The following is a 72,089-nucleotide window of genomic DNA, read 5'->3' as shown; positions in this document are numbered from 1 at the left end:
GAACCTTGTTTGCATCCCTGATTTTATCCTAATACACCTTCCCATTTGAAACCACTTTCTGACATCCAACAAAGATTTCCAGAATTGAGAGCCCTTCCTATTTCTGACTTGGAAAATACTTTTGTGGCCCAAATATTTGTTTCTCAATATGTTACAACACAAATTATTATCTCCTCTTTCAAGCTTGTCAATCCATTTACCAAGTAAACAAGTATTCATAACTCTAATGTCCATAAAACCAAGACCTCCAAACTGCTTCGGCCTGTTTAGAACTTCCCACTTAACCATATGATACTTCCTTTTCTTGCTTGTCCCTTCCCAGAGGAATCTAGCTCTAATAGAATCCAACCTCTGAAAATTGCTTTCATATAACTGATACACACCCATCATGTACATGGGTAAGCTAGACAGACAAGAATCAATCAAAATGGATTTTCCCCCTGATGACAGATACTCACATTGCCAAGTTCCTAGTCTTTTCTCTGTCTTCTCACAAACATAACTCATTTGTGCTTTTGATGTCTTATGACAACTAACCGGCATTCCTAGATATTTCATCGGAAGAACTCCACTTTTACATCCCAACATCTTTGCTGCAACATTCATCTCCACTGCAGACAATCCTACTGAGAAAATCTCACTTTTCTCAAAGTTTATCTTCATTCCTGACATAGCCTCATAGCAAGATAGAATTACTCTAACATTTCACAAAGTTTGTAAATCAAACTGTAGGAGCAGAATAGTATCATCAACATACTGTAAGTGTGCTAACCCTCCTTCAACTAAGTGTGGTACAAGCCCCTTAATCATCCCAGCAGCACAGGCTCTCGATAACATAGCAGAAAGGGCATCTGCTACAAGGTTAAACAACAGTGGAGACAATGGATCACCCTGTCTAAGTCCTTTGAAACTTCTAAAATAGTCCCCTCTTTCACCATTCAGATCAATGCACACCTTTCTCCCTCTGACAACTTTATTCATCCATTGACTCCATTTCATATCAAACCCTTTTCTATGAAGAACTTCCTCTAAAAAATTCCAATTAACTCTATCATACGCTTTTTCAAAATCCAACTTGATGATATCCCACTTGTTTTTGTATCCTTAAGTTCATGCATCACCTCCTGCAGGATCACCACTCCCTCTAAAATATTTCTTCTAGGTATAAAAGCTGTTTGAAAAATACTCACCACCCTACCAACCACTGATGAGAGCCTTACAGTGAGAGTTTTGGTGATAATCTTGTATATTACATTTAAAAGGCAAATCGGTCTAAATTGTTTGACACTAATCACCGGTTTAACCTTAGGTAACAGAATAATAACTCCATAGTTTAGTCTACATAGCTCCAACTGCCCATCATATAATCTATCTAGCATTTCTTTGATATCCCCTCTTATCATATTCCAAAAAGCTTTGAAAAATTCTATTGAAAAACCATCCGGTCCTGGAGCCGTATTATTTTTCATCTCTTTAATCACCACATCAAGTTCTTCTAAAGAGAAGGGTCTAGTCAAAAACTCATTCTCTTCTTGCTGAATTTGCTGATAACTCAGCCAAAGATCCCTGTCCAAATGCATATCAGCCACCTCTTCACTCCCAAACAATTTTTTATAGTACTCCGTAATGTGATCTCTAAGGCTGCCAAGCTCAACCACTTCTTGACCATTCACCTCCAGCATTGAAATATGCATTTTCCTTCTCCTGCCATTAGCACATTTGTGAAAGTAGCTAGAATTTGAGTCACCAACCAACAGCCATTTCTCACCACCTCTTCTTTGCCATTGTAACTCTTCTTCTAATAGCATCTGGTTAAAAGTTTGATCCAAAGCATATCTTTCCTCCCACTCCAAATGAGCCAGTTCCCTTTCCTCACTCCAATCATCCAATATGGCAATTCTTCTAATAATTTCTTCCTTTTGTTTTCTTCTCTGGCTATCCAGATTCGGACCCCAGCCTTTTATAGCTCTCCTCAACTTACTTGAAATCACATGCCAATGATCTAAAGGATCATATTTAAATCTTGAAGGCCATTTATCTCTCACCAATTCTCTGAACCCCTCCTGTTGGAGCCAATGAGCACTAAATCTAAAATAAAACTGCTGACCTGGCGCATTGCCTCCCGTATCCACTATAAGAGGGTTATGATCTGATCCTAGCCTCGGACCAGTTACCACCGACGTTAGAGTAAACTTATCTTCCCAAGCATTCGACACCAAAACTCTATCTAGAACACACATAATCGGAGGATTTTGTCTGTTTGTCCAGGTAAAATGACTTCTAGTCCTTTGAAGTTCCTTGAGAGCTGTATTATTGATCATTTCATTAAATGCATCCATCATCTGAACATGCACATTTCCATTAGATTTTTCCTCAATTCTTCTTACCAAATTAAAATCTCCACCCAAAATCATAGGGCATTCCACCGACTAAACTTTAGCTTGAATCTCTTCCAAGAACTCTAACTTTCTATTATCATGAGCAGGGCCATATACATTGAAAATCACCCACTAAAACCATCTCATGGTAAGATTGAAACATTGGTAAAAATTACCCACATCTTCAGCTGTAACTATAGCCAGCTCTTTATCCACACCCATGAGCAAACCACCTGAATGTCTAAAACAAGGCAACCAGGACCAAAACATATCCTTCTGGCTAGCGAACATCTCTAACTTTCTATTTCTAAAAGAAGACTTAATGGTTTCCTGTAAGCAGATGCAATCAAAAGAATGTTTATTAACTAATTCTAAAAGCAACTTCCTCCTCCCTTAATTTCCCAGACCTCTAATATTCCAATACAGAATCTTCATCCTTGATCTCTATGAGATAATTTATTCACTGTATCAGCACCACCCCCATCAACTCTAACACCTGGGGGCTCAAATCCACAGAACTCTCAGTCTCCAAAGGAACTCTAATAATTGTATCATTTGGGATCACAGAACTTGACTTAATCTTTTGCTTAGTTTTTTGCAAAGCAATGAAAGCAACTTCCTTAGCTTGTATCAAAGAAATGTTTGCAATTCTAGAAGCCTCATCTTGCCCCAATGAGAAACCACATATTCTAGCCATAGAATCTAAGGAGCAAGTATCAGTAGAACAAGAAGGTGAGGGAATGGATTTAGTACCTTTTGCATCAGCTGTCCTAGCTTTCAGTTTATCTTGAATTGCTCCTTTTTTCTCTTGAATTCTCGAACTGTGCCTGGTATTGAAATTAACCCGGGCACTCTTAACTGGCTGAAGTTTGGAAACCCCATATGATTCCTCTTCCAAAAGAGATGTCTGACCCCCATTAGATGACACCACATTTTCAAGTACTAGATCACCCTGCTGATTTAGACTAGCAACTAAATCATGCATATCCTGAAAAATGTCAGATTTGGTCATCAACCTCTGATAATCATCTATATCATCATTAGGTCCCTGAGTATTCATCTCTAATTCTTCAACAAGTGGACCAGTACTTTCAGAACTACCCATAGCAACCTGCCTTTGATGACTAGAAGAACTAGACCCATATTTCTGACTAGTATCACTAGGTGTAGGTTTGCCCAATTCAAGCCATCCATGTTTGTCCTGTGATTCTAGATCTTCTTCATCAGTAACATCATCTTCTTCATCATTAGGATCATCTTCTGGCTTGGATGGGGGATAATTCTGGAGCTTGTCTGAAAAATACCAAGTTATCTTCCTACCCTTCTTGTTAATAAACACTTCAGATGTCCCACCTATCTTGTTAGGATTACGACATGACACCTTTACCCACACCGCTTTCCATTGTAGAGATGGTACATGCACCTCCTCTAGGTCACCCACCAACCTAGCTAGCTCCATAACAACAAACTCAGTTCTAGCAAATTTTGGAATGCCAATAGCTCTAACCCACACAGACTGAAGAGCCTAAAGCACCTCCGGATCCATATCTGACACCTCAACCACAGCCACAATGTCAGACGTGATAAACTTGATTTTTTTTCATTTTGATTAGCAGATTCAAAGCCACTTTGGAAGGTAGGTTCACCAGAAATTCACTTCCCGAGATGCGCTTGACATCCCAATCCCAATTCGAATCCATCAGATATTGCAATTCAGTCTTAACTCTAAACTTAGTACCCCTTTCTTCCAAAATCGACACAATAGCTCTAATCAGACCCTCTGTCTCAGGTTTAGCTTCAGTCTTAGGCTCAGGTAAATCTAGAGCATAAAAGATCTGACCAGGCATACTATGCGCACAAAGACGCAAACCCTTGTTCGATTTCATCAAGGGACACTGATTGGACTTATGACCTGACTCTCGACAACTATAATAGAATGGTGGTTTCATGCAGGTAGAATGATGGTGACCATAATCATTGCAATTAAAACATTTCATAGCAAGACCTAAAGACTAACCTACACCTGAACCCCAATTTTGTTGAACATTGTACCCCTTCCTCTGATCTTCAATCTTGTGATGCAGATATTCTTCAGTCATCTAACGCACATCTCGCTCCTCAGCTTGATCCCCCATCCTCTTGCGATTCTAGACCTCCCACTGCTCCTGACTTCAAAACTGCTAACGACCCTGCTTTGACTCCTAGTACCCTTGATCTCGAGCAAATCGCAGATCCCACCCCTCTTGAGCCTGGGAATCCCATCCTTCATGCCTGGATCCCTGAAATCCATCACGGCTACTATGCCCATCTCTAAATCTCTCCCCATCTTTAGTATCTCTAAATCTATCTCCATCTCTAACTTCTCGACTTTGCTGCCTCTTATCCATGGTGACCTCAATGAATGACCGCCCATCCATCGTGTTAGGACGGACATGGCGAAGAAACTTCACCTGAGCCCCAAATCTCTTGATGTCCCTCACACTCACCGGAAAATGCTTTGCGGCTAGATCCCAAACCCTAGCAGAGGCAACCCAGACCCAAGGCGAGGCAGACTTAACAATGCGACTATGGCTATAGCTGCGGCTTCGACTGGGCAGAGGGGTATAAGAATGAGCGAATAGGTCATCAATAGACGGGCCTAACTGGGCCGGCCCAACTAAACTTTCCTTTTCCTCAGCCTTGGCCCGTTGCATCGTCTTGCCCCCTGTCTTCACCCGGACAACACTGTCAATGGTTCTTTGAGCTTGAGACCCCAACAATGGCGTCGAACTCACTTTTGTGCACATCACTTTCGGCTGCAACTCTTGAACAATTTGCTCTATTGACTTCTATACCTCTCCACCACCCAAAGTAGTATCCGATTTACTACTCCATGAGAAATGGATTGGCAAGTTCCCAATTGCAATCGAATTCGAATCCACCATAGTAACTGGAGGTAACTTGCCATGACGAAGGCGCTCAACTCTATCCAAATCACTCAACTGTGAATGTTTAGGTAACCCAAATGCTACTTTTGGAGATCTCTGCTTAGAACTCAAAGGTGGAAAACAATCAAAACTCAACCAATCCTCCAAATCCACCTCTAACTCCATCTGACTGTTTACGCCTGCCCTCTGAGAACTCTGTTGAGAAATCGAGTATGGCGAAAAAGCTAGAGTAAGCCTGCGATTCTTCATGAATGATGCACCAAATCTACACTCAACTTTCTGGAATGTTCTGACCACCGCGACCACACCTCTCAACACACCACAAGGAAACGAGAAATACCTTAGGCGCCTATGAAATCCACACCGATGCCCCGCTAGTTCCTCACCGTTGCTCAGCAGACACCGCTGGATGTGCTCCCCTCCACCTCCTCAAAATGATTGCAATCGCTCCAACCTTGAACCAACACGCGCAGATCTATGGCTCCAGTGATGGTCCCCCTCATGAGTGGAGCAGAGAAGAGCAGAGGCGGAGAGGCGGAGAGGTGGGCGGAGGCGGAGAGGTGGGCGGAGGTGGAGAGGTGAGCGGAGGCAGAGAGGCCGAGAGGTCGTCAACTTACTATTATTGGACAAACAAAATGAGCATTTCTGTTGCATCTTACAAGGACAAACACAAAAGACCCAGTTTAAAATAGGCTTCTTGAGGAATACAACGTTCTTCATGTTACTTGTAGGGCGTCTTGAGTTTTTTCTTCAATTATATGACACTTCTAGAGAATATAAAGCTTATGTAAATAAGCTGCGACATAACCAGGGAGTACATGGAAGATTGTAAATAATCAGGTACATAACCAGTACATGGAAGATTGTAAATAATTAGGTACATAACCAAGGAATAAATGGAATATTTTATAGAGATACATTTAGTGAGTGTAGCATGCATACACCCTTTTCCATCCAAAGGATATAAGAGCTCATTAGGCTTATGATCAAACATGTTCTCCATTTTATATAGAAAAATTAATGGAGTGGAGCATACTACTTGAGGTGTTCCAGTCTCTAAAATAACCCAAATATGCATTATTTTCTACAGATACAAGAGTAACCAAAAAATTATCACCCATGCACACTCAACTAAAGTGAGAGGGGTGGAGGTTTGATTATACCAAAACATAGCTTGTGAGGACCCAAAGCCGGAGCACCAATTCAGTCACTGATAGAAGGAATCTCCCCAAGTGCACAAGGCTGCAGGTTGAAAGAATATTGAGGGTTGAACATTAGGACCTCCAACCAAAAACAAACTGAATAATAAAAAACAAGTAGTGATCTGAAGTAGTTCCACAAAAGTCATATTACTCACTTGACCACTAACATGGTTCGTGGAAAGATACAGGAGCAAAGTAGCAAATAGTTACTGAGATATTACAAGATCATCTTAATTATGGCCCCGTTCGGCTAGAGGTTTTTGGCTGCTAGCTGAAACTAGAACAGTGACCACCAGCAGCCAAAACCAGCTGGTTCAGCCCTCACTGAGCCAAACTGCTGCAGCTCCATTTGAATTCAAAATATGGCGCCAATCAAATTGAATTCAAACACCAACACCAAACACCATCCATAGATAACCCTTACATCAATCGCATGTTCATACAACAGTTCAATACAACAATTCATTACAACATGACTCCAGTACAATTAGATGAAGGTCCCAACTCTATAAATATTTTCCAGTCCTTATATCATTCAAATGGCATCATTGGGCACTTTTACAAAAGTTGTCGCCCCCAGGAGGCATATAAACTGGTAGAAGAAGTTTCCCATGTACAGGCTTCTTCTACACAGTTGCTCGGTCCACAGTTCATTAGCGGTCCTCACCAATTAGCTCCACATTACAACATTTTGTAAATCTAAATGGTTGCCTACGATGAACAATTATACAAAACTCATAGCCACATCAAGGCACATATCAATAGCAAGAAGCACAAACTGATCATAGTCATCTTCTTGCAGCCATCCTCTGCTCCCCGTGCACCATGTTGACACATCCTTCACCTGCATGTGTACACATCCTCATTAACCCCAAAGTAGGCGACTAACAGAAATTTGCATGACTACACTGATTTCTACCAATACCATAAATGTTTCACTTACGTTGTCTTCCCAAGGAGTCCAAGTCCATATGTAATCTAGTCGTAGACTTGTTCCATATCATTAGGGTGACTTAATGCCATAGCTGCCACTTGACTCAAAGGCCCAAGGTCTAGTGCCTGCCTGTACCTCCCTGGTTGGTGATGTCCCTCCATCTCATGCATGTAGTTGTGCAGTGCACGAAGAGCAATAATTATCTGTGTTTGTTTGGTCCCTAGATAGTGAGGTACGCCTTTCAACATCTGCCACTTAGCTTTCGTTGCCCCAAATGTCCTTTCTATGACATTATGCAACTTGGAATGGTGTCGGTTGAACACCTCCTACGCGTCACAAGGCCCCCTAGTCTGGAACTCCTTCACCCAGTACCTCTTATTTGGATATGGCATCAGAAATCCAAGGTGAAGTGCATAATCAGAGTCCACCAAGTAATAGTGGCCTGCATACATACATAGCAAGACATCAGTTCAAATACAATTAGCTCTTGCATGGAACCTTTGCATCATTGGCGCCTATGCAGCCATCAAAAAATGGTGTGTACTCTAACAACTCTGCTGGCAGTACTAAATAAGAGGTGTCCCTAGGCCTAAGCATGTCATCTGCAAATCTAGTCATGGCTGCCAGAACATGGGCAAATACCTTGCTACATGTCCCCATCCCCCTCCTAAATCTCATGCATTTGCCTCTGACAGTGATTTGTCCCACATGCCCATAGAAACATGGCTAAAGCTTCAATGGATTCAATTTCCCTACTGCCTTTTAGCCCATAGCAGTCACGTAGTATGTTATGCAACCTAATCAAATTTTCAGGCCGCATCTGGCAGCTTTTAAAGCACCTACTATCATCTGACAATAGCTTATCTACCCACTATCTTTCGGTGAGCTCAGGCACACGGATAACATGGTTACCTTATGGTGGTACCTGCAGCATGTACACAATTGCATAGCCTCCCGCCATAGCTACAGTAACCATCTTGTTGAAATTGTTTTCACTTGAATTTGGACTATCCTCGTCGCTGTTGTCCATGTTCCAGTAGGTTGCATGGAAAAAATACAAACCAACGTTGGTAACTAAATTTGAACAGTACATTAAGCATAACTTGTGAATACATATTGCATACACACCTTCAGACTCATCGGCAACTAATGACCCCTTGAATCAATATAGCATTAATAGAGTCTTGTCTTGTTACATTCCCATAGGTACCTACAACAAAAGTACGCCGTTATGATTTGTTCAAATACAAAACAATTATCGCATCTGTTTAAAATGAAATATCTGTTAGCTTCAAAAACCAAGAAATGTCAGTTAGCTCAAACAAATGCATCACATCACACAACTTATTATGAGTTTGGGATAAAAAATATGACACATGGTTTTGCCAACGGGCCTCATTATAAGACAGAAACCTCAACAAAACTAGGACAACAGTTAATGTAAAGGATACAAGATGACACTCAAATGCCATCATTGGTTCACACCAAACTCAACATCCCAGTGGCTGAACTACTTGTTGTTCCTATTTATGTGATATGTTAGCCAAGCCATATGTTCTTCAGCTATCACCAGATTCTTGAACACCCGCCGGGTCACTGAGTCCTTGAACAACACCGTTGCTAAGAAGAACATGTCTGAAGTGGATGGCACACCATGTTCTCATAGAAGTTTTATAGCTTCATCAACCTCGGCCTGTTCATGGGTCCATTCTCTATCCCATGATATGCTCCTTGTAGCAATGCTCTCAGATAACCAGGCCATGTACTCCCTAAAAGGTCCTTGTGTGGTTTTGGTAATTGAGTGACAACCTAGGTGGACTAATTGTGTTTATGTGAGATACATAGGTAATTAGTCCACAAGTACATGTGTGTGAGCAACATATGCCATGAAGGTGAAAATGGCTCAAAGATATTGTAAAGATCACACATGTGATGATGAAGGAGCTCATTGCACATGAGACATGACATTGAGTCATGTGATCAAGGTGAAGAAGGTCAACACATGACTTGGCTTGATGGACCGGTTGCAAGTGTGAAGGACAAGTCAGAGGCTTTGGGCGATGGACCATGTTGAAAGGTCCTAATATGGCTAGAGGGAGGGGTGAATAGCCTATTTAAAAATCTACAAATCAACTAGAGCAATTTGATTAGTATGACAAATAGCGAAATGCAAACTTGCTCTAGCTCTACAAGGGGCAAGCCACCTATCCAACAATTCTAGTTGTAATGATTACTAGGCACACAACTTGCAATGTTACTACAAACTAAGAGCTCAATCTTGCTACTCTAAAGAGCTCTACTAGATGAACTTAAAATAACAAAGCAAGCTCTCAATTCTAATTACACAAAAGAGCTTGCCACAACTAGTTTGCAAGAATATAAATGAGTGAGTAGGGTGATTATACCGCCATGTAGAGGAGTGAACCAATCACAAGATGAATACTAAATCAATCACCGAGAGAATACCAAAGGGCAAGAGACAACCAATTTTTCTCCCAAGGTTCACGTGCTTGCTAGCATGCTAGTCCCCGTTGTGTCGACCAACACTTGGTGGTTCAGCGGCTAAGAGGTGTTGCACAAACCACGTCCACAGAATTGGACACCGCAAGAACCTACCTACAAGTGAGGTAACTCAATGACACAAGCAATCCACTAGAGTTACCTTTCGGCTCTCCATCGGGGAAGGCACAAGACCCCTCACAATCACTACGATCAGAGCCAGAGACAATCACCAACCTCCGCTCAACGATCCTCACTGCTCCAAGTCATCTAGGTGGCGGCAACCACCAAGAGTAACAAGTGAATCCCGCAGCGAAACACGAATGCCAAGTGCCACTAGATGCAATCACTCAAGCAATGCGCTTGGATTCTCTCCCAATCTCACAATGATGATGAAACAATATTGGAGATGAGTGGGAGGGCTTTGGCTAAGCTCACAAGGTTGCTATATCAATGCAAATGGCCAAGAGAGTGAGCTTGAGCCGGCCATGGGGCTTAAATAGAAGCCCCCATAAAATAGAGCCATTGTACTCCTTCACTGGGCACAACACGGGGTGACCGGACGCTCCGATCAGATCGACAAGACGTAGGACCCCAGCATTCGGTCACCCGATGCTTGCCACGTGTCATCGGCTTCAAACGCCGATCGCCTGATCTCAATGGTCAAGTGATGACCGGACACGTCAGTTAGAAAGTGACCGGACGCAGGACCCCACCGTCCGGTCATTTCCAGTAAGGTTCCAAACATGAAATTTCATGACCGGACGCATCCGGTCATGCTCGACCGGACTCACCCGGCGTCCGGTCACTCAACATTTCCTCTGTGCGCCTCACGTCAGCGCTGACCGAACGCACCTGGCCAGCGTCCGGTCACTCTTCGTGCCAACATCCGGTCACAAGACCGAGACACGTGCTCACTGCTGCTACTGACTGGACTCTGAACCCAACATCCGATCACTACACCACCAGCGTCTGGTCACTCTATGAATCCCTATCTTTTCTGTCTAGGACGCCGGTGGCACCATCAGACTATCCGCACTGGGTGAAGGAGTTCCAGACTAGGGGGCCTTATGATGCATAGGAGGTGTTCAACCGGCACCATTCCAAGTTGCATAATTTCATAGAAAGGACATTTGGGGCAGCGAAAGCTAAGTGGCAGATGTTGAAAGGCGTACCTCACTATCCGAGGACCAAACAAACACATTAGACCCACTTGGTTCTGAAAGACTCAATGCTATGCACAAAGAGCTAAACAACTTCACAAGAAACCAAGTATGGGAGTTAGTTAAGAGGCCTAAGGATCATAATGTGATTGGAACCAAGTGGGTCTTTTGGAACAAGCAAGATCAAGATGGAATAGTAATAAGGAACAAAGCAAGATTAGTGGCTCAAGGTTACACTCAAGTTGAAGGTCTTGACTTTGAAGAAACATATGCCCCGGTTGCAAGATTGGAAGCAATTAGGATCTTGTTAGCCTATGTTTGTGCCCACAACATCAAGTTGTACCAAATGGATGTGAAGAGTGCATTTCTAAATGGGTACATCAATGAGCTTGTGTATGTTGAGCAACCTCCCGGTTTTGAAGATGAGAAGAAACTCAACCATGTTTACAAGTTGAGAAAGGCTTTGTATGGATTAAAACAAGCACCTAGAGCATGGCATGAGAGATTGAGGGATTTCCTACTCTCTAAGGGATTCAAAATGGGAAAGGTTGACACCACTCTCTTCACCAAGAAGCTTGGAAATGACTTATTTGTAATGCAAAACTATGTTGATGATATCATATTTGGTTCAACAAATCAAGATTTTTGTGAAAAGTTTGGCAAGATGATGGCAAGTGAGTTTGAGATATCCATGATTGGAGAGCTTAGTTACTTCCTTGGTCTTCAAATCAAGCAAATGAAGAATGACACATTTGTGAGTCAAGGCAAGTATATCAAGGACATGCTAAAGAAGTTTGGAATGGATGATGCTAAAGCTATTAGTACACCAATGGGGACAAGTGGAAGCTTGGATAGTGATGCTAGTGGCAACATGGTGGATCAAAAGATGTATCGGTCTATGATTGGAAGCCTACTCTATGTGACCGCATCAAGGCCAAATGTGATATTTAGTGTATGCATGTGTGCTAGATTCCAAGTCTCACCAAGAGAAAGTCATTCGAAAGCAACAAAGAGAATATTGAGGTACTTGAAGCATACACAAAATGTTGGATTGTGGTATCCCAAAGGAGCAACATTCGAGTTGATTGGATATTCGGACTCTGATTATGCGGAATGCAAAGTTGAGAGAAAGAGCACATCAGGCACATGTCAACTATTGGGAAGATCACTTGTGTCTTGGTCATCAAAGAAACAAAGTAGTGTAGCACTTTCAACCGCCGAAGCGGAGTATATTTCGGGCGGTAGTTGTTGTGCTCAATTACTTTGGATGAAGGCTACTTTGAGTGATTTTGGAATCAAATTCAAGCAAGTGCCATTGCTATGTGACAATGAAAGTGCTGTAAAACTCACCAACAACCTGGTTCAACTTTGAAGAACAAAGCATATTGTTGTCCACCATCATTTCATAAGAGATCATCAACAAAAAGGGGACCTTTACATTGAGAGTGTGGGCACCGAAGATCAACTTGCCGATATCTTCACCAAGCCACTTGATGAGAAGAGGTTTTGCAAGCTAAGGAATGAATTGAACATACTTGATTTCTCAAATATGTGTTGATGCACCCCCCATTATATGACATGCCTCTCCTTCGAGCAAAACAAGATAAAGTTGATTGACATGTCATCCATCCATTGCTAAGGACTTGTTTAGTGCATCTAGTCATTCCTATCATGTCCTAGGCTCATTCATTAAAATCAAATGAATTTGATGCTTGTATGGTACCACTATTGCTTGTATGTTTGAATTGATCTAGTGGTAACATATGACATGTTTGTGGGCTTGTAAACCTAGTATTTGATCTAGAAAATAAGCTATAAGTGTTTAACTCAACATGGTACAAGATAACCCTTATTTAGATGTGTGAAGAAGCTTGTCCTTGGATCAAACTGAGTTAAATATCTTTTGCAAGTGATCTAGATTGAAGCAAATTGGGAAAATGATCCTCATTTCACATGGTTTCACCTCAACCTATCTAAAATTTGAGATCACCTTTTGTGCTAATTGTTGATAAAGGGGGAGAGAAATTCACAAAGATAGTAAGATAGGGGGAGCAAACAAATGAAATGACATTGTAAGGGGATCAATCAAAATTGTACACAAGTAGGAGGAGCTAGCTCATAAACTTGTATGTTGCATTTGAATGTGTATTTCATATATTTGCTTGCATTGCATAAGTTTTTAAATTCAATATGCATGCATTTGAATGTGCATTTGAAGGTGTGTCCGGTCTTGGCACTGTGCTGCATCTAGTCATCACTTGACCGTTGAGATCAAGCGACTGAGGTTGAATGGAGGTGACACATGGCGTGCATCCGTTGATCGGACGCTAGCAGGGTGTGTCCAGTCGATCTGACCGGAGCATCCGGTCACCCCGAGCTGTGCCCAGTGAAGGGGTACAACGGCTCTATTTTCATGGGGGCTATAAATAGAAGGGGGTCTCGGCCTTGGGCTTTTTGCTAAGCACACTAGAGCCTTGGTGGCTTATGTGGTAGTGCTTGGGAGCCCTCCATTTCACATATGCTTCATAGTGATTATTTGATTGTGTGAGAGAGCGATTCTAGTGCGATTGCATCATGAGGTTTCATCGAGTGGCACTAGGTGATTGAGTTACAAGCCGGTGGTGCTTGTTACTTTTGGAGGTTGCCACCTCCTAGATGGCTTCGTGGTGGTCTCCGTTGAAGCCCACAAGAAGCTTGTGCGGTGCTCCAGAGAAGAGCTTTGTGAGGGGCACTGTGCTCGCCCCGCAGGAGCCACGAAGAGCAACTCTAGTTGAGCGTGTCATTGAGCTACTCTCACTTTCGGGGTAGGTTCTAGCGGTGCCCGACATGCGGGCTTGGCAGGTGATGCCAATTAGCCGTCGAACCACCAAGTGAGAGGTCGACACAACGGGGACGTAGCGTGTTGGCAAGCACGTGAACCTCGGGAGAAAATCACTGTGTCAACCTTGTTCTTCCCGTTGGTTTGTAATCCCCTTACACAAGCTTGTGATTACTTTCATATACATTGTGCTTGTGTAGTTGCTTTTAGTTGGCTTGTGTAGCTTGCTAGTTACCTTCTAGCTTGTGTAGCATAGAAGTAGCTCCCTTATGTGGCTAATTTAGTTTGTGTAACCTTGTTAGTTACATTGCTTAGTTTGTGTAGCTAAGTATTTGCGCTCTCTAATTTGGCATTGGTTGCTTTGTTATTGAGCATTGCTAGTGAGCTTAGTTGGTTTTGTGCTTTTGCTTACTAGCATGTGTAAGAGCTTTCTCGTTAGTTGAAATACTAGTGGCATAAATTTGTGTGATCTTGCTTATAGAATTGGATATGTGAACTCTAGCTAGCCTGGCACCAACATGTACGTGATATGCTAAGTCACTTCAAATAATTCATGGGTGTCTATTTCTATGAGGTTTGTTTTTTCAGGCTCCAAAATATTTTCGAGCGTTGTTCATTGACTTTGAAAACATTTTTCTCAACGTCGGAAGAGCTATAGCAGTATATCACCATGATCGGCACACTCATAACACTATACGGCCCGTCATATTTACTTCTAAGCTTACCATCCCCCAAAAAAGAACGTGAGTTAGAGATGTACCACCTTATCTCCCAGTGCAATACCTCGGTCCATCAGAGTTCTGGTTTTGACCCATTATGGCACGTGTCATGTTCTGATGGAATTAGTCATGCCCTGGTTGTTTGAATAGGTTGGGTTAGCTTATAATCCTTACTAGCAAACATGTCCGTGCGTTGCAACTGAAGAGACAAAAACACTAATTCCGAAACTCATAATCGTATTGATCTATTTTGTCAAAATAAAATTATAAATTATCAAAACTGATTTTTATTAACAACACAAAGACTCTAATCTCAAATAAATTTGTCGTGGATCCATGAGATAGATTTGTAGAGGGTAGCACTAACTTAAAGTGAAGCTTTATTGTAGCACCCGGTTTTAAGGATAAAACCACATACACACCATATGTGAGTCCAGGAAGTCAAATCTCACATATAGCTACAAATAAAGGTAATATCATAAGCCAAAATACTGTTCGGCTAGATTGTTGTGAGAGAAAAATACTGTTCTGATTGGAAGACACTGTTTATGTAAACAGTGCCCGTGTGAGTGGGCTGGCCAGCACCAGCCCAGCCAGCCAGCCAGCCGAACAAGCGGTTTATAAGGTGTCTGTGAACTTTGATAGAGGGGTGTAGTCTTAGCTAGACCGAATTGTTTTAATTCCGCATTTGTTCTGGTTAGCCGACGCGATTAAATTTAGAAATGACTATTCACCCCCCTCTTGTCTCCATCTCGACCTTACACTCCCCCACGCTGCAAGTCTTCTTCTCTGGGCTGTTGACAACATTGTCCATGGTGCCCCTCTTCGAACCAGAATGGAGTCTAGTGGACACAAAGCAGCAGGAGGCGTTGACTCACGAATACCACCAGCGGACATGAAACAGCCCGTGTTCCGGTTGCGGTCCCCAAATAGTGCCTCAACTGGTCCAGGAAGCGAGGTTGTCTGCCACGTCGTACCTCAGACAGACCATCTTCCTACAAAAAAGCACCGTACCAAATGTTAAACATTGTAACCAATGTAATAGGAACTGTTAATAAGATAACATACGGATGTCACGGGCTGGGAACCTAGTTTGTTGTTGCACTGTTTCTTATCATAATGCGGAAATCAGGTGTAAATGTTGTTCCAGCCAGTGGTGGTTAGACCCTGCTGATTGAAGTTGAACTTTTCCTTCTCTTGAAGACAAAGGTCCAGCAACAGCTTGGTGTCATCATCGCTCCAACTTACACGCTTTGGTTGCATCTGTTAGAACTTGGAACAACTAATGTCGTTTGTGGCTGGACATAGTAATGGTACCGCAAAAAAACCAAAGGCAAGCACGAATGAACTAAAACACGATGCAATGGGCACAATTGTGTACTTGGCCTTGATTTTTTGCTTCACGCGCTTGGCACGCAAGTTGTACCGAGTGGCCTCCGATGGAGAGCAAGAAGTTGTTGACGACGGTGCCAGTATATAGTCTTGAAAGATCACACCTACATGATAAACATGCGAATCTGTCAGAGCTATATGTATACCAAAGTGACCCCCCTCAATGTCTTCTACATGTCCAAATTTGGAATATAAACGTATGTATACTGTACTAACAACAGATTATAAGAATAATAAAAAAAGTAACATATTTACTGAAATTAAAATGCAATTCAACAACGCCAATGAACTAGTGTATCTGTATCTAAGAGAATTTTCACACAGACCAGCATGACACAACTCCAATGAAGACTGTGATGTTCAAAATAAACTAATGTCATGACTGTATTTGTATAGGAAGAACACTGTGACAAATATGCATACCCATACATCCAGCATTGATTAATATATCCAAATTTTGAGACACGGGAAGAATTTGGCGTGAAAAAAATATAGTGACATCACAAGTAGCATCAAATCATCCTAAAAATTAATAATGTGACAAACATTAAGAAATGTAAAATGACCCGAGAAAGACCATGTGATTCATTCATTGATGCATCATTCATAAGCCGTAAGGTGGCCTGGCAGAGTTACAGGCATACAACACATCCAACATTGGACTACATGAGAAACCAGGGGAGCCAAGTCTACATGAAAACAATAAAAAATAATTTAATTTATGCTAACCCTCAAAGCTATGGATGTGCAAGTCCTATGCTTCCCTATCAATCTGTCCCTACGTAGCCATCCACATCTGGGAGCAGAAACCCTAACCCTAATGAAGCGAATCTGGAAGTGTGTAGCAAAAATGGGATGATAAAGATGGGAACGTACCGAAAATGGTGCTGCAGGGAGAGTGGAAGTAGGAGAAGGTGACGGATCTAGAGCCTTTGATGGTGGCGTCTGCGGGTCAGATCTAGAAATCGTGCGAAGGCCACTGAAGAATCATCCACATGTGGAAGCAACGGTGGCGTTGAGGAGGGAAGCGGTGGAGCCAGCTGAAATAGAAGTAGGGATTCAAGGATTTGTAAACCCTAACAGCTGGGATGGTCACCAACCAACGATTAAGGGGAAGGCGTGGAGTGGACTACGTACCCGAAAGGGCGGATCTGGCGCCGTAGGCGATGAAGGTGCTGGATCTGCTTGGCAAGTCGGCGATGATGAAGCGGAGGCTCAGGGACGGGGACGCCGAACCAAATCCGGCGAGATGCCCCGTATAGATGTCGCCTTCCTTCTCAGGCCCAAGGAATGGGAGTCGATAAGGATGAAGGGTGGCCGGCGATGATGCGGGATTGGGGGTGTGGGCGAAGAAGTCACCTCTGTGGTAGTGGCACCAATAGCTGGGAGCGGCGAAACCCTAAGCGCACGAGCGAATGCGAGATGGGAGAGTGAGGATGGCGGCAGCTAGTTCTTCTAGAGCAGCCGAACGGCTGCACTAGGCCTGGTGTTCGCCTGGGCCAGAAGGCCCAATCAGCTCTAGCCGATTTCAGCCACCAATACGAGCAGCCGAATGGGGCCTATATAAAAAAAACTAACAAGTGAAATGTCAGTCCCTAATTCCCTTTCTTCTTTTCCCCTCATACATGAAAGGATGGCTTTGGCCTACTCAACATTCTCAAAGCAAATGAGAAAAAAATACATCAAATTTGTTAAAGACATAATTCTTGTACAAAAATTGTTTTGATCAATAAATATATAGAAATTAGGTAGAAATTCTGGTTTGGATTTGATACAAGCTTTTCAATAGATATTGGGACCAATGGAGAGTATGTACATATTTAAGGCTAACCTTGTTTCCAGATCAATAAAATCAACTGAAAAATGAATCAGCAGCAATAGTTTTTTAGAATCAGTTTTGTGAAAAAAAAACCCGTACATATGATCACCCAACAAATTAATTTGGATCTAGAAAAGTAAAAAAACCAAAGGTATCATAATCAATAGATTCAACTGGACAATGAATCAGTAGCAGTAGACTATTATTAACTCAGCTTTGAGGAAAAAAATACACAAGATCACCCAGCCAATTAATTTGAATCACATTCGAATTTGAAAGCGCTAGAGTAGAAAAGTAAAAAAAAATGAAGGGAAAACAACATCTGCCATAGAGTGGCAGAGAGATGAATAATGTGAACTTTAGGGCTCCATTAGTAGCAATATGAATGCTTGCAAATTATGTCCAGGATTTCCACGTGGAATGAGTAAATTTTTGTATTATCTTTCTTCTTAAATGCTTCTGAATGTAGCACATCCTTAGGTGTTTTAGAGTGAACACTTAACAAACATCAGAAGTGCATTTTCTTGAGAAACTTTTGCATGACTACCTGGGTTAGTAAGAAAGCGATGTTTCTTTATGGCTTCTAGGCAACCAACATGAGATTCAACCTTGGCACTGGTAACATGAAAATGACTGACCAATTAAAGCCATGATAAATATGATTCTATTAGCTAAAAGAACATTGGAAAAATAAGCAAAAGAGTATCAAGCACATTATTTTTGACCACATTAGCTCAGTCCACATGTAGGCCAGAGCATCGCATATTTCCACAGTTCCACCCTGGCACATCGGCAAACCTTGTGAAACATCAGCAACCTAGCCAACCTAGCACCTAATGTTAGTGAACCATGATTATAGTCTCAGTCCTCATCACAGTTTCACAGGAGAATTTCATGAAAACATTTGTGATCCCAAATCAGAAGGATGCAAAGAATGTGCCAAAACTAAATCACCAACTGGAGATTTTTGTATTAAAATTGAAGTGAAAGGTAGAATGGAGGTGACATGGTTGTATTATCTCCTACTAATTTGGACTACTGCATGATCTTGTCCATACTGCTAGGTGGTTAATGTTGTGTTGAATGAAATCAAGATCAGAATATTAAGGTATATTTTCAGGGTTCATTCATAAATATTTGAATTGTAGAAATAGAAATAAGAAAGATATAGATGGAACCAAACCTTACCAGTGGTGAACATCACTTCGTTAAACCAAACAATAGTAATCAATGCACAATCCTCTTGAGCATGAATCCTAGAGGTGCCCAAGATGGCCTATCGAGCATTTACAAAAACAAATGATTATGCATATTTTGGGTAATTAATCAAATGTTAATCTAATGGTAAAACTTCTTAATAGAAGCATGAAAATTGACATTCAAAGTGAAATCCAAATTAAATCTTGAAGACTACAATTTGGCAAAAAAAAGACCAACAACAGCACACTGCTTACATATATATATTAGGTAATAAGGGTGAGTTATCCATATTTTATACAAAGCACAAGCATGCATGAACAAACTAGAAATATATTCTAGTCAAGCATTAAACTTTAAAGCAATTGAGGTTTAGCTGCAAGTTGGCAAAGAGTAGAATACTTTTTTGAAACATGCAGTTCAAAGAGAGGTTTAGCAGCTAGTTGGTAAAGAGTAATACTTTTTAGAAACATGCAGTTCAAAGACTGTGGCAGAACCGCCTAATCTAATGTCTCCCAGAAGTACTCGTCTTCCATTAGACACTAAGTATTCAAGGGAGGACACCAAATTACGCGGTTCCATCGAGCACACCCCAAGGGAGAACCCAAAAATCCACATTTTTCCATCAGGATCACTAATGAGAGAATAAAGCTTACAACATTTTAGCCATTTCTTACATCATTTTCCATGTAACATCAGAGTATAATATTTATTATTTATAATAGCGGAATATGATCATGTTATCAGAGTTATGAACAATTTAATTTCACAGCGGAATATAAACATGTGATCAGAGTTACAACGGAAATAAATATCTACTCATGACATGGTGAAGCATTGATATATAAACTATGATAGCAGATTATAAAACTTCTATTTATAAAAAACATTTAGTGAGAGTTATAAATAAAACTATGATCGCAACGTAAAGGAATCCTCTCTGAGCCCACCAGGAGATTTCCACACACAAGTGTCAGCTCCCCATATTCTTGTCACCTGCAAAAGGTAGAACAAACCCTGAGTACTCAATTGTACTCCGCAAGACTTACCCGTCAGGAGGAAGAAAAGACTCAAGGATATGCAAGGCTATCTGGCTTATGAGTTTATTGCATCTGCAGGAGCATTACTAAACGTGCGTCCTTATATTCAATTTTATTAGCAGTCATCATTAGTTCATTCACTATTCTATGTAAGCACCTGTACTACTTTCAAGCAGGTGGTAAGCAATCAGAACCAGTTTTACATCTTTCATATTCTAGTTCTTACTACGATGCTAGACTGTAGACGAGCCATACTGGATCGCCCGGTGATTCACGAATCAATATGCCCAGCTAGTACCCCGAAACACACGCCCCGCTTGTACCCCAGGCACAAGCAAGACCAACCCACCACTCTCCTATCAAGGGGTCCAGGTCCCCATCCAAACTTGGACTCCAAGCCCCCGCTCCTAAGTCCCGGACTCAGTGCGGTGCTTAGACCTCCACCATCCCCGCCTCCAATCAGTCGGTCCGGAAAGAGCCAGAACCCACGACAAGAAAGCAACAAGCCTTCCCTATGCCCATACATAAGTATGTGTTTAGGATAATAAGTCTATGACTTACCTAGAACCCAATGCAACGGCCAGTCCTTAACCGACATAGGCGGAACAAATGCAATTCGAGCCTCGCTCGAATGCCAAACCAAGTCCAGATCCAAAGTACCATTCCGCCCGATCTCGAATTATCATTTAGGTCGCGGCCGCCATTGCCGGCCTGTGCACGAGCTCACAACCGCGAGGTACTCCTCTCCTCTCTCCATTTATAAAAGGTGCCTGAGCTCTGTAGTAGCACATTGCAGACAACCCATCCCTTCCTATGCTTCCTTCCTCTCTCCGTTGCCAAAGTTCACCGTTGCCGCCATTGCCAAGCCCAACTTCAGCTCACGATCTCCCTTGTTCAACCACCTTTGTCGCCTCTGTTGGGCCCTGTGTGTTCACAGGAGCACGGCAAGGCCTCCCCACCACCTATTGGTGTCCATCCCCACCATTGAGAGCCCACGCCACCTACGCCAAAGCGCCGAGGCCATGCTCTGCCCCCACGATGCACAGCTCGAGATGAGCAACGCCGTGGTGACACCAACCGCAACAAGTGGTGAAATGGACGCAGGGCACCGTGGGATGATGGCTCAGGGGTTCCCTAGTGTAGAGCAGAGGTAGCAAGAGGAGGAGCATAGAGCGCACTCGAGGAAAAGGAGGCCGCTGCCAGGAACCAGCTGTGCAGGTAGGGCCAGGCTGGGGCATCATCCACGCGGCGGTAGCCTGCGGGATCATGCTTAAATCACGACCATGTCCGGTTCTAATCCTTCTCATGTCTATTTTGGACCTAGATGAGACCACTTTAATATATTAGAGAGCCAAACGTGTGATTTCATAGTTTGGGGACTCATATGAAACCCGCCTAATACTTTAAGGACCGGCCATGTAATTTACTCAAAAATTTTCGGTGTAAAAACTTTAGATCGGAGTAGATTGTTTCTTCACGGAAACATATGTTTCATATGTCAGGATGTTAGGAAACGCTCTGGACCCACAGTTAACATTTAATTTAGATGTACATCTAAAGGAGGAGATCTAAGGTGGGCAAGATGGTTGTAGGTGACACGTATTTTTCAATTTGTTCGCTCCTTTATAGTATAGATTAAGGGATTCCCAAACTAGGGGCTCTCTTACGATAGTTTTGGTGTGCTTCATCATAGAGATTGGTACAAATATATAGAGAGGAGAATTCCCCACATCTAGCTCAACTAGCAATATGATAATTGCACCCTCCGCCTCTACTAATGGGCCTAATTAATTATTAAAGCCGATTAGTAAATAATTACATGGGCCTTTGACATTCATTAGGATTTTGGGAGCTTTGGTGCAAAAATAAGATATTTTATTATTTTCAAAATTAAATAATTTCATGAATAAAATAATTCCAGAAAAGTCTAGAATTGTTTTTTATGTCACAAAAATACTCCGAAAGCTCTGAAAATTCAGGAGAAATTCTCTAAGACTTTTTGGAACATGAAAGAGACAAATGAAGTATGTGGAGCTCATGAACAGATATTTTGGATCATCTAAAATTAGATTATACTCATAGAAAAAGCTAAAATAATTCCTAGGAAGTTTTTAGAGATAGGTTGATCGATGATAAACTCAAAGGGGTGATTGGAGCTAAAGAAAAGGATATGGAGCATCTCCAAATGAAAAGATTAGGATCAAGAGAGCAGGAATTTGATTACAGAAAAAGATAGAGATAAGGCAGAGAAAGATAAACGACTTACTAAATGTGTTTTGAAAACTTCACGCCCTCCCAACACAAAGTCAACAACAAGCAATCATCAAGTACAAACCTACCAAATTAGTTTAAACAAATTTGGAAATCCATTTTTTTATAACAAAATTTTGATATAACTTAAACTAATCTTGGGGAATTATATCAACATTATCATTTATTTTATTTAGTGTTTTCTATTCACAACCCAAAATTAGAAATTTTGGGGTGTGACAATTTCTTCTTTTTTTAGCATGAATATTTTTTTTCTTTTTTGCATAGCCCATATTTTCTTGGCAAAGGTGAATTTTTGAGAGAGAGGGTCATGACATATGAATGGAATTTTTTTATTTGGTAGAGGGATGGCATGTTTTTGTGCCACTCTCAGTGTAAGAGTCGGCATATTATATCTGGGTGTATGTGAATCTTCATCATGGGTGCATGACGAGAATCTGTCAAGGGTCATGATAATTTGACAAAGCTCAACATGATAACAAGCAACATATGTTTCAAGGTTTTACAAAGTATAATATCATATGGCTTTGGTAGGATATTTCACCATTGAGGAGAAGTATTGCTATAAATTTTGAAGTTTTAGCAAAACAGAAATTCTCCAAGAGCTTACATAGAGAAGATAGGATTTCTTTAGTCTTTGCCTTATATCACTTCACAACAACTTAGTTGACATGTTTTCCTAATAAAGATGTGTCCACAAGTAACAAGTATATGAACTAGAAATAAAGTTTATGTCGACCAACCTTTTTAAAGTCAGGTTCATGTTTTGGCAAGATTTTATTTCTCATTTGTAAGTTTGATTGATATGTATGGCATCTCTAACCTTAATAAAACTTATAGGTGTAAGGAATGGGTGAGAAGATGGAGTGCAAACCAGTGTGCCTGAGAGAAAACATGGTAGGGTTGGGTACCCCACACTTGGTCTTTTATGTCATTTTGACACTAAAAGTCATTGGAGCGTCTCCTCAGCTTGTATTGCAGCACCCATGTTTGTAGACATTGTTCATCCTTCGTTCCTATAATTGTTATTGACCAAGAATACTTGAAGGGAACTTGTCTAGCACCAAGTTTTTGTTTATTATGGGAGAAAGGGAGGTCATAGCTTTATTCTAAAAAATATAAGTTTAAGTTAAAACAAGTTTATCATGCAAAGCTAATATTTTATTCTTATTATTATTGAAAAAATTCTAATAATTGAAAAGTGTTTTTATTTGTTTTATTATCATTATAAATTTATTTATTATTTTTTTGATGACTTTATCATGGTGAGCAAGGCATAAAGGTAAAACAAGGTAGAGACAACCAAGAAGAAATGAATGAATGAAGCATGTCATAAAATGTCTTTAGAGAAGTTCACCCCCACACTTGAATTTTGCAATGTGCAAAATCAATTTTGGATGAAGCACTCTCCGTTGAATGTGCTTCATTGTTGAAATGCTATTTGGTTGAATTTATTACTTTGTGTTTCACACCTTCATTCTTTTTTCTAAAACCTGAAAGGTTAGTGACAAAAATACCCGAAGGAGCAATTTTACAAATATGTCCTTAAGATCATTTTCAAAAGTCATGTTATTATTATTATTATTATTAAGTAAAAGGATATTTTTTAATATTGATGCATTTGCAAAAATGGAGATGCATCTAAATTCAAATGTGTGATAACTACCGATTTACCTTCGGCAAGGGCTCACCGTTTTAAGTCTGTTGAGCTAGACTTCTCCATTGCATTTTGGCTTGAATTTGCATCATCTCATCCTAGAGATGGATAAGGATGATTGCACTTCTTGTTTTCGCCATGCCATTGTGATCTTCGTGAGGTTTGGGCTTGGCAGGTTTGTTGCGCTTGGAGGTGTATGATTCACCTCCCTTTTGATCAAGGTTTCATTTCTTATCCCTATAAAAGGTTAGTGGACAAAACATACCCAAGATATTTCACAAAGGTTTTGAAAAGATGGTAATCATTGCCATGAGCTAAAGGTTTTCCTTTATGCTAATGAAAGTTTGACATTCATGTTCAGTTAGCAAAGAGAATCTTTTTTTAGATTCTGAACCTTTGTTTAATCAAAGTTCACCAAATAAGTCTTGATTAATCTCCGTTATGAATTTATCTCAAGGACTTACCCACATGAATTTGATAATTTCCCATAGGGGTTAGTCCATGCATGCAACCAAGTCTGCACTAGCAGTTTTGGTTCAAAAATCAAACTAGACACCATGTCCCATTTGATTAAGGTAGGCTAATTAACCTAAGCACCACGCTTAATTTAAAAAGCCTATGGAAGTGTGATCATTATATCCAAACTAAGCACCATGCCTAATTTAATAGATATATGACCAACATCCAAACCAAAGCATACTAGAATAGAAACATGAAAGTAACATGAGATTCACTTAAATGGAGGTGAGAAGTTTGAATGGTGAATCAAAGAATCATTGTTTTTATTAGTTTTTATGTAGAGCAATACAAACAAGTTTGATGATGTGGTAGAACCACCTAAAATAACACGCTTTTAGAGGCGTTCATCTTCCACTAGACACTAAGCACCCCGAAAGTTAGATACATCGGACAGTTCCGTCGAGAACACCGCACGGAAGAACTCAAATCAATCCACGTTTTACCTCTAGAATCCAATAATGAGTACAAGCTTACAATACTTAGTCCATTCCATACAACAAGAATTCTTAGAAATTATTTATTACAATACCAGAGTTCAGAGTGCGATAATTAAACAACGGAATAAAAATAAACATCTAGCGGAAATGATACAAGGATCCGTCTATGCCCACCAAAAGAATCCTCCACACAAGAGCTATTCCTCAAGCTGCACCTACAACAGGGTAAAATAAACCCTGAGTACACAATATACTTGCAAGACTTACCTGAATAGTGGGAATAGTTTCCCGACTCTAAGGAGTATGATAGGCAATATGGGTTTGTTGTTTTCTTTTTTATTGAGAAAAGCATTACTAATAGTATGTCCTTAAGATCATGTTTTATTAGCAGTCATGATACTTCATTAGCTAACCATTCTAGGTAAGCCCCTGTTCTACTTTCAAGCAAGGGTTGAGCAGTTAGAACCAATTTACCATCTTTTATCTTCCAGTTCTTACTATGGTGCTAGACCATAGTCAAGTCGTACTATCTTACGGAAACGACGATTCATAAACCAATGTATCATAGCTGGGTACCCCAAAACAAATGCTCTGTTTGTACCCTAGGCACAAACAAGACCAACCCATTCCACTCCTATCAAGGGGTCTAGGTCCCTGTCCAAACTTGGACTCCAAGCCCCCACACTTGAGACCTGATCTCAATATGGTTCTTAGACCTCCACCTTTCCCCACCTCCAATCAATCAGTCCAAAAAGAGCCAGAACCCACGACAAGAGCATAACAAGGCTTCCCCTCCGATAAGCAAGTATATGCTCAGGATAATAAGTCTGTGACCTGACTACCATCCATAGCAACAGACGGTCCTCAATCGACACAGGCAGGGAAAACAGTGTAACCAAGCTAAGCCCCATGGCCGTGGGACACAACTCGTCACACCCACCATAACCCATACCATATCCCTGCTCGATCTCCACATTCCTTTTATCATTTTTATCATGAGAGTAATTATAATAATCACCTATTGTGAGAAATGGTAGGTTACTCACGCTATCGAAAACCTAAGCATAGAAGCTACTCAAACCTGCACTAGTAAGACTCATTGGATAGATATATCTATGCATGTGGTTTCCATACAATTCCTGTAACATAAATGCACATCACATATATATATTCAGTGATTATAAAAAATAAGGGTTATGCACTGAGGCTTGCCTTGGGCAGGCATGGTGTCAATTGCGTCAATTAGTGGTGGCTCTGGGACCTTCTCCTGCATGAGAATCTCCTCCTCATACTCCTCGATGATCTCCTTGAACTCATGATCGCCAATGGTCACAATCTCCGCCAACTCGTTCTCTACATTCATGTGATGATGATGCAACAACTTAGCATTTAGGCAACAACAACTCTTAAAATAAGAATGCGTATACTATGCTACTAAGCTAGCTCTAATGACTAAGATACTAACTAACTATCATCTTTACCAAGCAAAGTATTGGCTTCAACTAACAAACACTTGGCTTTGTAAACTAAGGATATATCTCTATTTCTACTAATGATTTAATGGATATTGAAACAAAGAGCATTTAACTACCCTAATGCTTAGTCTATTCTAAGGCTACAAAAATTACAGCGAACACATAATAATACAATAAAGCTACTATAAAAATTTCAGGACTAAAGCTATCACCAATTTACCACAAAAATTTCTACAATGATTAACTTAATAATATTTAGCACTCTCAAATGATTTAATAGCTCCTAGTATCAACATGTATATGTATAAACTAATTATACCAGCAGATAGATCACAATTTTAGGAACCTAATAAAATTTGTTCCACAATTTTTGGACACCTACACGATTTTATATTAATTGCTAAAGATTAGCTCAGAAATTAAATTAGAAAACCATTTCTAATTCCTTAGGAAAATGAAAAGTGAATCTCCCACGCAGCCCACACACGCGGCCCGCAAGACACAGCGCATGCATAGCGGCCCACAGGCGTAGCCCACGTGAGGCCGACCCGCTCATGAGGCGGCCCGCGACGGGGGAGTCCCGCGCGCGTTGGTGATTTTGCAAAAGAAACCTCAAACTCTTCCCAATTTACAACTAAGTACTAACACTATTTTCTCCTCTCTCAGACCTTCTCACTTAACCCCTTGGCCTTTCCCTAATTCACCCGCATGCATCCTTGGTGGCTCAATCCACGGCAGCGCGGTAGGAGATGACACGGCGCGACCGTGCCGGCCACCAAAGGCTCACGCTAGCCTATCGGTCGGGCCGACCTTCAACTATGGTCCAACTGCTACACCAAGCAGCAACGCAGGGTGGCAGGACATGCTGGAGCGAGCTACAGCGACGCGCGACCATCCGCAGTGCTGGCGTAGCTGCCTCGATGATCTAGAGCACCTAAGAACCTAACTGGCTAGCGAGGGAGCATTAGTAGACTACCGTGGACCTAGCCGAGGTGACGGTTGGAAAGGAGGATGACAGAGGAGGTGTGGCCATGCGGTGGCGCACCACGGTGGTGCGGTCGCATCAGCGGCGATGGGGAGGCAGTGCACAAGGTGGAGTGAGAGGCAAGGCAAAGCTAGTGGTGCAGGTGAATTGGCTCAGGAGGGAAGGTAGGAGGGCTACCCACGTCCATGGCCGAACATGGCCTTATTGGCACGGTGGTGGGGAAACTCCAAAATTGGAGCCTAGCAGTGCCCGGTTCAAGGCTGGGTGGGGTCAGGTAGCAAGAAGATTTGATGATGAAGACATGGATGTGCTGAATTGAATGGAGGTGATCACTCGGTGGCCAATTGATGGCGTGGCTTGACGGTGGCAGCAGAGAGAGAGATGGGGCGACAAGTAGGTTCGTCTTGGTCTCGCCTTGGTAGGACGTGGCCGGCATGATCTAGGTGCGATGCGTGCATAGGCCCAACGGACAAACATGTGCGTCCACGACCGGCATGGCCCACATGGCCACAGTGCCATAAATGACAAGGCGACGATGAGCTCCACCACATGCAACGGCCGGTTCTTAATCGACACAGGTGGAACAAATGCAATTCGAGCCTCGCTTGAATGCCAAACCAAGTCTAGATCCAAAGTACCATTCTGCCCGATCTCCAATTATAATTTAGGTCGTGCCTGGCATTGCCAGCCTGTGCACGAGCTCACAACCGTGAGCTACTCCTCTCCTCTCTCCATTTATAAAAGGCACCTAAGCTCTATAGTAGCATGTTGCATACAACCCATCCCTTCCTATGCTTCCTTCCTCTCTCCGTTGCCAAAGTTCACCGCTACCGCCATTGCCAAGCCCAACTTCAGCTCACGATGTCCCTTGTTCAACCACCTCTATCGCCTCTATTGGGCCTTGTGTGTTCACAGGAGCACGACGAGGCCTCCCCACCACCTATTGGTGTCCATCCCCACCGTTGAGCGCCTACGCCACCTATGCCGAAGCGCCGAGGCCATGCTCTGCCCCCATGATGCACAGCTCGAGATGAGCAGCGCTGTGGTGACGCCAATTGCAACAAGTGGTGAAGTGGACGCAGGGCACTTAGGACGCTGGCTTAGGGGTTCCCTAGTGCAGAGCAGATGCAGCAAGAGGAGGAGCATAGAGCGCGCTCGAGGAAAAGGAGACTGCTGCTAGGAACCAGCTGTGCCAGGCAGGGCCAGGCTGGGGCATCATCCACACGGTTGTAGCCTATGGGATCATGCTTAAATCATGACCGCGTCCGGTTCTAATCCTTCTCATGTCTATTTTGGACCTAGATGAGATCACTTTAATATATTAGAGAGCCAAACGTGCGATTTCATAGTTTGGGGAGCCATATGAAACTGGCCTAATACTTTAAGGACCGGCCGTGTAATTTACTCAAAAATTTTCGGTGTAAAAACTTTAGATCGGAGTAGATTGTTTCTTCACGAAAACATGTGTTTCATATGTCTGGATGTCAGGAAACGCTTTGGACCCACAGTTAACGTTTAATCAGATGCGTTAGATGTACATCTAAAGGCAAGGCCATAGTGCCATAAATGACAAGGCAACGGCGAGCTCCACCACATGCGCGTGGCAGTGGCAAGCACCAAACCGGACCAGCAGGGGGTAGGGGTGTAGAGGATAGGCGCGGACGCGACGGTGATGCGACGACACCTATAGTGGCTGCGCTGTGGCGTGGGGCGGGGCGGTAGTGCGGCAGCATGGCGAGGCCGGCGGCAGCACCGCTTGGCTACGCGCGCAAGCAGCAGCAGCGGCTCCGCGCACCAGAGGCCAGTGGCAGCCCGGTCATAGCCAGGCCAGAGCAGTCGTGGCTAGCCATGCGCAGCAGCGTGCATGTGTGACCAACACGTGACGCCATGCGGCCGGGCTTGGTGATCGCGCTCACCCGGAGAACTAACCCGAGAACGTGTTGTGCACAAAATTTAAAGCGCCTATAACAAGTAAATGGTTGCTTCTGGACCTAAACCATCTTCACCATGCTCAAGATGGCATATAAGGCTACCAAACCGAACTAAAACATGACACCTTTTCTTAACCCAATTTCGGAAAATAAATTGCTAAACATGGCATTGTCTAGCTGTCTGTATACTTAAAATATTTTGTCTTTGAGCTAAACTTGATTCCAAGTTGCATTTCTAGGCTATTAGAAATGTTGACTAGCAAGGTTACTTTTCCACGGCAAATATTTCATTGTCATCTACAAAGTTCATATTCTAAACTTTATTTAAGCGCCACCTATATGTTCTATAGCTTTTTGTTCAATAAAAATAGTTTTAAACCCTACTTGATATACATGAGCTATTAAATCAACTTTCATTTAACATTTTTATTTGTCATTTTAGGTTACAAGAAATTGATCTACACACTCTGTCACATGCATTATCACATAAACATGATGCTCATGACATGTTTTAGTAGTTGGTTTAGGGCGTAACACTGAGGGTGTTATAGATGAATGCAATTTAAACAAACATGCCATGGTTTTGAAAGGAAAATCTAATTGAACAAGTGATATGCATGAAAATCTAGGCTTTAGCCTTTTCTCATAGCACGGACCATCTGATGATATCATACCGACTGGCAAAGCCAACATATGATCTTGATGGTCTCATTTAACATATGTCTACTATGAAGCTAGACTACGAGGATTGAATAGGTAGATAACAAAGAAATTGCCATCTACCTAGACTAGTCATAGCATCCGAATATAGCTCAAAGTCTAAGAGCCACCCAAAGAAAGCACTAGATATTTGGCGCTAGAAAGCTTGTTGGTATTTGTTAACACAAATAGAGAAATCCACAAGTGCATAGATATCGTTGTAGCTTTCACCCATGAGTATTCCAAGGTATCGTATTTATCCATAGGGAAGCAATGGTTAAAGAAGTTGATAGTTAACCATCATGTATCCACTAACTAGTATGCCGACTAGACTAATGTGGGGGTAAGTGATAAAGATAGGAGTTTTTTATATAATGACACACATAGGAGAACTCCATGGTAACATAAAAGAGTAGCCAAGCTAAGCTGGGAGGACAACTGGGATTATAAGGTTCCTTTATAATTCTCTATTGTTGTATAACTATTCTAGAGTAGACCAAAGGGATTAACTAAGCAGTGGATAAAGCATAGCGATCACACCATAGCACTTTGGTGCAGCAATACCTTTCCGATCCTCGAAAAAGACTAGGAAGAGGTGATCGGGGGAAGGCTGCCAAAACCTCTACGAGAACATCAACCCGAACGTGGTGGATTATAAAGGCCTAGTCAAAGCTATCACCTCTAGGGCTACCACAACTATCCATGGGGTTGGGCACAAACTCAGTTAACCTATAGTCTAGACACCATGTCTACACTATAGATTACTACTCTAGTTTCATGTAAAAACTAGAGCATTAGATCGAGCAGAGATCCCATGCCAAGGTGTGATACGACTACACTAACCACGCTTAGCTAAACCACTAAGGCATAAACTAGATAACCGTGAAGGACGTTTCAGTAAATAGAGAAGATAAATATGAAGTACTTGAGTCTTACAACAGACCGATACAAGATTATACCAGAACTCCGAGGGCTCTTCCAGAACTTGGGCATCTACTCCCAACTAGAGCTATTCTACTACTACATCTTGGAATTGGAGTGGAGCTCTTCCTTGGTGGTGTGTGTTGGAGTGAGGGGGAGGCCTCCTTTTATAGGTGGAGAGGAGGAGATTTATCCTAGAATATTCCCCTCATAAGTGAGCAAACCGACCTCTGTTGGTACACTGAACCAAGACCAAACCTAGATAATCGCTTTTGGAACGTCGGTAAGAGGTAGCCCGCAAAAGATAGGCCCGCAACGTGCCCATAGGGGTGTGGCCGCATTTTCATCTGGTGGGCCTCTGGGGATGTATGGGCCATGTTTGCAAAGTTTGGCGCCATTTGAAGATGATTTGCTTCATGTTTGGGCTTGTTTTCCACTTGGTTTGGGCCCTTATTTGCCTGGTAGTGGGCCTTCTCCCACTTGGACTCTTTTGCTTTGCGCAAGATGGTGTTACGCTTTGTCTCTTTGCGCATTTTGAATGTGTTTTCCTTGATAATCAAACATGTGTCCTTCAAAACATATAAACACCATAACTTGTGGAATTCGTTAGTTATGAACCCTATACTAAGTTCAGTGTTTTGAATAAATGGATTTATGTGGGGTTTTGGTAGTTATATTTAGGCATTAAGGACCGCCAACAGTTACACACTCGCTATCCCACACAGTGATCTCTGAGGTAATCAAAATTAGCTTTGGAATTGTGGATTTAATTCTAATTTGTCTTTGCATGCTCTGGATGTTCTGGAATTATTGTCAAATTTGGGTTGTACAAGGTGGTATATTCTAAAACTGTATATGGTCCGTTGCAGTACTTGTTCATCAAAAGAGAGAGTTCTTACACAGAATATGTTGTGCACCTGCGGATGGTGGCTGGCATCATTACACTCAACCTCGAGTAAAACGACGAGGTTGGTAATCCATGTGCATATCCATAGCAGGTGAAACAACTCTTTCTAGGAAGAATCTTATAGCCTGAGTATTGTGCAGGCGCCCATGTTAGTGAACACAACATTGGACAACCCGTGGAGGCAATTGGTGTCATGGATCGAGTAGAAGTTGTATCATTTTTACCAAAAGTTCACTCTCGGTAGGCATATCATCGGGTTGTGGACCATGTCAGATTCGTTACTATAAATGCATTATTTGAACACGGAGGTAAAAATGCGTCTAAACTACACAATATATTAATTGTTTTGTAGGTTGGAGGTACACACATGTTGGCTAAGATGGGCTAGATGGACTTCTTAAACCTGGCCAATGATGTTATATGAATTGACAAAGGACTTGCTGTTGAACAAGTCAGATATCCTCCATACTTGTAGCCTACAAAATGCCATGTAAGTTTTGTTACAGATGCCTCATTTTGTAGTCCATTACATGTTTAATGGTTTAGCCTAGCTATTTTTCATGGGAATATTGTGAATGCAGCAACCACTATGTCCTTTTTGACATCGTGGTAGAGGAATGCACTCTCTGTGTGACCACGAGAGCATATCCAACAATTGTCATGCTGAACGAGTAAGACAAACTTAGCTACCTTCTACTCTCCTACATTGTGCCAAAGATTACATTATTGTTAGCTTTGAGCATTATATGTCACTCATAATGAGCTTGTCACACAAGTCCTTTGAGAAGTATAATAAAAAGAGAGCAAAGAACTATCGACCGGTTTGGAATTTTTTATTCACCGTGCATGTACATGAGTCCTATTCGATCGCAACACACAGCCTTGTGGGCTGGATTAATGTGGTTTGTCTTGCATTATATGAGCATCATCATCCAAGATATATATGACTACTCCGGCTCATATAGCTTGTTCCCCATTAGTCAATTTAGCGACCTAAATTTGAGTCCATAGCAAATGCATGTCTTAACTGTGTTTCTGGTGTTGCAGAAACTATGGTAAGTACAATGGTGTTGACGACTGTCGTACTTGGCTTGCAAGAACAACTTGGGAGTTTCATTATGGACCTAGTCGTGAATCTCGATGCATGGAGACAGCCATTGTCGTATGTAATACCGGTGCTAATGTTCTTCACCTTGTAATGCCAGTTCTTTTGGTTTGTGTTCTCAAATGACGTACATGCCATTCTTGTGGATGGATGTGTTTTATGGAACTATGTCTTGGTAGTGATGTATATATTATGACATTGTGTATATGTATATGACCTGGCTTTGGTGTGATCGAAATAATATTTGTATTATTATTACAATTGATTCTGAAAAATACAGTATTAGTGATGACCTGTCCAAATCGTTAGTGATATGGAATCAACCGGCGATGATTGTAGTAACAACACTGCCAAAAAAATGACACAAGGGTGGTGATAGACAATACAACACCGCTGGGTCAAACGCAAGTGCGGCGGTGATGGAGAGAACGTCACCACCGTATAGAACGCTAGGCCGACGGTGATATCGCCCGCAACACTGCCAGATTAAACGGCGATCGACTGTGCTGGTACGTACATCAAAGCTGGATCATAGCCAGTACCGTCATTGATGTCACGTTTATCGTCGCCGGATGGTACGTCCAACCGATGTCGTTGTATATCCTTCATCACCGCCGGATCGTCCGCAACACCGGCGGTGGTAAGCGACAAATTGCTGCCAGATCGTACTCTGACGCGGCGGTGAAGTAACCGACAGCACCGACGGATTGTACGTTGATCCAGTGGTGATGACCAATATCACCGCCGGCGCGCAACCGGCGGTGATCAAGCAGGCTATCGCTAATGACTTTTACCAACGGGGGTCAAAACCGTCGGTGAAGGAGGGTCTGGAACCGACGGTGATGAACTTCCTGTAGAAGTGCTTGTATAGTCCTGGCCCTAGAATGGTATAGGAATTTCCCATAGAGTGTGGGACAACCTTGTGTCGGTCATATGAATGTGTTGAGAGGAGTACCTAAATAAAATTCCAATGATTCTGAAGATTATATTTAGGCATGAGAGCTTGCGATTCGAGATGTTGGGGTTTAAGTATTTGCTTGAAGCCATGCAAGCTTTATAGTGTTCTATGGCTGGAATAATTTGTTATAACTGCCTTAAGTCTATGCCTATATTTTTAGTAGCTTTGGGTTAACCAAATGGAGTAATCTTTAGATTCTTGGCAAAATAAGAATTAAAATGACACACTTTTTTTATTATAGTAATAATAATTTTTTGCCTTGCTATAATAAACTTAGAACTAATTGGCATGGTGACCCATGGTGGTTTAAACGATTATGGTGGAATATTTCTTAATTATACTTTTGTTGTTGTGTTGTTGCTTCTGCTATTTGCTCTGTTTATAGGTTTACGCTACCGAGCCTTGTCCTCCGGTTAGAGGGAGGGCGTTTAGTGACGTCCTGGGTTTTGGTGGTGCATGGGGTGTTACGGTTCATGTCTCCCATCTCATGAGTCGCGTGACAACTTCTACACACCATGCATGAGAAGTGTTCGTTCTTACGCCTCAATGACTTATATTTCCTTCCTTTGATATTTGGCATGATCCGTCTGTGTAAATGTCAGTCTCCACATGCTACCTAATAAGCTCCAACACCATGACGATTGGGCATGTGGTGGCGGAGCGAGTGGAGGCCCCCGGCGGGGGAGAACACCATGACGACGCAGAAGTGCGGCGCGATGTCGTCGAAGCCGGTGAAGAGCAGGGGCAGGAACGGGTGGTCCAGCACCCTGAGGATCTGCTTCTCCGACGCCGCGTGCTCCAGCCTGTTGTTCTTGGCCACGGCCACGATGCGCCGGTCCACCACCTTCATCGCGTACAGGCGGTTGGGGCTGGGTAAAGGATAGGGCCAGGCGCGGCCGCGGCCACCGGCGTGACTTGCTCGCACCGCCTGGGTTTGCTGGCGCGGGTGCGCTGCAGTGCGCCACGGCCGCCGTCGGGTGGCACCCACCACCGAGGGCCCCTTTAGCGCACGCCGTTGCGCCGGCGCGTCAGGAGCGAGGGAGAGAGAAGAAGGGGAAAAGGGTGCGGAGGCGTAGTCGGAGAGGGTGGAGACGGTGCTACACGCGCTCGCACCGGCGCTGACGCGCGGGTGGCCGGCGGCGGCGGAGCAGCCGGCGTCCGAGATGTCGCGAGGGGCGGCCGGGGCAGTAGCGGCCCTGTGGCGCGACGGGCATCCACGGTGGCAGTACGTGGCCCTGGGGCTGCCCCGATGCCGAGCAGAGGGATGGTGGCGATGCGGGAGGCGAGGGGAGAGGAGAAAACCGGAAAAGGGCGTGGCCTGGGGTGGGGAGATGAGAAGGATCGAGGACGTTCGCGTGCCGTCGATGGGAGCTGGAGGGGGCGGCGCGTGGAGGTAGGCGTGGCGTGAATCGGATGGCCGAGGCTGGAACCGGACGGGCAGCAGGGCTGCGCTGTAGACCTACAGTGATACGTGAGGGAGCAGACAGGTTCACTATTGATCAACAGTGCAAGGTGTACCCACGTTTAAAGAGGTTTATGTTGTATAACGATTAGCAAACCAAACAGAAAGAAGCTAATCTCCTCTAAAAAAATAGAAAGAAGCTAGCTAGCTAATCTGTCCGGCTGTTGGTGTAATCCTGATCACACATGTGCAAGGAGTATGCAACGACGTGGCGTGTCTGAGATGGAGACGGCAAGGCGGGAAGACCAGTTTCAAACTGGGGAAGCCAAGCCAGGCGTGGTGACCACGCCCACGTTCTGCTGTTAACTGCAACATGTGTTTTCAGTAAACTCGTATCGAGTGTGTAGCAGTTTTTTATAGCTGCAGAGTGTGTGTTAGCTTGACATATATAATGCAGGGTCATTAGGGAGTTGAGTAATGCGTCGTGGTGCTGGTTAAGCACATTGTATCCAGAACAAACCAAAGTGAAAAAGGGCACTGTCTCCCGGTAGTCCACCCGGCGGTTCCAGTTCTTGTGTTCGCTGTGTTGATGTTCTAGCGCATTCCTTGATCTTTGTTGTTCGATCCAGCCACCATACAGCGTGTAATTGAGATCCTAGACCTTCATTTGGTATCAGAGCCTTGATTACACGCGGAGACACTCCAGATCGGAGCCATGAGCGTGAGCGGGGAGAAGGGCGGCGGGGAAGCTCGTCAGGTTTACCCGACTCTGACGAACACGAATTACACCAGTTGGTGCATTCGGGTTCAGGCGATCATGGAGGATCGGGGGGAGTGGGAGGTGGTGGAGCCGGAGGCGGGGAGCGGGACGTCGGCGACGCCGAGTGCGGAGGAGCAGGCGAAGGCAACCGCCAAGGACAAGAAGGTCAAGGCGCATCTTCTGCAGTGCATACCGGATGACTTGCTGATGCAAGTTGCCAAGAAGAAGACTGGCAAGGAGGTGTGGGAGTCCCTGAAGGCAAGATTCGTCGGCGCAGATCGAGTGAAGGACGCTCGGATGCAGACGCTCAAGGGCGAGTTCGATGCAATCCGGATGAAGGAGGATGAGCCGCTCGATCAGGTTGTGGGGAAACTGACGACACAGTCAGTGAAATATAACAGCCTAGGTGGAAGCCTTGATGATGCAGAGATGGTGAAGAAGCTTTTTGACATTGTCCCCGATCGTTACCTCAACGTCGTGGCGGGCATAGAGCAGTTCTATGATTTGAAGACACTTGCATTTGATGAGGCGGTGGGGCGTTTGAAAGCGTTCGAGGAACGCACACGGCGGAGCAGTGGCGGCACGCGATCTGACAGTGGGCAGGTGCTACTCACGCAGGCGGAGTGGGAAGCCAGACAGAAGAGATCAGGTGGTGACTCTTCGGGGAAGGGGAGGAAGCATGAAGGCGGCGGGCGAGGTCGCGGTCGGGGCCGATGTGGAGGAAGCGGTGGCCGCAGCGGTGGCAGTGACGCCGAGAAGGACGGCACGGGGAAGCAGTGACAAAAGTCACATCAAGTGCTTCAAGTGCCGCAACTATGGGCACTACGCCAACCGGTGCTCGGAGGAGAAGAAGGAGGAGGAGGCGCACTATGCAAAGGCGGAGGAGAACGAGCCCACGGTGCTGCTCGCAGAAACAGCCATGCTGGGACTGAATGAGCACTCGTCATCAGGGCAAGTTCAAAAAGTTCAGAAAGTGTTTTTGAATGAAGCCAGAATAGTGCCAGAGCTCCACCTGTCAGAGGGAGGCAATTTGACAGGCAACATTTGGTACTTGGACAATGGGGCAAGCAACCATATGACTGGTGATCTTCAGAAGTTCAGAGATTTGAATTGAGCTATAACAGGCAAGGTAAGATTTGGTGATGACTCTACTGTAGCAATTCGAGGTAGAGGTACTATAGTGTTTCAAGGCAAATGTGATGATCAGTGGGTGTTATCTGATGTCTACTACATTCCTAAGTTGAAAAGCAATCTTGTCAGTTTGGGTCAGTTAACTGAAATAGGACACAAGGTTGTACTGGATGAAGATGTGTTAGAAGTGTTAGAGAAACATCCTGTCAGAGTTATCATGAGAGTGCCTAGAACACAAAATAGGATGTACAAGATTGAGTTGAGAACAGTAGAACCAAATTGCTTATTGGCTAGCATTGATGATCAAGCCTGGCTTTGGCATGGGAGACTTGGACATGTGAATTTTAGATCTCTGAATCAGCTGGTGAAAATGGAGATGGCTGTGGGAGTACCTGAGATCAGTCACCCAGATCAGGTGTGCAGTGATTGTCTTGCAGCTAAGCAGACTAGAGCACCATTTCCTAAGTCTACACAATGGCATTCAATTGAGAAGCTCATGCTGGTTCATGTTGATTTGTGTGGACCAATATCACCAGAGACAGCAGGAAGGAACAGATACTTCATGCTGTTAGTTGATGACCATTCTAGATGGATGCAGGTGTACATGCTGCAGAGGAAGGATCAAGCATGTGAAGCATTTGTCAAGTACAAAGCAGATGTTGAAAATGTCACTGGGTGCAAAGTGAAAACACTCAGGTCAGACAGAGGAGGAGAATTTCTAGCTGGACAATTTGCCAAGGTGTGTGAACAAGCAGGAATCAAAAGGCATTTCACAGCCCCATACTCACCACAACAAAATGGTGTGGTGGAGAGGAGAAATAGGACTGTGATGGAAATGGCTAGAGCACTGTTGAAGAGCATGAAAATACCAGGAAGGTATTGGGGAGAGGGTGTCAGGCATGCTGTTTATCTGTTGAACAGACTGCCAACAAAGGTGTTGGGTGACAAAACTCCATATGAAGCCTGGAATGACAGGAAGCCTAGTCTGGGACACCTGAGGGTGTTTGGGTGCATATGTCATGCCAAGGTTGCTGTACCCCATCTGAAAAAGCTTGATGACAGGAGTAAACAATTGGTCTACTTTGGAGTGGAAGAAGGGAGTAAAGCACACAGATTGTATGACCCTGAAAACAACAAGATTGTCGTTAGTAGGGATGTAGTGTTTGAAGAGAAGAAGATGTGGAATTGGGGGTTAAGCCTGGGCACAAACATCACTGAAGAGTTTGTAGTTGAAGGAGACTTTGAGCCTGAAGGTATTGTGAATGTTGACAATGTTGTAGCAAATCAGGCAGGGGAGACAGATGCAAGTGTTGAGAATTCTGTCAATGTGCCAGATGAGCTACAGATGCCTGTAGGAATGTATGATCAGGGAGATACTGAAATGGTCAATGCAGGTATGTTGACACCACAATCACAGCATGTCTCAGAGTGACTAGTTCCACACCACCATCAGTTAATGAGAGTGGAGCAATGAGGTTCAGAAACCTTGATGAAATTTATGATGAGACCACTGAAGTTGAACTGATGGACTCTGATGTAGAGGCATTGTTGGCAGAGGCAGATGAGCCATCTTGTTATGGTGAAGCAGCTGGTCATCAAGAATGGATGGAGGCAATGGATAAGGAAATGCAATCCATTGAGAAGAATAGAACATGGGAGCTGGTTAAGCTGCCTGTAGGGAAGAAGCCTATTGGATTAAAATGGGTCTTCAAGTTGAAAAAGAACTCAGAGGGTGAAGTGGTGAAGTACAAAGCAAGATTAGTTGCAAAAGGTTATGTGCAAAAGCAAGGAATAGATTTTGAAGAGGTGTTTGCCCCTGTAGCCAGATTAGATACAGTGAGACTATTACTGGCTTTTGCAGCTAATAATGGCTGGAAGATTCATCATTTGGATGTGAAGTCTGCTTTCTTATATGGGGAGCTTGAGGAAGAAGTCTATGTGTCACAGCCTGAGGGATATGCTGTGAAGGGAAAAGAGCAGTATGTTCTGAAATTGAGCAAAGCTCTTTATGGACTTAGACAAGCTCCTAGGGCTTGGAATGTCAAACTTGACAAAAGCCTGAAAAATCTTGGGTTCAGAAGATGTTTGAGTGAATAGGCAGTATACACCAGGTGGGGATGGTGTTGACACAGTCATTTTAGGTGTCTATGTAGATGATTTAATTGTTACTGGAGGAAATCCTGAGGCAATAAATTTTTTCAAGAGACAGATGATGACTGAGTTTGAGATGACAGATTTAGGCTTACTGTCATACTACCTTGGGATTGAGGTAGAGCAAAAGAAAGACTATGTTACTGTGAGACAGACTGGTTATGCCAAGAAAATTCTGTTGCAGTTTGGGATGGGTGATTGCAATTCAACAAAGTTCCCAATGGAGCCTGGTTGCAAACTTGATGCAGACAAGAGTGGTCAGGCAGTGAATGCAACTGAATATAGAAAGGTGATTGGGTGTCTCAGATATTTGCTTCATACTAGACCTGATTTGTCATACTCAGTTGGAGTAGCAAGCAGGTTTATGGAGAAACCAACAATTATGCACACAAAAGCAGTTAAGCAGATCATGAGATATCTGAAGGGTACCATCAACCTTGGACTGGTGTATGTGCAAGGTGGATGTTCAGATAAGTTAGTGGGCTACACTGATAGTGATCATGGTGCAGATGTAGTGGAGAGAAGGAGCACAGGTGGCATGGCATTTTATTTGAATGAGAACCTGATAACATGGTGCTCCCAGAAGCAAAAGACAGTAGCATTGTCTTCTTGTGAATCTGAATTCATGGCAGCCACAGCTGCAGCCAAGCAGGCATTGTGGTTAAGAAATATGATCAGTGAGATCACCAAGGAGAAGCCTAAGGCAGTGACTCTCTATGTTGACAATAACTCGGCTATTGCACTCATGAAGAACCCTGTCTTTCATGGCAGGAGCAAGCATATTGATATCAAGTACCATTTTATCAGGGAGTGTGTAGAGAGAGGGCAAATTGTTGTGAAGAGAGTTGGTACCGAGGAGCAGAAGGCAGATGCGCTGACCAAGCCACTTGCAGCAGGCAAGCTGATTGTGATGAGGCATTTGCTTGGTGTGAGAGATCTCGGTGTGTGCCAGGATTAGGGGGGAGTGTGTTGGTGTAATCCTGATCACACATGTGCAAGGAGTATGCAATGACGTGGCGTGTCTGAGATGGAGACGGCAAGGCGGGAAGACCAGTTTCAAACTGGGGAAGCCAAGCCAGGCGTGGTGACCACGCCCACATTCTGCTGTTAACTGCAACATGTGTTTTCAGTAAACTTGTATCGAGTGTGTAGCAGTTTTTTATAGCTGCAGAGTGTGTGTTAGCTTGACATATATAATGCAGGGTCATTAGGGAGTTGAGTAATGCGTCGTGGTGCTGGTTAAGCACATTGTATCCAGAACAAACCAAAGTGAAAAAGGGCACTGTCTCCCGGTAGTCCACCCGGCGGTTCCAGTTCTTGTGTTCGCTGTGTTGATGTTCTAGCGCATTCCTTGATCTTTGTTGTTCGATCCAGCCACCATACAGCGTGTAATTGAGATCCTAGACCTTCACCGGCAACCACTAGAATGATGTGTCCGGCTGGGACAGTAAAGCCAATGCAAAAGCGATCGACCATGGCTGTCGCCAACTCGCCGTGCATTGGGGAGTATAGTGCGTTTGGGCATGTTTCAAGGAACATAATGGGAGATGAATGGATGAATAGTAACAGGATACGCTATATTAAGCGGGGTTTGCTTGTATGTGTTGAAGAGGAAAAACTCTAAAATTTCAATCCATAATAAATCTGTTCGCTTGAACTTATTCAACACTACTTTTTAGTCATGGAATAATGTTTCCCTCTCAAAACATTTTAGCATATGCACAACATAAGTGAACAGGGTACCATTACTTTAATGTGTGTAGAATTACTCTCTAAGAAAAAGAAACTTTAATGTAGAATTGAGGATGGCAGCCAAAGTTGGCTGACCAAGATAATCATGGGTGGGTCCAGCTATTTGGCTAGCTTTGGCGACCGCCATACCTAAAATATGTAGAAAATACTAAATATATGTAGTATATATACCACAACCAGAATTTAAAATTTCGTAGTGATGTGCGATGCTGATCTGTTGTATCCGGTGACCAGGCTGGTGATGGGCCTCTATAGTGATTAGCAAACCCAACAAAAAAAAGGCTAAAAAACACTGTCCGGCAACCACTAGAACGATACATCCGGTTCTTTCCCAGCAGAAACAAGCTAATCTGTCTGGCAACCACTATATAATCTAGAATTGAGGATGGCAGCGAAAGCAATGAAGGCTGTCACCAACTCGCCAAGCATTGGGGTACAGTGCGTTTGAGGGTATTTCCAGGAAGCTCTGCCTGGCATTGGATTGGAGCTATCAATAAGCAAGCCCTGGCTCGCATTGGTTCTACCAAGCAAACGTATATAACCGCATGGCCCACACCCCACCTCTCTCTCTCTCTCTCTCTCTCTCTCTCTCTCTCTCTCTCTCTCTCTCTCTCTCTCTCTCTCTCTCTCTCTCTCTCTCTATATATATATATATATATATATATATATATATATATATATATATATATATATATATATATATATATGTGTGTGTGTGTGTGTGTGTGTGTGTGTGTGTGTGTGTGTGAAAAGTGAAAAGCAAGTATGTGACGATGATATCGAAAGTTTAGAAGAAATGATCGATGTAGAAGGATATCTTTTGAAAGATATCAGAAATATACTTTAAAAATAAGGCCTCAACAAATATATCAAAAATTAAGTATATTAATTAAGAGAACCTGCTCAACTGAGAATTGTTGTTGGCAAACAATTTGATAAAATAGATGTATATATGTCTCTTTCTCTTTATATAATTAGTTAATACGTATGGTTTCAAACTTTCATTGGAAAGAATAATTAATCAATGCTTTCTTTTCTTTTTTTTTCACGCTGGCTTTAATTTGCAGTTCTGGCGACTGAGCGCACCATCATCTGCTATTGCTGCCCTTAGTGGGTTTCTGGCGAGTGTGAGGGCAAGGTGTACCGGAGCGATTGCAGCGAGCTATTTGGATCATCCTAGCTACGTATACGGGCATACGGCCGGACTCTGTCGATCTGTGGCTGCTTCTTAATTCGTTCTCTCTACGTGTTTCAGCTTGAGCAGCCTGACAACCGATATGTATGAATAAATGAGTCAGGCTCATTAGCTCTTCCATGAATAAATGAATGAACGAATGACGAGCCTATGCATGTGTTTCAACTTGAACGATTGATGAATGAATGAATAAATAAAAGAAGGCAACGGCCCATGCATGTGTGAAAACTATGGTTTCCATAAAAAAATCATAATAAAGCGATAAGTACCACGATTTTACACTGCATTAGCTCTTCCATCTGTGAGGCGTGGAAAACAACTCGTGCAATGAGTTGTAAGCTCATGAGTGGACTCACCCCACTAGAGAACACAGAACTCCTATGCCACTACGCCAGATTTGCACATCACTACCGGCCTCATCACTGCCGGATTTATGAGAACCGGCAGTAATGTACCTTCACTGCCGGTTATGAGCTTGAAAATAAAAAAATGATTGAGGCTAGGCTAAAACCGGCAGTGAAAGACCACATTACTGCCGGTTTGTGGCTTGAACCGGCAGTGTTTTGGCGGGCACTCATCATTGCCGGTTTAAGCCAAGAGCCGACAGTGATAGAGCCCTATCACTGTCGGTTCTAGCCAAGAACCGACGGTGATAAGCCTACAACACAAAAAGGTTGCAGCCATCCTCTCCTTTCTCCTCTCTTCCATCCCGAGAACAGAGGTGCGCGTTTGGACCTTTTCCTCCATTGTTGCGGCTGCTCTTCACCATGAAGTTAGTGTTTGGATTTTGAAGAATGGCTTGATCTTTTTGCTTTAAGGTTAGTAACAAACATCGACTCCTTTGATTTTGTTGCTTAATTAGCTTCGTTTTGATAGCTACATTGCTTTATTCTCATTCTAGTTCTTTCTCTATTCTAGAGAGCACTTTTCCACTTGGATATTTGTGCTAGGCTCAAATTGTGGTGAATCCATTATCCAAAAGGTTGGTGTCTATGAACACATTTAAATTCTTAGCTAATTATTCCATGGTGGTCAAGATCATCATTGTTAGTATGTGATGCTATAATTAGTTCTTTGAAGTAGAGTAGAATAGTTGTTCTTCAATATTGTGCAATAATTATTTTTACTACGATTTTCAATTTACAGTGCCGGGGCTACCAATTTCAATTTTTTAATAATTAGTGTACAATAATGTTTTCCAAAAATGGTACTTTCGAGCTACAATTGTTGTTCATGAAACTCAATTTTTTATTAATTCTTTGTAATTACTGTCTCAGTATTTTTTTGTGTAGAGATGGATCAAGAGTGGAGGTATTTGTCCCGAACGGACAAGCGGTACATGCATGGCGTCAGCCAGTTTATCACCGATGCCAAAGCCCATGCTGGGAATGGAAACCATGTCTTCTGTCCATGCAAAGATTGCAAGAATCATAGGAACTTTTGTCAAATTGAGTCTATACGATCGTACTTGATTACCAGGGGGTTCATGCCAAACTATATAATATGGACTATGCATGGCGAGGTTGGTGTGAATGTTCTGCGGGAAAACGATGATGATGTAGACATGCTTGACGTAGCCATCCACGATGCTGATGAGGAACCCGGTGTCAACACGAAACCTATGGCCACAGTTAATAATGTGTTTAGGAACACGCTAGCTTACGACACCGAGGATAACGATAGCATTTATCAGCTGCTACGTAATGTAGAGATCGGATGTCTTATTGAAAGACAGCTGAGAAAGCTAGAGAAAATGAGACAAGATGGCAAAACACCATTGTATAGGAATTGTCCAATGAGCAAACTGGAAGCCGACATCATGCTGTTAGAGTTCAAATCGACAAACGGATTGAGCGATAAAGGCTTCGATCAGTTGTTAGGTATAATAAGGAAAATGCTCCCAGAAAAAAATGAGTTGCCAGAAAAGACATACTTGGCCAAGCAAATGATCTGCCCCATCGGCCTCGAGGTTGAAAAAATCCACGCGTGTTCCAATAATTGCATATTGTACCATGGAGAAAAATACAAAGACTTGGACAAGTGCCCCAAGTGTGAAGCTCCACAGTATAAGGAAGAGCCGTTAGATGAGGGTACCAAGACCCGAGGAGGTCCCGTAAAGGTCGTTTGGTATTTCCATATAGCTCCCCGGGTGCATAGGCTGTTTGCATGTGCAAGGTCAGCCAAGCTGTTGCGCTAACATAGCGAAGAGCGTAAGAAAGATACAATGATGAGGCACCTTGCCGATGGGCATGACTGGAGGACTGTCAATACTATGTTCTATAAGGACATCGGTGGAGAGTTATGGCACCTTTGGTTTGCTTTGAGCACAGATGGGATGAATCCTTTCGACCAGGTCAGAAGCAATCATAGCACCTGGCTAGTGATGCTCTGTATATGCAACCTTCCACCTTGGGTCTGTATGAAGCGGTCGTACATCCATATGCCACTACTGATCCAAGGGCCAAGATAGCCTGGGAATGACATTGATGTGTTTTTGAAACCAGTGATCGATGAACTAGTGGAGATGTTTGAAAAGGGTGTGCCGGATGGTTGGGACGAGTACAAAAAGGAACATGTCACGATCAAGGGAGTACTTATCGCTATAATCACCGACCTGCCAGATCGAGGTTCGTTGTCCAAAGAGAAGACAAATGGCTATACTAGATGTGTCGAGTGCTTGGACAAGACCGATGTGGTAAATCTACCAAATAACTCAAAGATAGTTTATATGGGACACCGTAGGTTCCTACCTAAGGATCACCCTTACCGCACGAACAGAAAAGATTTCAACGGTACTATTGAGAAACACTTAGCTCTAAAATATCGAGACGGGCCTGCGATACTTTGAGAACTCAACAAACTGGAGGTTGTCCTTAGGAAGGGGGACAATGCAGTAGCAGCGCCTGATGCGAGCGTTTGGAAGAAAAAAATTAGTTTTCTGGAAACTACCTTACTGGCCATTTTTGAGTGTACGCCACTGTCTTGATCCCATGCACATCACTAAAAACGTGTGCGCTAACACTCTTAACACCTTGATGGACATCGGGGGGACATTGAAGGATTCACTAGCCACACGCCTGGACACGCAACACTTGGGAATCAGGAAGGAGCTGCATCCCATGGAGCTAGAGAATGGCCAGTTCAAACTTTCGGTTATGTCATGGACATTGAAGAAGGAAGAAAAGCGCACGCTTATTTCTTTCTTCAATGAACTCAAAGTCCCGATGGGCTACTGTGCGAACCCAAAGAGGCTAGTGAACATGAGAGAACTCAAGTTCAACTATGGCCCTATGAAGGCCCATGACTATCATGTCATTATGACTCAGCTGCTCCCTATTGCCCTGCGTGGTATCCTCCCCCCAAAGGTCCGCGCCCCAATCATAAAGCTTTGCTCGTTCTTCAACGCGATCTCAAAAAAGGTCATTGATGTGTCCACGCTAGAGTAGCTGCAGCGGGACATAGCCAAAACTCTCGTTAGGCTTGAGATGCATTTCCCACCGACTTACTTTGATATATCGTTGCATCTGCTCATTCATCTTGTTGACCAAATTAGAGCCCTTGGCCCAATGTACCTGCATCAGATGTTTCCTTTCAAAAGATTGATGAAAGTTTTCAGGAGGTATGTTAGGAATAGATTTAGGCTAGAAGGGGCATGGTTGAAGGCTAGTCAATGGAGGAGGCCATTGAGTTCTGCACATATTATCTAGACATCAAAAGGGTCGGAGTTCTATAATCTCGTCATGAGGGAAGACTACGTGGCAAAGGTACCATCGGGGAGAAATCTGTTACAATAGATGACCCTGTTTTTTTCAGACAGGCATAGTTCGCTGTTCTCCAGCAAGCCGAGGGTGTGATGCCATACATTGATGAGCACAGGCAATCGCTGCAAACTCTATATCCGAGCAGGCCACAGGCTTGGCTAGATAAAAAACATAAGGACGAATTTGTCAACTGGTTGCGACGTCGCTTGCTTGGAATAAAGTTAGGTTATCAACTGGATGCCTTAGCCAAGGGACCTTCGAGTACATATCTTAAGTACCAAGGGTATGGGATCAATGGATTCACATTTTATACAAAAAAACAAGATGGAAAGAGCACATACCAAAATTGTGGTGTTCGTTTTGATGCTCACGACGAGAATGGCAACGTGCAGGCGACATACTATGGTTTCATAGAGGAGATATGGGAGCTAGCCTATGGTCCATTGTAGCCCCGATTACATGTCTAATAGAATTTTACGAGGTTGTATGGGACATGGCACTTGCTGGCTAGTCGTCTCCAAGCTCCTCTGTGTAGTTATGGTCCTCCTCAAGCTGCTCCTCCAGGGCTATCCTATAGATGATCACAAAGAAGCAACAGAAGTCCAAAAGATCCAAATGCACAAAACACAATCGTATGACATAGAGCTCAATTTTAGAAAATTTTGGACAAAGGTTTCATATCTTTCTGAGGTCGGATGAATTTACTACAATTTTCCTAAGTTTAATTCATTTTATAAAAAAGAAAAGATAGGGTGAAACAGGGGGATGACAACTGTCAGGCGGTGACTGGGTAGCTGTGCCGGAGTCACTGACAAGTGGGGTCTAGGGGTCAACAAAGACTGACATGTGGGACTAGGTCAAGGGTCAATGTTGACCGGTCAACAGTCGACATTGGTTGGGCCCTCACTGGGCCTAGCGGGCCAGATCATGGACCGGTCTAGGCCGGGCCGGCCTAGACACATGTCGGCTTCTCATGAAGCCATATGGTGATCTAGGTATGAAGTGGGTTATGTCTATTAGGCTGGCGCACTGGTGGACCTAGGGCTTCATTGCACCATGGTCCCATCTCTCGGTTTACGGTGGACCAGGTCTACATGGGGGCTTGCGTGAGGGGTGCATGGTGGAACTGGTGCCATGTGAGGATGGACAAGGTGCTTGGCTCTATGCCGGTGCTTTGACGTGAGTCCCCAACTGGACTTCACCGGCGACAAGAGCTCGGTGAGGCTAGGTGGTGATCGGCAAGGGCAAGTATTGCCCCCTAGGGCTCCATGGTGGTCCAACAGACATGATAAGGCCAAAAGTGGCAACTTGGTCCTCGGTGCAACTGACCATGGTGGAATATGGCGGGTCCGACAAACACGGCGGCCTTGGTAGTGCGCGACTAGCGCTGTACAAGGCATTCACGGTGTCCCGAAGCTTCAAGGCACTCTAGAGAGCGCGACTAAGGGGTAAAGGTGTCGCTTTGGGGGTCTGTCGGCGTCGGTCGTGGTGATGGAGCCACGACAGACACGGTGGCATGGTGGCTCGCATGGCCAGATCTCAAGGTGGTCCTTTTATGTGCAAACGAGGTCATCATATGTGAGCTATGGAGGGCTACGACGGCGACCATTTGGCATGGTGGAGTCCACATCATGGTCGAGGCTATAGCGGTGCTCTGTGAGGTCTCAGCTCTGGTGATCTAGGGGCTATGGTTGGCTACCGTGCAAACCAACTACGTAGCTAGGTGTGTGGTGCTATGGTGGACACAATTAGCCCTTCCTCGACCATCAAGGTGGCCAGTATCAGTTAGAACGCCTTTGGCACGGCGGTGGCAAGGAAGCGTGGTGGCTCTAGCAAGGAAGAGGCGGCCAATGGCTCCTGCGGTCTCTCCTCCTCCTACAACTAGCACGGGATGTGTTGCTCGGCGAGGGAAGCTGATCGTGGTAGGCTCCTTATCTGTACTGGCTTGGTGCGGGTGGAACAACCTCGCCGTGGTCGTGCTCTGTCTATGGCGAGCGCGCTCGGGTGCTTGCACAAGGCATCGATGTTTCCAAGCATTAGAGGCTCGACAAGGCTATGGCTTGCTCGGGTACATGCGGGTGAGAGTGCTGTGCTATATGGCGGCCAAAGGTGCATCCTTTGGGCCTCCCAGGTTGGAAGATCATGTCGGCGACCATGGAGTGTGCATGACTATGAGCAAAGGGGGCTAGCAAGGCTCACCATAGGGCTTGGGGCAGCAGGATGGCAGTGTAGTGGCGAGTCGGTGAAGTGGGGGAGGCAAAGCAGTGACATGTCGAACCCCTACGGTGATGAATACGATCGGGGAGTTGTCCTCATCTCTGGCGGTGGCTCCACAGCTATGCTCTCTGGCCCCCTCTTCTACCTTCTAGACCCTTCTCTCAGACATGGTTAGTGATTGTGATGCCACCAGAGGTGGTGGAGTGGGATAGGTGTTCGTGGGGTGTAGGGCTTGGCTTTTATAGCCGGTGGGTAGTGGAAGGTGGGAAAGGGGCAAGGGCTACATGTAGGTTGATCCAGGGATCTGAGCTAGGGTTTTGGGGTGAGTAAGAAGCTCGCGTGGGCACTGACGCTCCAAATTTTGAAAGGTGGCGGTCAAGGGTGGTTGGAGAGGTGACACTAATGTTGCACGATGGGGCCATAGGCGTGGACATCATGGCGTCAGCTGGTGCGGGCGAGGAAGGTGCCACGGATCACAACTGTTTCATTCATCTAGTGGGGGTGTGCTAGGCTAGTGGGGTGCAGATGACTGAGATGGCCCTAGGCCTTAGTGCTCGCTGGCGAGAAAAGCAGAGGGGAGATGAAAGTAGAGGTAGAGGGAAAATAGGGAGGATGACAAGCAGGTCCCATGGGCCAACATGTCAACGACCAACAAAGGGAGGGGAATAGGTTGCGGTGGTGGCATATTCGGCGTGGGCACCTTCAATGGGGCGAGCGCATGGGTGGGGATGGGCTGACTGGCCAGCTGGGCTAGAAGGCAGGGAGCAGGGGTGACACGGGTTAGTTGGGCTAGCTTGGGGCTCGGGCCTCTTTCCTCTTTCCCTTTTCTTTTCAATTTCTATCTCCTTTTCTATTTCCTCCTCTATTCTTATTCCTATTCCTTAGCACTTATACTTGTATACATGTATTCTCCTTAGTGGGGTCCACCTAGGTCACCTTAGGGGTCTTTTGGGTCTAGCTAGGGCTAGGGCCCACACACACACAAGCATTTATCTTAAACATAGATCAATTTTTAATTATCATCACATAAGATCAAGAGAAGCAACTCAAGAGTTGTATTAATGCAAATGCTCACTCATTTAGATGTAGGTGCTAGTTGTGCAACTAGGGTGGCTTTCGAGCATGCATCACTTGTCACACAAGGGTTTTTGGAAAAAGATTTTAAAAGTTGGTATTTTTGGGTATTGGATTTTCTAGGTTGTAATAGCGGGCAGCGACGGCTACTCCGCTTGGCCTTGGCCGGCGGCTAGGGTGGAAGCGCGCTGTAGTGCCAATCGTGGCACACTTGCTCTTCTACACATGAAATGAGAGGGGCGTGGGCCTTGGTGAACAGGCTAGACAGGCCAGTGGTGGCACCACACGGCAGCCCATACAGCCAAGGGCTAGGATGGGGACTAGGAGACTCGGCCGGTCGGTCAGCAAAGGTGCGACGAGACTAAGCGCCAACGACACCAGGCCATGACTGCAGCTCATGGTAGAGGCAAGCGCCGGTAGTGGACCCTTTCGCCCAGGTCATGCTTAGATCTGATGTGAGGCAAGGGCAGCGATGGTGCCTTGTCTGCCTAGTGGTGATGTTTGAAATTCCAAGACTAGCAGCGTTTGACTCTATGCTCCTAAGAGTGGGCCCATGTCCCAGCTAGCCATGGTGCGTCCACAAGAGCTAGGGTGGTGGTGGTGCCTGCTCATCAGATAGCTAGCCAGGTGGTGGTTTCGCCCCCTCTCCCGACCAACTGATGATGCCCTATGAGCAGACACTACTAGAAATATCCACTTCTATGACAAAAATCTTAATGACGATTCTGAAACCGTCATAGAAGATCACTTTTTATGACTGAATCTTTTCATTTTGTCATAGATCAGTGGTGATGATCCTTCAACTCTCCCTATCTATGATAAAATCAGGCATCGTTACAAAAAAACATCATAGAAGAGCATAGGGTTTCATCACAGATCATTCACGTGACTCATCTTTGACTGATCTCCTTTAATACTATGATGAATAGGGCTTCAGTCATTGAACTAAGTACACATCTATGATGAACAATATTCAATCTAGTAACGAACGGTGCTTCATCCTAGATATCCACATGGTACTTTCTCCATCTGACGTGTACCTGTGGGACCTATAGTTACTCATCTGTGATGCTTGCAATTCATCATAAAAGTCTTCGCTCGATCCTTTCTCCATGCGGCGTGTACCTATGGGACCCTTCTCCATCCAACATGTACCTATGGGACCTATAGTTACTCATCCATGATGCTTGTAATTCATCATAAAAGTCTCCACTTGGTCCTTTCTCCATCCGAGTGTATGTGCAGGACCCTTCAGCATCCGACCTATGGGACCCAACGGCTTACATGTCACGTGTACCTATGGGACGTTCTCCATCTCCATCCGACCTGTGGGACCCAATGGCCCATCTCCATCTAACCTGTGGGATCTGATGGCTTACATGTTACTTGATGCTTGCAATTCATCATAAAAGTCTCTGCTCAGTCCTTCTGCATCCGACCTATGGGACCCGATGACTTACATGTCACGTGTACCTATGGGACCTTTCTCCATCTCCATCCTACCTATGGGACCCGACGGTTTGCGTGTCACTTGTACCATGTGTGCCGTAGGGGTTTAATTTCTCAAAAAAAGGTCTGATACCTAGGAGTCGAACATGGGATCTGGACCAAGGATTAGAGTAGTCTTTACCATTGCGCTAGATGCCTGGCTATGCTGACATCTCTTTGGAGTCGCTATAGTATCCTATTGGTTGTGTGGATGCCCTATAGGTTGACCTAAATTGGATATATCCCCTACAAGTGGAAACAAATCTATGCTTGCTGGACTTGCGACGGTGGTGGCAGAGGCAGAGGCGAAGGTGGAGGATCCCCAGTCTGCTTGTGGTGGCTCAGGCGTCCTTTTGGTGGCATGGCGGGGCTCTCCTGGTGGAGTGTGGTGGCATTGGCGTCCACATGAATCAGGTGCGTGCCGCAGCAGAGGTGGCTTGTAGCTAAGCCATGCCAGTTCATAGAACAAAGGTATGAGTACCTTCTTCTGTGATTATAAAACTCCATTTTCTGTACACTGATAAAGTAAAGAACACATAAAGAAAGGCTATTCTATATGAATTTCAATTGAAATCAATGCTTTTATCACACAAAAATAGAAAATCAGATTGTCCCATAGTATGATATGAACAAATGCATAGATTAGTGCTCTCGAACACTGTATGCTTTGTTCTAATGCTAGTTTTGCCATTGTCCACCCAATGGTCGAAACTCTAACGGAGTTTGCATACTTTTGCTGCAACTAGATGGACAGATCCTGGATTCCTAATGGGAGACCATTCTCGCCGTCGTTCATCGTAGGAGTTGAAGAGTTCATGGATATGGTTAAACAAAAATACCCAGAGCAAAAGATCCCTTGCCCATGTACACATTGTCTTAACCAGGTGGTTAAAACTTGGCAGGAGGTGAAGGACGACTTACTTATACACAGAATGTCACCCACATACACCACATGGATTCATCGTGGGGAAGAAGGAGGAGGTACTGACATTATAGATCCATCAGATGTGCATGGATCTCATCATGATGGTTGGATTGCAGGAGGAGGAGCAGGAGGACCGCGATGATAACATATTACCAGATTTTGATGATTTAGTTCAAAACATGTTGACATCTGAAGAGTGGGCTGGAAGAGTCCCAAAGTTTGAAAGAGTGCTGGATGAGTTGAAGCAATCAGTTTCTTCTGGATCTACCTTCTCAAGATTCTCCTTCCTTGTCAGGTTGCTCTATATCAAGTCCCACTATCGAGTTAGCAACAGCTATTTTGATGCACTATTGGCGTTGCTGTCAGATGCATTCCCTAGTAGCAACGTACGAAAATCATGTGAGGAGGCACACAAATATATTCGAAAATTGGGACAAGGTTATGAAAGTATCCATGTGTGCAAGAACACTTGTTTGTTGTTTTGGGGGTGATCATGAGGAATTGCAAGCGTGCCCAAAATGCAAAGAGTCTAGATAGGGAGGATGCATATGGTTGCAGGCGGGTTCCTCATAAGGTTTTGAGGCATTTTCCTCTAATACCGAGGTTGTAGAGGATCTTTGTTGCTCGAGGAATAGCAGCGAACGCCGAATGGCAGGAGACTAAGCGAGAGAAGAATACTGGTGAAATGAGCCATCCAGCAGACGGGGAGGCATGGCAGGACTTTGAAAGAAAGCACCCAACTTTTGTAGATGATCCAAGGAACTTGAGGCTTGTCGTCGCCATTCGGCAACTTTAGCTCGACATATAGTATGTGGCCTGTTCTTGTAACGCCTCTAAACCTGCCACCATGGGAATGTCTAAACCCATCGAATTGCTTTATGTCTCTACTGATCCTAGGCCTAACCTCTCCAAGAAAGGATTTTGATGTATTCTTGGAGCCTATTATAGAAGAACTGAAAGAACTATGGAAGGGTGTCGACACTTTTCATGTACTACATCGTGATAATAAGAAAGGCTTCACTCTGCGTGCTGTCATGCTTTGATGCATACACGATTTTCTAGCATTGAGCACCTTGTCAGGCCGAACTACAAAAGGTTATTATGCATTTATTTATTGCGACAAAAATCAATTGTCAAGGAGATTAAGAAAGAAGCTAGGCTACCTTGGACACCGTCGTTACCTTCCTAGGGATCACACCTAGAGGAAGAGCTTGGATTTTGATGGAGAAACTGAGGACCGAGATGTGCCGGAAAAAGTTCACATCATAGGAGGTCCTTGAGGAACTCGACAAGGTGAAAGATGTCTGACCTAGGTAAGCACAGTGGAAAAAGGAAAAGAAAGTGTGGAGAAGAGCCAGTGATTTATAATAAAAAATATGCTTGGCGGGGGCTGCCGTATTGGGAGGACCTATTGCTACCACACAATCTTGATGTCATGCACATTGAGAAGAACATATGTGAAAACATTCTTTGGACATTGCTGAAAGTGGAGGGCAAGACAAATGACACAACGAACGCTAGGCTAGATTTGCATGATATGAACATAAGGCCTCAATATCACGGCGTGCAGCAAGGCACCTCGCTTAAATTCCTAGAAGCTCACTATGTCATGATAGGAAAAACATATAGCAGAATTTTGCAAGTTCCTTAAAGGTGTCAAGTTTCCAAGATGGTTATGCAGCCTGACCTAGCAAAATCCATAAGTGTAGATGGTACCAAGATAGTTGGCAAGCTGAAAACGCATACTTGCCATGTCCTTCTCCTAGAGGATCATACCTGCAGGCTTAAGAGATTTTGTTCCCGAAGATGTATACGAAGCTATTTTAGAACTTGGGAACTTCTTCAGGCAACTGTGTAGTAGAACTCTGAGGAAAGAAGTCATGGAAAAGCTAAAACAGGACATCCCACTCATCTTATGCAAGCTTGAGAAGATTTTTCCACCGGCCTTTTTTAGATGTTATGGTGCACTTGGCTGTCCATCTACCTGACGAGGCACTTCTTAGAGGGACCATACAGTACTGAATGGATGTACCCTAATAGAACAGTGACTAGGCACATTGAAGAATTTATTAAGGAATAGGGTACCAGGCCTGAAGGATCAATTGCTGGAGGCTTACTTAGAAAGTGAGATGTTGGCATTTTGGTAGAGGTTCATGGCTGATGTTAAAACAAGATATAACTGGGACGACAATATGTCACATGATGGGCCAGCACCTGGTGAGACCTCTATTTTCATGCATGGTGTCAAGCTCATTGGCCATATTAGGGTAAAGGACATCAAGGATAATGCCAAAATCAATAAGCTAGCTTGGTATGTGCTTAATAACTATGATGAGGTTGGACCATATGTGCAGTAAGTCTGATTTTTTATATGATAATTTGTTGTTTCCTATATTACGTAAGAAATGTTACCAATAATAATGCTTATATGTGCTACAGAATATATAGACAAATTTTAATGGAACAAGGGGCAAGTGATGATGTTGTAGTAGGCTAGCAGTAGAGTTTCCAGCATGGTTTAAGTCTCATGTATGTTATTAGCATATTTTGGGTCTGTTAGGTTTGTAAAGGTTTGTATGCACTATTATGTGGTCCTGATACCTAAGTCTGAGTCTGTGCAGCTTGCAGTATTAATGGAGTTAGATATAGCACGGTTGACCATGAGAAATCCCTGCGTACACAGAACAATGGTGTCATGACCATCGTCACACATGAAGACCGATCAGTGCAATTTTATGGTGTCCTTAGAAAAGTTATTCAGTTCATGTATAACTCCAGCGTACAAAGCCATAGGATGGTGGTTCTTCTATGCTATGCCTGGTACAATCTAGATGGCACTTCAAAGTATATAGGCATTGATGATGATGGATATTTTAGATCCGTCAATATTAAATTATTCTGGTACAAGGATGACCCTTTCATTCTTGTGACATAGGCAAGGAAGATTTTTTTATCTGCAGGACACCTCCTTGGGCAAAGATTGGTGGGTCATGCAGAAGTTCGAACATAGGGAACATGTATTCTAAAGTTGCACTTTGCTTTGGATTTCTGGCTTTGTATTCTGAACATGTTCAGTATGCTCAGTTGTTATAAACTTGTGCTTCAACGGACACATAGGCTTTGTCCATCAGGGTCAATACTGCACTATGCAAACTGTTTGTTGTGTACAAGACTATTCCATTCAACTACAACTAGTACTTGTTATAGGTTCATATACACTACATAAGCCATTGACATAAAGCATTCCTTTCACATAGCATGCTTCAACCACTATGGTGAGATCATTAATCAGTTCAACCAGCATGCCAAGTACGTATACTAATACATGCAACCAGAGATGTAGGAGTAATGGCGTACGCAACCGATGAGATGGCATGACGATACCAAATGTATGTCTGTCGGACTTTCTGTCTAGCCGAGACTTATTCAGATGAACTCCTCGTGGCATGGTTGTTGCAAGTTCAACAAATTTGATCAGATACATGCAAATAAGATGAGTTGAGTTCACCATAGATACATGCACAGTAGAATTTCAACACCTATGGCTACTCTGTTATGCATTTAGGCCACGCTTTCTCCTCTCAAAGAAACCTTGCACTGATGTTGAGAGCGAAGTGACGAGTTGGGTTCAACACAGATCAAAACCACTCATGACTACTACTACCACTACTGATACGTGTTTGGTTCACCAAAATGGGGTACAAAGCAACCCTTGTGTGGTTGGATTGAGATATGTCTGGCCCATTTAGGTTTACAATGCTTAGACCATCATGTGAGCACAAAGATAATGGTAAACGAAATTTTGTGAACCAAAATGTTTGCACAAATGCGCACATTACATGCATAATAAGAGGATATCAGTGCTACTAGATAGAAAGATAACGGCAAACCATACTTCATATATATGTGGATTACAACAATGATACAAATTTAGCCTACATAACCATGCCTTCATCTACCATAATAATAAGAGGAGAGCAGTGCCATCCCACTACTCAAAGTCATCCAACTACTACCTAGACATACTATTTCTAACTACAGATGATTAACAAGACTTCATACTAATTTTAATGGCACCTGACAGCAAACTAGTCCTAACTATATATGTTGACATGACTTGATACTACTAATGAGGAGTGCCATCCCACACCTCTACGCAAGTCATGCAACAAGGGCATCAACAGGCACAGCCAGACGATCCCTTCAGGCCATCCAGCCCTGGTTCCTTGCCAGGGCGCGATGGCGGACAATGTTCTTGTCGTTGGTGTAGGTGCCATCTAGGGGGGCGTGTGCCCTCGCTAGCACATGCGCCCTGGCATCGGCCTCGATCCAACCATGGGCCTTACGATTGGGGCAGATGGGGCACACCTGGCCACCATACGAACTGACGCACAATAAAAGATTTGGGCCTAGGAGAATAGGCATTGCGTAGCCATGTGAGGCGATCATCCTCCGTGTCCATTGTGACATAGCCTGGAGAGCCTTCGAACTCGAACTCAGCCTCATCTAAGATGTCAGCCATGGCCTTGGCCTCAGCCAAGATGTGGCCTTGACCTCGTCGCCAGCCTCGACCTCGGGCTCATCATCAGCCTTGGCCTTAGCCTCGTGGTCGGCCTCGGTGGATGGCGAGGGGGACCACGATGGTGCAGGTGACCCGCCCATGCGGGGAGCAGATCCAGCGATGGCGAGCAGACCCAGCAATGGTGAGCGGGACTACACCAGGGCTGGCAGCGGTGAGCGAACCACCAGTTCTAGTGGCATCAACGTCATCACCGAGGGCGACAGGGAGAGCTACAGCCTAGGAGATGGCGTGAGTCTGGGTGATAGGAATGTCGATCTATGGGGACTAGATGTCACCGCCGCCTCCGCTGACACCAACCTAGGGTGCGCCATCAGCCCGCCTCCGCCAAACTAGTGGAGGAAGCAAGGATTACAGCCGGGCCACCGACGGCCTTCATGGCAACCGATGGGGTGGTGGAGGTGGGTAGCGAGGAGAGGGCTTTTGCGCAATGGAAGGTGGAATGGTAAACAATATGAATTGAGGCGAGGCCACGCTTTATGTATACATAGGGATGCTAGGGCTTCTAAGGCAAGATACTTCGTAAAGATTTATTTATACATAGGGACACTCAGGCTTCTAAGGCAAGATACTCCATGAAGATTTATCTTTCCTAGAGGTGGGTGCCATCACGCTCCCTCAGGAATCACAACCATATTACACCGGCGGTTGCAAAAATAGAGCACATCTCCTCCATTTTATGCTGATGAGACAGCGTGAGTCTTAGCACGATGACATCAATTGTGCGGTCGGCGGACTTTCTGGCGTGCGCAGTAAAATTTCATAGTTTGTGATGGACTACACTCACTCGTCATTGCATCCAATATTATTATTACTAGTAGTAGAGGCATGGTCACGTGACTATGTTCTGATTGGCTTTTAATTTAATAATTACTAAAAGAAAGTAATATTTTTCATAATCTATGACATGGGGCCGAAGTACATTTGCAAAAATGCGTATGACACGTATACTATCTAACATGTTCAAATATAAGGCGGTAGGACTTTCATGCATGTGCAGTAGAATTTTCAACACCTACGGCTCATTTGTTCTGCATTAGGCCAAGCTTGCTCCTTTCAAAGAAACCTTGCGCTATTGCCGAGAGCGAAGTGAATGCAGGATGAAAGCAGGATAGGAGTGAAAATTTAAGAGATTTTGACCACCATGACACGGTTGAGACTTGAAAGCCTGGTGCGGTTATGATAGGTCTTTTCACTCCTATCCAAGCAGTCACAATAGTCGAGGGGCAAATAGAAGAGTGAAGAGGTGTTGCTTTCTTAAGCAGTTTCTCTTGGTTGGTTTTGAAGGGACATGCCGTGGCTAGCTAGTGATGGGTACACTTACTATCCGACAAAAGATCCAGTGGATAGCGGGGGACTTTCTGGCGTGTGTGATAAAAATGCAACATCTATGCCTCATCCGTTGTGTATTAGATCGAGCCAACACTTGTTCAGATGAACTATTTGCTGCATGGCTATTACAAGTTCAATAATTTTTATCAGACACATGCAAATATGATGAGTTGGGTTCACGACGGATCAGAGCCACTCATTTTGAGCATGATCAGAGCGACTCATGACTACTACCACTACTGATACATGTTTGGTTCACCAAACCGAGGCACAAAGCAACCATTGCGTGGTTGCCAAGAGTGAGATGTGTTTGTCCCTGTCGGATTTACAATGCTCGGACTATAACATGTGCAACAAGATAATGGTAAATGTTCCTTTGTGAATGAAAATGTTTGCACAAATGCGTACGACACGTATACTATCTGACGCATTCAAATATACGGCGATAGGACTTTCTGGTTGTTGAGACTTGCTCCTCTCAAAGAAACCTTGCGCGGTTGCCGAGAGCAAAGTGAATGCAGATGAAAGCTGGATAGGAGTGAATGTGACACGATTGAGACTTAGGATGAAAGCCTGGTGCGGTGGTGGTAGGTCTTTTCACCCCTCGGGTGTCGTCGCACTCCCTTGGGAACCTCAACCAGTTGTACCGTAGAAGGCGTGTTCGACCGGAGATGTAGGATTATTGACATTCCCAAGCATACACTAATGAAAACAGAGCATGTCTTCTCCATTTACGCCGATGATATGGTGTTAGTCTCGGTGCTGGTTTTTACATGTTAGCTCCTCCACTGATGCCCCAATAGTGTGTGCACTCATTGCGTTTGTGACAACACCAGAAACATAGAAAAAAAGCCCCCCCCACGAGAGGAGAACGAGAATAGAGACATACCAGCAAGGATTCCTCAACACTATCAAGTTCCCTAGTTGGCATGGCAGGGCTACAAGAAGACATGGCAGGACCAAACCAGAGTCACCTGGAGTGCATTAAGATCCTTCTTCCTGGATTATATGCAGAAACATTAGTAAGTGCCCATTTTCTATGTGCTGAATCCGATCTGCTGGGGTTTGCCTTTGGGAATGAACTTGTCCCTCTATCTGGCTATGTTCATCATTGTGCATGTAGAAACTATCGGCTATAATGGCCCGAGCCATCAGAAGTCTTTGGAAACTCGAGCTTTGTCTGGACGACGAGCAGAGCCTGGCCTAGTGGAAGGTGGAGGTGTTCCCCAACGGCGGCCACTTGTACCTCCACCAGGGATGGAAGCACTTCGCATGCACCATCGACCTCCAAGATGGGTTCTCTCTTGTATTGCGGTATGATGGCCGGTCATAGATTAACATCAAGGTCTTCGACCTTACCACCTGCCACAACCAGTACCCGCATGACTTTGAGGCCGACAGTAGTTAGCTCTACCTACCCATCATGGAGCTGAGGAGTTTTGTAGTGATCTTGAAGAAGCACCACCACAATGCGAAGTATCTAGTGAGCACTCACACGAGACGTATAACGTATCGATGTTGCAAGTTACTAGTGTCGTCTTTCTCATCAATCTTTTTTTGCTCGAGGCGAAGAACATGCTAGTGGACTTAGAGGTAGCACACGGCTACCAGCAGCTGCAAGCTATCGAGCTATAGATGGCTAGGCAGTCCTGGTTCATGGCCTTGGATAGGACCCGCATGAGCAACAAAGTGCGCACATCGTTCAAGTATGGGTGGGATGAGTTCTGCACAAACTACCACCTCAACGTCGGTGACCCCTGCTTCTGCAGCGTGATCCGTGAGGCCACCTACAACGATGATGAAGATGAGGAATGGGAGGAGGTGTAGGAGGACAATGAAGCTAAGCTCAAGGTGGAGGTGCGCAAGATGAACGGCGGATGGTTGCGGTGAACTTGGCGCAAGAGTTGACATGATCTGTATTTTGTCATTTCATCAAAACTATTATTCGGCCTATCAAGATTTCTGAGTATCGAACTGTCTTAGGCCATGTTTGGATGGGTTGTGACTAGTTAGACATGGCTAAAAAAGCAAACTAAAAATTAGACAATTAGATGTGTTATTAGTCCATACCCGTTTGTATCCTGAAATAATTGTTTGGTTCTACTCCCTCCATTTTTATTGAAGTGTCGTATTTAGTTTTTTTTGTAAAACATCGGAAATAAGTGTCATATTTGTGTTTGAGCACTTTGGTGGGAGAGAAAGTGCAATTAAAAACATTGCATGCACAATTTGCACATCTTGGTATGTGTGGTGGACCAATGAGAAGAAGGGAAGTAGAGCTATCATCTTGCATACGTGGGAGAATCATTGAGGAATTAACTCACCGTGGGAATAATTAACCATCTCCTTGGTATGGTCACTAGACGCAAATATGACACTTATATAAAAATGGAGGGAGTATAGACTAGAACTAGTTGTTAGCCCCTGATAGTTGGGTTCTATGGACTAGTTGGATAGCCCCTGATAGTTGCCAGCACTGTATTTCATTGATCATCGACTCATAGTGATCGGGAGCATCTATATTTTGTTGGGTCGGACTATCTTAGGGTCCTAAAAATCTCAACAGCTATACACCCACATCCTCTGATCAGAATGGACAAACTTTGACGGTTGCAATGCCCATGGCATTGTGACGCCCCCCGAGGAGACATGACCTAATCTCAATTCAACCGCATTGATGCAGCAATTACTGATCATCCTCCATCCAGTGTTTGGAACTACTGCAACATATTCCCGTACTTAAGTGAAAAAGTTAGAACTGCACAACTTCTTTTGCCTTCCACTTTGTTGTGACATCCATCCACATGACTGTCGCCGCTTCCCATGGCCTATGATGAGCCCACCAATGGCAACATCTAGCATATGATGCCAGCAGAGCACAACACTAGTGCTGTCCCTGGCACCGCGGTTGTTGATGCGGATGGCGCAGCGGTTGCCGATGCTAGTGGCGCCATGGTTGTCGATGCTGATGGCACCATAGTTGTCGATGAGGATGCTATGCCCATTGCTGTCATTGATTATAGGTGACCCGTGTTGTTTGTCTTCAGGGGCCTGGCATCATAATCCAGCCATTCCGCTCCACTGGGCATGCATCGAGTGTTGCCTTATCCAACGGTGCCGACGACGACCGTTGTGAACAACTTAGCGGTTCACTGAATAATGGAATGCATGGTCTACAGTGCTGGTCACGGCCTTGGACTGCACCACCAAGGGGACGCCAACCTCATCTAGGTGCAACTGCGCCATAGGTACTTAGGTCTTAGCACCGACCATGCCGACGCCTCCTACATCATCCCTATAGCCAATAATCCCTCCAACAATTCAATCTCGTCTGATAATGAGTGCGCAAGCAATTTGAGTCCTCATGATGACAAGGTCATGCAACCACCAAGCCCATAGGAGAGCCACATCGAGGTCATCTTGGATATGGTTATCAGTGAGTTCATGAAGTTGCTGACTAAGTACCCCTCCAATTACAAGGACATGTCCCTACCAAACACAACGCGCAAGATGTTGGTCCCTATCATGTAGGAGATGTTCAAGCAGTTGATGTGGTATGATCTGCTGGAGTAGCTGAACAGGAAGATGGAGGCGTTGAGCAAGCTCAAGTACATACTCCTGGACGATAGGTCTGCCTCCTCGCCATATGCCAGGCTGCTCATTGAACTGGTGGTCGACCCCATTATGAAATGGTTGAAGGAGACGTGGACTCCCACCAGGTACCCACAGCAGGAACAACTGGTACAGTTCTTGCACAACCTACCACCAGAGTTCCCTCATGCTAGGGAATTCCTGCATGATGTTGTGTTGCCCGGACTGTCCGGCGCTGCCGATAGGTACGATATTTCCTAGGAGATTATTCTAGTTAATGTATTTCTACAGCCGTGGATGTCGACCATCGACCCAGACTTGCTACAACCAATGCTCACCAAGGTGCTGACCATGGTCTAGAAGTTCCTGTTGATGTGTACTAGTGAAAACACGCACAAAAATTATGACATTGTGCTACCATGGAAGCAAGTGGCTTGGCCTAATGTTTGGAATGGGTTTTCGATGGTGTCATCATTCCTTACCTGAAGCGCGGACTTGGAAATGTCCACAACAAGCCTCCATTGGGAGGAATGGCAACTATGGACACGCGGGTTGACCACCTGATGAGGTGGGCGTCCGAGATTTTGTCCTAGAAAATGCTTGACCTCCTATAGGGTTAGGTCCCTAGAAAAGATCGGTAGGGTGCTCTGTGCAGGTGGTTCTTCATGGCAGATTACGATGACAAGATGGTGCTACAGTATGAGCTCACTTTCAGTGGGACCGATTAGTGGACACCATTCGTTGACAAGCTCGTTGTACCACACTTGACGTCCTGGTTTGTCGCCATTTGTGTCATCCCATCGAATGAAGGGTATAGCGTGTTCCACATGCTCATCACTAGGTGGAAGCCGGTCATGTCGCCGGAGTCGGTGATGAAGAAGGTCCTAAAGCGCTTCATGGAGAAATGGACCGATAGGCTATGCCGCTGGTTGTACGATGCGCAACCCACAATGGAGGAGGCCGTGGCCTGGTGCTAGGAGTGGATGCGGCTCCTGACACTGGATCTACTTGCCATCAATAGTGAAATGCACAATGGCCTCCAACTGATCCACGAAACATATGAAATACCATAGCTAACTTAGTAACTTATTATTAGTGTATTTCTGTTCTGAATGATTGCACTTGCGTTAGGCATTATAAATGTTAATCGTTGGCACAATGTGTATTACTCTTTTCTGAATGCACACGCGAGAAAGTCCAAAACTACGTGATTATAATGCGCCGGACAATGACTAAATGCTTTCACCTGCATTAGGCATTGTATAAATGTTAATCATTAGCACAATGTGTACTACTCTTTTCTGAATGCACACGCGAGAAATTATGGTACTATGTGATTATAACGTGCCGGACAATGACTGAATGCTTTCACCTACATCAGGCATTATATAAATGTTAATCGTTAGCACAATGTGTACTACTCTTTTCTGAATGCACATGCGACACAGTCTGATACAATGTGATTGTAACGTCTCGGACAATATCTATTACTCTTTTTCTGACTACACCAGCTGCAACATGTTGCTTGGAAATCCATAGCAATTAAATATGTATTAAATTTGCACAAAACCCAAAGAGCCTAGTGTGCCTGGTTTAGCCATAAATATATGAGAGAGGTAAGAGCGAGGCAACCACGCTTCTGTCTTCCCGTGGTACTACTTAGCCTTCTATCTAGCCTCGAGCGAGTCACATCTTCGGCCATAGTGATGGACCATGGGAAGCGCCCGGTGGATAACCCTCCGAAGGGAAGCGGGCCTCTGCTGCATCTTCACTCCCATTTGCGGCGGCTTGGGTAAGGCGGTCTTGGTCTTAGTTGCTGGAGTCGTTCCGTTATGATCTCCTTAATTTTTAGGGTCATTTTTCACGTTGTGACGCTAGAGGTTGGGCGGTTATCTGGTGCCACCCTCTCTCCGAACGCATGCCCTGTGGAACCAGAGGGGTCTTCACCCTCGGCCATCGGGAAGTCCACAAGCCCCTCCATAATTAGGATGCGGCTCGCAACCTGCGCTCTGACCCCAAGGGCAAGGTTAGTCAGCTTGTGCTCTGCCTCAACGCCATTGAAACTGCCCTTGCCTCCTTAGAGCGGGAGACTGCTGATGCCCGAGCGATAGCTGCCGATGCTCAGGCTAGGACGATCGGTAAGGTTTCCTTCATCGAGAAGCTCTATCTAAATGTCCACGACCTTGTTTTGATGGTTTTTAGTGTTGTTAGCCCTGGAGGAGGAGTTGGCCGCTCTTCGAGAGGTGGCCCTTGTCATTATCAATGATGTGAACGCAGGGGTGTCCTGCTTGAGGACCATCTGCGGGCTATGCCAACCTAGGTTAGGACGGTGGCCCTTAGCGGGGTGTGCCATGGGGATGCCTTAGCCCTGGCCGCAGCGCTACTTCATTCTGACCACAATCTCCGCCTGCTTGAACCTAGCTTTCCAGTTGGTGCCAATGAGGAGGAGAAGGAGGAGGAGCTCACTGGTGACTTTACCACCACCGCGGAGGCCATCGTGACGGCCACACATGCGGGAGACATCGTCCTCCCTGACTTCTTTGAGCTATAGATTGTATCTAGGGTCATTCCAATCTTAATAAAAGGCTAGTTTGTTACTTTAATTCGAAGAGCAACTTATGTGCGTTGCTTTGTCTTTCACAGTGTTTGCTTCCTGTGTTTCGATGCGATCGGCTTGTGCGGCCAACATGCTCGGATGAGGTGATTAGGAGGTCATGCTCGAAAGGGAGTTAGGTTTTAGGGAAGCTTCCTTCCCTCTTATGAAACACCGTAGGTAACTTAGTAACTTTGCATATTTCTGTTTTGAATGCTTCCACCTACGTTAGGCATTGTAAATGTTAATCGTCGGCACAATGTATATTACTCTTTTCTGAATGCATACATGAGAAAGTCTGATGCTATGCGATTGTAACACACCGAACAATATCAATTACTCTTTTCTGAATGGGCAAGCAAGATTTGATTGCACATGAAAGAAAGTCCCCTACTCTATCATTGTAACGCGTTTGGACAATAGATTTTGTGTCCGGGTGACTCCTTAACTTGCAATGGGGTTGTTCGACCCTATAGTTCTCTCTTAAGAGCAACGGCTCGAGTTGCAACAAGACAGTTAGACTAGATAAATGTCGCTCATATCGCACTTAGATGTTAGGTTTAATTTACAGTGACAACATAGTGATAAAAATAGTTCAACATGTACAACTTATTACAGAACCATAAAATTGAAATTGTGTCGTTAGCAAGACTTCAATTATTACATCAAGAATCGTTTTAAATCCAAATTTTGATGCCTACATGGCAACATAGTGATAAAAAGTGTTCAACATGTATAACTTATTACAAAACCATAAAATAGACATTATGTCATAAGCAAGACTTCAATTATTACATCAAGAATTGTTCTAAATCCATATTTTGATGCCTCTATTCCCTCACCTTCTACCACATCCCTCCCTTCGACTGTCGAACTATCACCAATCTCTTGTACGTCCCTTCCTCGGTAGGGAATCAAGGTGACTACACATCTAAAGGATGTGGTGATGATGACAAAGCAGGCATCGAAGTCATGATGGTGTTGTTGAGGTCAAACTCGCTTGATGAGTACATCTCGCCTAGTGAGTCCGCTAAAATCTCATCGTCCAAATCTGATGTCTCATCATGCTCAGTGATGTGGTTACCTAGATGAATGGTGGACTCTCTGGTCTACTGAACTAAAGTAGTAGTGTTAGACCTGGGGTTGACTCGCTCTATTAATGGTAGGATTAGTAGGCTCGATGGTCGCATCAGGCTCCGTGATTATTGGGGAAGCCCTAGGAGGCTCTGTATGTGCCCCTATGGCGTCGCACAGAGTATCTGGACCCTCGACCTGATTGGGTAGAGAAGGTCGATCAGCTGCCTCATGAGCTGAAGCTAAACTCTGCTTATGTTCGACTTTAGTAATACTGGCATTAGTAGGTTCTGGCATCTTGGTCATTGGAGAAGCCCCGAGAGGCTCTGTTTGTGTCCCTGTGGCGGCTTGCACCTCGACCTGAGGGGGCAAAGAAGGTGGATCACCTGCCTCATCAGAACCTAAAGCTGGCTCGGTATCTCGGCCATTGGAGAAGCCCTGAGAGGCTCTATATGTGCCTTCATGGCAAGTTGCACCTTGACCTAAGGGGGTGAAGAAGGTGGATCACTGGCCTGATCAGGACGTGAAGCTGAACTCTACTTATGTAGCATCATCACAATGGGTAACTCTATGTGGATAGTTGTATTATTAGGACCAGTCAGATAACCAACAATGGGGTTGACCTGACTGCCACATTGCAATTGAATCATCTAAAAGTCAGGGGTCTTAACCCCTGTGGCACTATACAGTTGACTAAAGCAACCGGTGAACACATTGAACATTAGGTCGATATTTTGGCCTTGTTGGTTGATGGCCTCACAAAAAGTAGATGATTGATGGCTCATCTACTCTTTGAGAAGGACCACACTCTCCACTTGCTTATCAATACTTGCTTTCAAACACCTCTCTTGTCATTCCATACGCTTCTGGTTTTCTTCCTGGCCGACAACTAGCCTAGCAAGTATCTGTCCAAGCTTGTTGCTAAACGGACACTGGAGGCGGTGCCTACTTGGCTAATGTCTCTATAGTAGGTGGAACATCATCCGTCTCTTCATCGGCCGCACCACCGAAGGACGACCCTATCTTGTCGTGGTCGTCTAACATAGGGTCACGGTAGTCGCTGTCATCGGAGTCTGAATCTTGCATTCGTATATTCAAGATTCCTCCAATCCTAGACTAGTGCTCTACCTGCTCTAGGGCTACATCCACTATTTCATGTCTTTCTCTATCATGTATGGGTAATAGCTCTTGAACGGACCTACAGGCATGCTATCAACGACGACGATCGTTCGGACTTGCTGGCATGTAGGTCATAACCTCGTAGGTCGACTTGTTGTACAGTAGCCAATTCTTTTTAGAGTCAATCGTGCATAGCAGATAGTTGATGATGTGAGCGTACACGTGTTGCCGTCCAGTACTAATAGTGTTAGCTATCACATCCTCGATCTCAGGCAGGAAAAAGTGTAAGAAGTCAAATTGCTTGCCTTTCCATATTGATAGTAGTAGCCACTGCTTCAAGCTAGTCAATGACTCCTTGTTGCTGCCACGAGGAAGGACTGTCTTTCTCAGAGCCATGTGTAGAACGTAAGCCTGTGGACGTAGTCTGTCCGGTGTATGCAAGGAGCCATCAGTGAAGGACTCCATGAAGAGCGACTAAATCTCCTAGTCTATAGGAAAAGTACCTTCAGCCCTGCTACAACGCAGAGGCAAAGCATCTCCGTAGACTATATCATGGAGCTTCCTGTCTGAAGTATCAACCCTGAGGAGTTCATGCAGGCGGTCATAGGACATTCGCTCTAGCCAACCATGGAGCATAAAAGCAATGTAGTCATGCTCAGGATGAATCCACACTATTGCATACACCCAGCTTATCACAATTCAATTAACCTCACTGAAAAGGTGAATGAAGCCCGAGAACCGCTCAAAGAGGGGCCGGATGGGTATACCAGCTGCTCTCTCAAGCTCATCCCAATCAAGTATCCTTTGGTCTGCTAGTGCCATCCCTCTAGCACGGTAGCTCCTAAAGAAACTCTCCTGAGTCATAGTCTAGAACTGTGATTTTGTGCCAAGCTATTTGAGTAGTGGAAACTAGAACTCAATATCACAGAACCTGATGCTTCGTATCTTCTTTGAGCTGTAATGCCAAAAGTCATAGAACTAAACTACCTCTTTCTTTCTCTCAATATTACTGCTCCTCATAGCACCATTGGCAAACATCAAACCTCCTTGACCGATCCTCGTACCACCATTGGCAGACATCAAATTACCTCCTCGACTACTCCTTGTTCCACCAATTGTGGCACATATCAAATTACCTCCTCGACTGCTTCTCGTACCACCAATTGTGGCACATATTGAACCTCCACGAGTGTGAGCACGCGTGCCCCCATGAGTGCCTGTAGATTTGATCCAGGAAGGTGCAAAGCAGCTGGTCTGGTTTTTGGAGTGGAACTCGGTCATTTGCTATAGGTGTTCCTCAGTGGGATCCTCCTCCCTGAGTTCCATTTCAGCATTCTCCTCACATTGCTGCTGTCGGCGGCCGTTCGAGTCTACCTACAAGAATTCCCAAACTCTAGGGATAGCATAGCTTTGGTTGCTTCTTACTCTGCTTCTCGGATACTGTCCGCCTTCCTCTGCCTCTTCCTGGGCTAGGTGGTGCTTGTTCCTCTACTTTTGGGACACTACAAGCCTTCCTCCGGCTCTTTCTGGGCTGTGGTGGTGCCTATTCTCTGCTTCTCAGAGAATGGTTGCCTGCCTCTGGCTCTTTCTATGATGTGGTAGTTCTACCCGCTTTGATTTAACTTGTGCCATCTGCAACAATCAGAAAAAATTACACATGTGTTTCATCAAACACCATAAATTCATGAAAAAAAGAGGAGATCACAGATGGCCTCACCATGCCGAGGCGAGAAGGTGATCTCGATCGGCTTGCTCGCTGGAGGAGTGGCGCTCTGATAGATGGCGGCATGGTATATCACCGCGGCGCAGTAGATCCCCATGGCGTGGAAGGATCTGGGCAAGAGGTTTTGGTGTGCGGGGGGAGGGGGAGGCGGCGCAGGGTGGGTGGCACCGGAGGGGGCGAACGGCGATGGAAACGACGCGCAAAAGAAAAAAAGATGGGTACTAATCAAAGAATGCCTTTAGTAGCGGAGTGTCCCACGTGCCGCGTAATTGCATTAACGACACATAAACGCTGCCAAGAGTCGTTGTCCCCCAAAACTTCGGGGGGCACCAAAACTTGGGGGATTAATATTGGTGATCCAACTGTTAATACACATTAGTGTATTACTCCATATATATCATCACCATTTGTCATATAAAATTTGGTCTCTGCTCACAAGACAGCAGACAGGGCGATGATCTGTTCGCGCGAAAATTTGATTTTGGGCAAAAATAAAATCCCCATGCCCAGCAGTGCCGCTAGCATGAACCAAAAATTATCTCTCTCTCTCTCTCTCTCTCTCTCTCTCTTTTGCCCTTCTCGTGGAAAATTGGTTTACCACGCCATCGATTTCTGATAAGGGTATTTGCGATATTGTGATGGCCACATAAAAGCACAAGGAGTTGTCATCTTCGCCTCCATCTCCATTCTCTAGCTAGACCAGCCGCACCGTCTCTCCTCCCACTCCAAAGCCTAGTCCCCTCTGCCACCCCTATCCAAATCCTAGCTAGGCGCATCGGCACGACAGCTTGACTCCCTCTCCACTCTTTAGCCGCACCCTCTCTCATACCTTTTCGAACCCTAGCTGGATCTGAATCTGATCCCCTTCGTCGACAGCAGGTCCGCTGACCGCAGAATGACCGCCGTCAGTGGTGGTACATGCCGGATCTAGACCCCCTATGTCAGCACCTGTCACGATCGAGCCCCGACGTCATCGTTGATGACCGCCACACTAGATCTGCTACACCTTCATCGACGTCGTCCACACCACTTCAGTGACCAGGATGACAAGAGGGCGGTGCTGACGACATAGCGTAGCTAGGAATAGGAAGAGGTACCCAAACTCCTTTTATGATGTGTGTTGTACTCTAGTGGTTGTACCTGGTACATGTAGATATATAGTGATGGGGTTACATGTTTCTTAGATGAGATGTAGTTCACATGTGCTTTATTCGAGTGTAATAGCTTCTGTATAAGTTGTAGTTCACATGTGCTTTATTCAAGTAATGGCTTCCATATAAGCTATAGTTTAGGCGCCTAATTTGCACACTCCTACTCTGTTTTGTTGACATTGGTACAAGGTTAACTCAATAAATGCCTTTGTGATCTACATGTTGACATCCAAAATATCTCCCTGAAGTAGGGGAGTGTGTTCAAGGATATGGTGATATAGATACAGATTTAGAAGAGCGAGTACCCCTTGTAATTGAGGTGCTTGTTCTATCTTGTGATGTTGGGATGGGAGGGGTTGGTTTAGATAGCAGTGCAATTCAATTCTTTGCTATGCGGATAGCAATGCAATTTTTACATGCTTGCCGCTTAAGTTTGTTTCTCCAATGTTAGGCTGTGGGTTGAACAAGCCATAGAGAAGTCCCTACCAGCAGGGCAAAAGGCAGCACTGATATGGGTCCTAGGGAATGGCAATCCAAGAGAGTGAAGCCAGCAAGTCCAGCAGAGTTGCAACATCTTGTAGTTTCAACTAGGTCCAAAAGTCAGCACACACAAGGCGAACAAAGCCCTATGAGGAACTGGTCATGTGAAGATGACCTTAGCCATACCAAAGTGGAGACTCCACCTCCCCACCAGCAGAATGACCAAACTTGCGAAAGTTGGTACTAACTTAGACATGTCTATAAATCAAGTCACACTATTTGATATTCATATTACTTTTCTAACAATCTGAATATATGAAAATTGTGTAGTACCATTGCATAGAAGAGCGAGGAAGTCGAGGCAAGCAACTAAGGGGGTTGGGCTTCACAAAACCACCCAATCAATGGGAACAAGGATGCCCATCTCGGTTGTCAAGGGGAACAGAAGGCCAAATTATCCATTGCAAGCTGTCAAGTTTGCCTCAGAGGTAGGTGTAGTAGTCAGGTCTCAAGTACCAATTTTCCCGCACTAGAAGCATTACAATCAACGGATTGAACATCTCAATGGATTTGTGGCCAAGCTATCTGTAAGTATATATATCCTCTGTTGACATTCACCTATGCCTTGAGCAACTTAGTAATGGATTTAATTTGCATTCACACTTCTGCAGTTGAGGTTGGCCATTGATGACAATGATGAAGCAACAAAAGAAGCATGCATGAGTATATTCTAGTCTAGGGTACAGGTTCAAGCGATCTTACTTCAATGGCATCCCCGCTGATGAAATCAGAAAGACCTCTCCTGTGTCTTGCATGAATGACACACAGTGGTGTGCACTTGTCCACATGTGGTTAAGTTCCAAGAACAAGGTGTGTGTGTATGTGTAAACTCATTTATTTCTTATCTAGTCTTTATGTGGTCTACTTATGCTGCAGTCTAACACAATTGTGGTTATAGGTAGTCTCAGAGTAGAACAAGTAATATCGTGCACAAGTCAAGTGCCACCAGGTTATAGGATCTCGCTCCTATATTGCCCACCTACAAGCATATGTAAGTGATGGTTGTGTTACTCTTTTTATATCAAATACGCAATGCCTTTTGTATCAATAGAAAGGCATGTGCAATTTTAACAGAAGGACAAAAATAGGAAGGACGTAGGACACGATCAAGAAGTGCTCGTTGAAGAACATGATTGACCTCATGAAGATGTTGATGTAGTGGGAATCTTCAACAACTTACATACCAGTAGCAACACGGGACTGAGTGATGCTACAAGAGAAGCAGTGGTAAGTACTTTCATTTGCTTTCCTTGAAATCTGCTGAAGCCATTGGCATAAAAGAAGGAAAAGTAGAAGCCTAAAGTGGCACCATCATTTTGAAGTTGTAATATTACAACAGTTAATATGTTACCTATGCATTGTGCTTATGAATCTCTGTCGGCAGTAGGCTGAGGAAGACCTATGCATTACTTGTACTAAAATAATCTCTTAGTTCTGCAATTTAAGTCCTCTTCCTAATGTTTACTCCTTGGTTTTCGTAGGAAGCTATGGAAACTATACGAGCAGAACCTGTTGCTGATGTTGTTTCCATGGTCTTCTCTCAGGCCAGCTGCAATACCTTTTCTTTGAAGAATGCTAGTATCAGGACAACCTGCTCCAGACTTTGAGAACATCTTGCTGCTCATTAGGAAAGTTCTGCTATCCTCGCCGAACAAGTGGATCAACTAAAGAGGAAGGCAGAAAACACTAATAGGGAGTCTGAGAAGTTCAAGAAACAGCAACAAGAGGAGTACAATAAGCTCCATGAGCATATCACGCTCTTAAGCGCTGGTAACTCTTAGTCTTGTTGATGTAGTGAACATGTGGTTTATTTGTTGTTTTGATGTGAAATTTTGGCGGCTTGATATGTGAACTCTGTCAGTGGTTTGTTGCTGAGCTGAACTGCTGTTATTTGATTCAGGTTCAATATAATTATGCATGTAGTCATTTTGTGTAGCAGTGTAGATCTAAAATCATTTTCTCTGATGTAATGATTGGTGTGCACGTGGTAGATTCAGCAAGGGCACGTGTTAAATAAGAATCTGACATGTGGACGACCAGTAAATGACACGTGTAACAACCATGACAGGGCACGTGGGCCAATACAAACAAAATATGTGGTACAAATCCATCCTACGATGTGGTTGAATCAGAAAAAGAAACGTGAGTAGCTCAGGGCGCGATACGTGGCCTAATAAAATACTGACATGCGGACGTACACTATCGAGACACGTGGTCGAGTAAAAGAAAGACACGTGGGGTGTTGTGGTCACGCCACGTGGACTAATAAAAATACGACACTTGGTCCAATGAAGAAGTAACACATGACCCAACCACAATACGACGCGTGTGCCAATAGAAAACTGACATGTGGAACAACAGGGTCCCGACACGTGGACCAGTAAGAACCTAGAACATGCAAGAACCAGATATGACCAAGTTGTGCAATAAAAAGGTGACACATACCCAAACCATCTCCAATTCAATCGGCTATAGCATGTACACGTGGAAAGCATCTCCAACGTTAGCACCCGCCAGCGTGGCTGCCCCCTGCCACGTATGCCAAATCAGTTCTATGATGATCAGTTTTTGTCATAGA

At 44.3% G+C, this 72,089-nt stretch overlaps 1 protein-coding gene and 1 pseudogene across 1 annotated transcript; both read right to left on the bottom strand.

Annotated features, from left to right (window-relative positions):
• Nucleotides 1–2,838: 2,838 nt before the first annotated feature.
• LOC136488597 (uncharacterized) lies at nucleotides 2,839–5,071 on the bottom strand (annotated as a pseudogene).
• Nucleotides 5,072–34,569: 29,498 nt separating this feature from the next.
• On the bottom strand, nucleotides 34,570–35,730 carry LOC136488596 (protein kinase PINOID-like). Its single transcript, XM_066485478.1, has 2 exons — nucleotides 35,662–35,730; nucleotides 34,570–35,412 (listed from the first exon to the last, which is right to left on the bottom strand). Exons 1-2 carry the CDS (start codon nucleotides 35,728–35,730, stop codon nucleotides 34,570–34,572), a joined length of 912 nt encoding a protein of 303 aa, XP_066341575.1.
• Between the last annotated feature and the right edge of the window lie 36,359 nt (nucleotides 35,731–72,089).

The sequence above is a fragment of the Miscanthus floridulus genome, chromosome 10 (genome assembly GCF_019320115.1).
Source record: "Miscanthus floridulus cultivar M001 chromosome 10, ASM1932011v1, whole genome shotgun sequence".
NCBI classification, from domain to species: domain Eukaryota; kingdom Viridiplantae; phylum Streptophyta; class Magnoliopsida; order Poales; family Poaceae; genus Miscanthus; species Miscanthus floridulus.
This window is presented reverse-complemented; position numbering and strand designations above follow the sequence as displayed.

Excerpts from the sequence above, each read along its gene's own strand:
- LOC136488596 (XM_066485478.1), bottom strand. The coding sequence starts at position 35,730 with ATGTTGCAGTTAACAGCAGAACGTGGGCGTGGTCACCACGCCTGGCTT. Across the intron at positions 35,413-35,661 it reads GCTTCCCCAGTTTGAAACTG|GTCTACAGCGCAGCCCTGCT; the intron begins GTCTTCCCGCCT and ends GTATCACTGTAG.